The sequence below is a fragment of the Ascaphus truei genome, unplaced genomic scaffold, assembly GCF_040206685.1.
Source record: "Ascaphus truei isolate aAscTru1 unplaced genomic scaffold, aAscTru1.hap1 HAP1_SCAFFOLD_1343, whole genome shotgun sequence".
Taxonomy (NCBI): Eukaryota; Metazoa; Chordata; class Amphibia; order Anura; family Ascaphidae; genus Ascaphus; species Ascaphus truei.
This window is the reverse complement of record NW_027454221.1, coordinates 26,474-92,781: the sequence shown is the minus strand read 5'-3', so window position 1 is coordinate 92,781 and position 66,308 is coordinate 26,474. Positions and strand designations below refer to the sequence as shown.

The following is a 66,308-nucleotide window of genomic DNA, read 5'->3' as shown; positions in this document are numbered from 1 at the left end:
CTCCTCCAGTGTTCAGCGTGGGGAGCCAAGCATGCAGTACAGTAGTACTTTCACGCGTGTGTGTGTATAGTGATGTGTCTGTATATAGTGATGTCTGTATATAGTGATGTGTGTGTGTGTGTGTGTGTGTGTGTATATATATAGTGATGTGTGTGTATATAGTGATGTGTGTGTGTGTATATATAGTGATGTGTGTGTATATAGTGATGTGTGTGTGTGTATATATATATATATACAGTGATGTGTGTGTATATAGTGATGTGTGTGTGTGTGTATATATATATATATATAGTGATGGGTGTGTGTGTGTGTGTGTGTGTGTGTGTGTGTGTGTGTGTATATATGTATATATATATATATATAGTGATGTGTGTGTGTGTGTATATAGAGGTGTGTGTATGTATGTATGTATATATATATATATATATATATATATATATATATATATATATATATAGCGATTTGTGTGTATATAGTGGTGTGTATGTATATATATATATATATATATATATATATAGTGATGTGTGTGTGTGTATGTATATATATATATTATAGTGGTGTGTGTGTGTATATATATATATATATATATATATATATATATATATATATATATATATATGTATATATGTATGTATAGTGGTGTGTGTGTGTGTATATATATATATATATATATATATATATATATATATATATGTATGTATGTGTATAGTGATGTGTGTGTGTATAGTGATGTGTGTGTGTGTGTATATAGTGATGTATGTGTGTGTATATATATATGTATAGTGGTGTGTGTGTATAGTGGTGTGTGTGTGTGTGTGTGTGTGTATATATATATATATATGTGTGTGTGTGTGTGTGTGTGTGTATCCCAAACTCTATATTTTAACTGGAAAAGTTGGGGGTCGTCTTATACGCCGGAATATACGGTACATTGTATAAGAATGCTTCTCCACGTGCTTTGGAACAGTTTCCAAAATGCAGCTGCTGAACTCTGTTGCCCTCTGGCTCTTTCCAAACATAGAGAGCCCTTCATCAGGGATGGGGGTTTTGTCATGGAGTATTATTTCAGGTAAAGAATCTTGGTAGATCTGCGTGGAAAGACTCCACACGAATAAAATCATCCATTATATATTTATTATTTGTTGTTTTAAAATGGCTGCCATCATGGTTCATTTTTTTTTAACCTTTGAGGGATATGATGTAACCCTATCCTTGGCAAAATGATCCCCAAAGAGGGAGAAATCGGCTGCCTTGACAGCAGAAAATCATGTACTCTAATGAGAACAACTTTAGTGCCAAATGCTAATTTTGTGCTGTTCTTGGGTAATAAGGACAGGGAGATGGTGAAAGGGTCACCCAAGGCTTTGACATGTGGTTGCTGTACAGTGAAACCACTCAGTAGAACACTGTTTACCATTTTTTTTGTTTCATAATATAGAAGGGTATGTTGAGTGCTTTTTCATATCTTGATTGAAAGTTTAACGAATGTTGTAAAAATGAATAGCATGTTATGTCCAATGCTGCTTTTACAAGTGGCTCATACATTACTGAGATAAGCCACAAGTATTCAAGGCTTGGTTATAAAGCACTTTTCCTAAAGTTAAAAATAGCCGACTTTCTATGGGGGGCTTACATAGCAACAACATACAGTATATCTGCAAACCAAGTATTTTCATATGTAATTATGAGGATAAAGGGACCCTAGACTAAAGCGAAATCTAAACTTTTTTCTTGCATTCTGTAAATTGTATATAAAAATAAATGAGATGTCAGTTTAAGAAGTTATTAAGAGCTGGAGCTCTACATCTGTAGGAACCTGTGTCCTCAGCTGCCTATAACATGGGACATGTGACTTGTCCCTGCATAATTAAATCGAAAACAAGGTTTATTTTTAAAGTTCCTCTTTAATTTGGATCCAAATATAGATCAGGTTTGGTCTAGCCTCACCCATTATTAAACACGTGAGTAGCTAGACTTGCACTCAAAGCAGCATTGCCTGTTTTTTTGTTTTAATGCAGTTGTTGCATTTATTATTGCAATTATCTGAGCTGCCGATTGCTCCCTTCTCCCGTGATTGATCAGTGAAGATTCTGCTTCCCAGGGCACACAGTATGGCTGCCGGCTTCAAAAGAGGAAGTGCTGTAGATTCCTAAATGGTTACGATAGGGACATAAGGAAGTTTAATACATTAAAACTCATTAAAAGGACAACAATTTTTTTTCTTCTTTATAAATGTAAGTATTATCTAATACTACACAACTGGGGGGGAAAAACTACAGTAACCTCAATTTTGCATGAGGGATGCAGATGCATACCTGGAAACGTTGCAAACATTGAACTGAAGGTTAAATGGGGATGTGTTCTCGGCTCAAAGTCTGTTTTTTACACTCATACGTCTACCAAGTATTCCCATCACTTCCCAGGCACTGTACAAATTTACTTTAAGAATACAGTAGTTTAATACTCACCAATGACAAGGTGCGGTTTTTGGACGCGCGCTGCTGGGCGAGACGAGGACAGCTGTTGAGATGGCGCATGGACACTAAAACAACCTTCTCACCTTACCTCGTGCCAACATGCGTATGTTCGAACCGCCTCTCACACTTTTTGGGTTTTTGGTATTAAAAACAAAACCGCACAGGTGTGAATTCGTGTTAACCGAAGTCGCATAAATCAAAGTCCACTATAAAGGATTTTGAATTAAAGGCCGCTTTAATGTTGCATAAAGGAGAAAGTAAATTAGATGTGCTAAATATCATACCTTCTACAATCGTTCCTGTTATTATTATTTTTTTTTTTTTTAATGAATTGCTTCTTAGCTGGGCCTTACTCACAACAATATAGGAACTGCTCCAGCTTTATCCCTTTGATCTGAACCCCTTCATTCATTGGAAGTGCAGAACTTGCTATATATTCCATGATATTTATTATTTTGGTCTTCACAGATTGCTTTCTGCCCTTAAGTGGTAAAACTATGAATGACTTGTTCTAGTGGAGGAGCGGTGTAAATAAAAGCTATGGGTTGGTGCTCTGCTTCAGTGGTCAAGTCCATCTACAAATACTTTCCAAACTCAGGCTGAAGATCGCAGCACTGAGCTTTTCAAAGCCGGATCCTACTTTTGGCGATTTGCATTTAAAATGGTTGAAGAGATGTTGTATAGTCGATGCTGCATACACAACACCCAGTGTCCATAATTAAAGCAAACTATATTTGCACAACATTACCAGCACGGGTCAGGACATCTGTATACCCGACCGGTTTTGACACGCATTGTCATCAGGTAATTTGTCAGTAATACATCACAAACTGCAAGTCTAGTGGGTTTTCTGTGCGTTGGGGCCTGATCAACACTAACACACTCCAGATCATTGTAAATATTACCTGCACTCCTCACTTTAGAAGTATTCTGTTTGGTAAAAGGATTGGCCTTGCATATATGAAAAATAAAGAACAAATCCTGCACTCCTACTAATTGGGCTACAATATACTAGTGACCTGTTTACATTTAGAATTCTGTGCCAAAGGAATCTTTTGGTTGCATCTTTTGATCAAAACATGTTTCAAGGATCTAGGCCAGCAGTGCGCAAAGTGGGGGGGGGCCGCGATAATCTCTAGGGGGGTGCGGCCGGTTACAGAAGTCCTGCGCTCTTCCCACGGCGTTTAATTGAAATGCCGGGGGAGGTGTGAGGCCTCTGTAACTCTTACCTGGTCTCTGCCCGGTCTTCGGCGACACGTCGCCATGGCAATGCAGCGTCAAATGATGCCGCGGGTCACGTGTCGCCATGGTAACACGCGGCAAATGACGTGGCGGGGTGACGTCACATGACCGGCGACATCATTTGACGCAAAGTTTTAGGAGAGGGGGGCGCAAATGCTGCGGTTTCCGGCAAGGGGGCCGCAGCTCGAATTTTGCGCACCCCTGCCCTAGATCATAACCCCATCTGAATCTACCATTAAATACGATAGAGAAGCTGCTACACTCAAAGTACTTTCACGGTTGCAACTTCAATCTAGATCACTAAATGGGACTCTTTGCCTTCCTAACTTTCACTTTAGCAGCATTTTTAAGCCCACTCTTCATTTTTACCTGTATCAAAAGTATTAAAATATGCAGAAACCGACTTGTCCATTCTTATTACTTAGTGTTGTTCATGTTAAATCCCATTTTATGTCCTTCATGGAGTGAAAACTAATATAATTGGAGGGCATGTAGTAGATTAGTGGTGGCCAATTACATTTTTACTTGGATTAATCTGTTCCCTTTTGTGTTTGCGCTGGTATTATCCCAGTTGCAGCTGGGAGACTTTGATAAATAACCTACTGTAAATCTACAGGTTGCTGGGGATTCTCACACTTCAGGGATTAATCAACTGCACATTAATTAGTGTTTGGGTGAAATTACCAAAAATAGCATGGCACATCTATTATGTACCATGGGGGCTACATGTTATGTTTTTCCTTCCTTTTTTGAGATGCATTTCCTAAAAAAAAAAAAAAAAAAAAAAACTTAACCTGCTCAGATACTTGATAATGAAATCTTCCAGTATTTTTAATTTTTTTTTATTCCAGAGCAAAATTGATTTAAAATTGTGATGTACTTTTTTATGAAAGGCAGTTGTGATATTGAATGCTCCGTTGCTTTGTTACTCTGTTACCACTGTATCACTCAAATCATTGCAAATGTATTTCATGCACACCAGTCACAAACAGAGCTTGTTTTATGCAGAGGAGAGCTATTCTTTGTAACTTCAAAGTGAACCATGTTACTTTGTAAACAGAACGTGAAATTTGTGAGGCCTTTCACCCCCTACAGGGGGTCAAGCAAAGGCAGCGCTGTCAAATGTTTCAGCATTTGTCAAAATCAAATGAATACTAATATCAAGTCGTTTTGCTTGTGTTGCATATTCAGTATGACAATCATTCTAACTCTTTACCACATACTGTGTAACTCTTAATTATTTCAACTTGGTAATTGTTCATATCTACACTGTGTAACAATGCTGCATTCATTCCAAATCCCTTAGAACCGAGGTGGGCAACCCTATCGCCATTCGCCACATGTGGCGAATTGGCAGGCTAAGTGTGGCGAATTTAATACTGATCTAGTCTAGCCCTATATTCCCCCTCCAAGAACTCTGTTCTGTTTCCTGCTCTGCATAGCTATGCAGACCCCATGCGGAGAAGCACTCCGCTGTCAATCTGCCTGTCTCACCCTCACGGCACTGCATTGGGGGGGGGGGGGGAGAGAAGCTGCTCCGTTTCCCTGACTGAACAATTTGTTGGTTCCCTCTGTCCTGTCTCCCCTCCTTGCTTGCTCTGGTAAACTTCCCCCCCTCCTCCACTCAGCTGATTTTTGGTAGCGCTGGTTCCGTCTGTCCTGTCTCTCCTTCTGGCTCAGGTATGTTGGTGTGTGTGTGTGTGTGTGTGTGTGTACACAGATGTAAAAAACACGTGTGTGTGTGTGTGTGTGTATGTATATGTATGTATGTGTGTGTGTGTGTGTATGTATATGTGTGTGTATGTATATATGTGTGTGTGTGTGTGTGTGTGTGTGTGCGTGCGTGCGCGCGCGCGCGCGCATATATATATATATATATATATATATACACACACACACACACACACACACACACACACACACACACACACTGTTGTTTTAAATTTTTGCATGCGCAACAAAATAACTAACTAAATTTTTGCATGGTGTGGCTATTTTGACTTCTAATTCGCCACACCTGTGGCTACATTGAAAAATAGGTTGCCCACCCCTGCCTTAGAAGAAGCCCAACATATTACATACCATTGTATGTGCTCCAATGATTCACAATGTAAGGCCTCGGCCATGTTACCTGCTGGCGCGCTGAGGCTCAGGGAAAGCGGGTGCTTTCCCTGGCCTTAGTCAGCGCGCCATCAGGGGGCGTGTCGGGGGCGGGCCAGTGACGTCATGGAGCTGGTTCGCCCGCGTCAGGGGGCGTGTCGGGGACGGGCCAGTGACGTCATGGAGCTGGTTCGCCCTCATTGGACGAACCGCTCACGTGACCGGCCCTGCGTGCCGGCAAGTGGGGAAATGTAAAATTCTGGTAAGACCTACGCTTCCGCGCTCTTCCCCCTTTTTTTTTTTTTTTTTTTTTAATTTAAACCATTTAATTATCATGAAAAAAAATACAAGAACAGTTGCTGTGTTCCTAATGGACCTAAAGGCAGTTCTGGTTCCAATTGTCCTCACTTCAAGATCAGTTCTTGCTATATATAAATAATGTCCTACTGATTGCAGTGTATTTATTTGGTTCACTGTGTCAATTTAGGAATTTGAGATCTTGAGATCTAAAAAGTCACAGCTGATCTCATGCAGAAAACCTATTTTGTCCAGCAGTCCTGCTTTGATGCTCCTCTTAGTAAAACTCTATAATTTCTTGCAAGAAAATTAGTATTGGGCCCCAGCAATCTATAATTTATCTTTTTAATTTGACATAGTATAATTATCCATGTAGTATCCAAAAGGCATCTGCAAATCGGGGAGCATCTGATTACCAATCCTGGTTTTACATTCACGATAGCAATATATTTTTCCATTGGATAAGTGATATTTATATATATATCTGTGATCAAACGTTATAGACCTGTGTAGGTGATATTACAAACGCACACAATCCCTGCAAGCTCTGAACCCAACACCCACCACACTGTGTCAAAAGGAGTGCTGTTGGGTTTGCAACCAAGCACGCTGCCTAGGGGTCTCACACGACTCCTCTCTCTCAATCTCCTCTCACATTCAAAACGTATCTAAAACCTGACGTTTTTTCCTCCGTAATATTACAAAGATACACCTTTTCCTCTGTTGCTCGACTGCTAAAACTCTGACTCGGGCCCTCATTCTCTCCCATCTCGATAACTGTAACCTCCTGCTGTCCGGCCTTCCTGCCTCTCCCCTAAAATCTGTCTCCGCGTCTCCCCTGCTGAAATCACTCTCCTGGCTTCCTATCAAATCCTGCATCTCGTACTCCATTCTCCTCACTTTTAAAGATTTACACTCTTCTGCCCTTCCTTACATCAGCCCTAATTTCGTGCTTTGCACCATCCCGAATCTTGTGTTCTGCTCAAGGATGTCTGCTCTCTACCCCCTTTGTATCTAGAGCCCTCTGCCGCCTTTTAAACTTTTCTCACTGACTGCCCCACACCTCTGGAATGCCCTTCCCCTCAATACCTGACTAGCACCCTCTCTATCCACCTTTTAAGAACCACCTTAAGACACACTTGCTTAAAGAAGCATATGAGTAGCTCCGTGGCTAATACTATACGCATGATACATAAAGCTTAGTCCCCTGCAGACGCACTTACCAGAATGCCCTCCTACGGCCTCTGTACGTTCTTCCTATCTACCAATTAGATTGTAAACTCTTCGGAGCAGGGAGTCCTCTTCCTAAATGTTACTTTGTCTGAAGCACTTATTCCCATGATCTGTTATTTGTATTTGTTATTTATGATTGTCACGTGTATTACTATTGTAAAGCGCTATGTACACTAATGGCACTATAGAAATAAAGTCATACATACATGAAGTCATACATAATGGCGGTATATAAATAATTACGCATGCATACAACAGAAATTCTCAATGCTACATCCAATGTGACAAATTTATATACCGTATTTTCTCGATTGTAAGACGCCATCGATTTAGCCCTTACAATCGAGGAAAATTACTTTTTCACTCCACGTTTCAGGAGAGGTCCCATGTTAGCAGAGGATAAAGCGGGCAGCAGCGGCATGAGAGGTCCAACGTCTGCAGATGGTTGAAGATGGACAGCGGGCGGGAGTGCGGTGGCGGCGGGACAGGTCCCAAGTCTGCAGTTGAATGAAGGTAAGAAGACAGCAACCTGGCGTGCGGTGGCGGAAAGAGATCATGATAGCAGGAGAGGTGAGCAGGAGTAGAGCGACATTGGGGAACAGCTTGGAGGTGCACACTAACACTGGAAGTTGACCGGTGTCTGACTTCCGGTTACAGTGTGCACCTCCCAAGCCATCCCCTATTCCGCTCTGCTCAGCTCTCCTGCTATTATGATCTCCTGCCTCCGCATGCCCGCCTGCTATCTTATCTTCATTCACCTGCAGACTTGGACCTGTCCTGCCGCACTCCCGCCACCCGCTTCGTCCTCCGCTGACATGGGACCTCTCCTGAATCATGGTAAGTAAAAACGGAGGTTAGTACTGTAGACACTTTTTTTTTTTAATACATAGAGTTTAAGACTTACCCCGATTTCAGACGTGAAAATCGGAAAAAGATGCGTCTTAGAATCGAGGAAATAGGGTAGTTTAAATAATTGTTTGTCTTCTCGTACGTAAGGTTCGTTTTAGTTAACACTCTGGCCAAAGCATTATAAGCCTGCAGCCCTGCAAGGTATGGTCCCTTTGCAGGTCCTAACACTATCTGTGAAAATCCTCATTTACCTCTGCAGAAGAGGGAGAAATGTCTTAAATAGACCAGTATTTCACAGGTGCATGAACTTTAAACCCAGGGAGGAGGGATGACCACCATCCAAACAACTGTTACCAGTTGATATTTTACAAACATAATAATCCCTGCAAACTCTGAACCCAACACCCACCTCCATACTATGTGTATATATGTGATATATTACATACATAAATAAAACATATGATTAATAATAAGTAATTATTTGTCAGCAATCTGGTAAAGTTTGACAGTTGGAACTTGATTTGCTATACTTTCTTATTACTACGGACTTGCCACTTGTAAGGGGGAGGGAAAGAGAAGGCATTCTATATAGTTTTTCAATTTATAGTATAACATAAATCATCTGCATTCTATCCAGTGGCGTGATGCCTTCTTGTACTGAAAGCTCTCACATTGCTTAATCCCCTCTACAACTATTTCACTGATGTTACTACTTCAAAGCCAAGGAGTATGATCAGTGGGAAATGTTTGTTTGTTGTGGCCCAAACTTCCAAGAATCATACAAGTAATAACAGAGGTGTTCATGGTACCAATTTACTCTTACATAACTTTGCAAACTTATTTGTAACCCAATAATATTTGCTGTTTACAGTTAAAGTCTGATATAAATATACATGAATGCAAATATAGGTTTTTTTTCCTTTACTGATGCACACCTTGCTTCGAGTGTCATTCATTTAATGCCTTCACGAAGAGGTCATTAAAGCATTTTTATTAGTATCTTTCTTATCAGTAAATTAAGTAGAATCCAACATGCACAAAAAAAAGTGAAACCAGTGGTTTTCATGAGAATATGTACAGTAGAACATGATCTATTAAGAGGCATATTTTTCTTGGTAGTATTCGCTACTTGCCGGTCAGATGTATTCTGTCTTCTCACCATGCCTCCCTTACAAAGGTTTCTTATTAAACAATTGACACCAGGTAAGACATTGGTTAAACAGAATTTATATCACTCTCAATTTAATTGGTGTTGGGCAACTACCATTTAACAAGTAAAAATGTAGCTACAACGGTGGTTTAAGGCATAAAAGATAGACTTTTATATTCATTGCAAACTATACAAATCTACAGTGGATTTTTTTTTTTTTTGTTTGTTTTTTAATATAGGGAGAGAGGGATCTGGTTAATTATCTACTACTTAATCTACCCCCCTCTAGCCACCAAAATATACATGTCCCACTGTTCTTGAAGACAGGCATGTTTTAAAACTTATTTTTTTCCCTCCTATCTCTTAGGATCTTTACGTTCCAGCCTCCTCATTCACAATACCACCTTTCCAACTATGCTAAACCCTCCATGCCCGAAATTTATATTAAAAAATAAACAAATAAAGAGCCTTTGCAGCAAACCTACATTAGAAAGTCGGTCTTGAATAAACTAGTTTAGCCTTTAAAAAAAAAAAAAAAAGATGCTGTGAAGGCTTGGACATATGAATGATGCTTATTTTGGTCATGATTTTTTTTTTTTGGAAGGTTTTAGAGCAAGTAGGCATTTTCTGTTCATACAAATTCAGTCACTTATCCGTATTTGAATAAGTAAGATCTACACACTACATTTTGCTTAACCAGATGTGATGTAAATGGCTATATTGGAAAACAAAATATGCAGCTTTTAGCCAACATCCACAAGAAAGTGTGTGTGTGTGTGTGTGTGTGTGTGTGTGTGTGTGTGTGTGTGTGTGTGTGTGTGTGTGTGTGTGTGTGTGTGTGTGTGTGTGTGTGTGTGTGTGTGTGTGTGTGTGTTATACATATATAAAAAAAAATTTTTTAACGTGGAATGAGGTAGTGATGCCCTATTTTTAGCGGTTTCAAGCCAAGAAAACCGAGGAAGTTAAACAGCAATTCTTTTACTTGAGCATGTTTCTGTTATTTTTGGAAAGGGCTAGTCAGGAGCATTTTTCAATTCAAGAAAAAAATGTAAGCGAGTTTAAGCTACATATCCATTCCATGAAAAATGTATTTCGATTTTGTTTTCACTTTTTTTCTTCTTAAGGCAAATAAGTGCGTTTTATCCCTTTTATTGTCAGCGGTAAACCTGACAAAACATGCACCAATTGATTTCTACTTTTATATTTTAGATTATCCATTAAAATAGTAGTAATAACAATTTACCTCAAAGAAAAATGGAAAGCAATTTGATGAAATCAAAGTTTTATCACAAGTGAAGGAACTATAATTCTGACACACAGATTTTTCTCAAAGTAACTTCACTTTTAATAGTGAAAAACGGAAAGTTAATCCCTGCGCTTCTGCCTAATGGGTTAACAATATATGTGAAATAAATATATATACATGATGTGCAAATCTATTGAGATAAAGGAGACTTTTAGTTACATCCTTTGATCAAATAATGCCCAAGCCTGCCACCAAACGCCAAGGTAAGTCTCATAGGCAGGTCCCTACACTGACTGCAACTAGTGTTATGTGAAAATGCCCCAAATGGGGTTACAATGTCCAAGCATGTGCTTATATATCTAGTGCAGTTAAAAACTGGTTAATACCAGTGAGAACACTTACATGTGAAGTGAATGGTGGTAATCCAGGGACCATACTGAGAAAATACCTAGAAAAGGGAGGAGTTAGTCTCCCACAAGTTGCTTATATATGGACTTGCAGGCAATTAGGCCAATTATATTTACACCTTAATAGTGGGGCCCCCATAGGAGCGTGCAGCTAAGAATTAATATCGGCCTAACAGAAATGCAAAACAAATATATGATCACCTGCGCTCCATCCATGTAAGGAGCATGCAGCTAGGTGAAAAAATTGGCCATACAATCACAAGTGAAGGAACAATAATTCTGACACACAGATTTTTCTCAAAGTAACTTCACTTTTAATAGCCTCACTATATAATACAGGTGTAGTACAGCCTTGTTCTTTGAATATCTTGCCCAGTTCACACAGCGCTTTTCTGTGAAGTTCCTATTGAACATTGGAGCTATAGCTATTATACTTTCTCTAACACACCACACCCACAGCCTAAAAACAGTCCCAGCCAATCAGGTTGATTTGTTATGCGATGTCAGCGATTATTCCTTGCAGTGTCAGCATACAAACTTGTAGATGTTGCTGTTGACCATAAAATTAACCTCCATTATTTATCTGTGCCATGATCAGGAGGATACTCCTTGCATAATCCCTGGACCAAGATTTTATCTCAACATGTTATCTTTGAAAGGCACATTGTATATCTCCTGGGCCTCTCCTGCTTAGGCCGCGCTTACAGTGCCAGCGACGTCGCCCGAAAACAAATGCATTGTCGCCACTGCGTGCACTTATAGTAAGCGCGACGTGGAGATGCGATTTTTCTTTTTAAGCTGGCAATATTTGATTTTTATGGGGCTGTCGCCTCATGTGACAGCCCCTGAACCAATCAATGGCCTGGTTGCCCGCACTATACGTGCGGCCTTATCTTGAAGAATCCTGTAGCATGACTTCTCCTTTTCTTGCAAGAGAAACAGCGGAAATGTCAAGAATACAAAGTTGGCAATAGATTTAGCAGAAAATTGTCACATGGATCCAATCCTGTATTACAGACAGACATATTTCTTACATAGTGGAATTAACTACAGATCATAGCTATGGCTTTAAAGAGGAACCCCCACATTTGGGGGGTGTGGGGGAGCATGTCTGAACCCAATCTTCTAAAGCTGATGTTATTTCTGGGAGAAACCCCTGAACACAAATATTGAACGATTGTCCTCTTCCAGTATGGCTTCTGTACAGCTTCCATTTTAAATTCCTTTGCATACTAGTTTGTGGACAGGTTGAGGTTCTGGATAGTAGTTGCTGCATTGAATAAGACAGAAAAGAGTGTTTCTTAAGGGCATGCAAGCATATTATTCTCAATGAGTGGTAGCCTTGATCTTGAAATGGTGCAGAAAAGGAAGGCCGCCTTTTTTTTGTTTATTGGTTTTTGAAACCGGTTATTTTTTTAAATGTTTTGAACAATTTTATAATGCAGAGTTAATTTGATTGTGGAAAAAAAGCAAACAGTTAAGGTTTCTGCGCTCGTGCTGTCGTTAAAAGTTGATTAGAAATAATCAGTTTGCAGCTGCACGTGTGGAACCACTCCTCCAAAAAGCTCCTATAATTAAGAACTCCCAAAACAACAAATCAATGCACACAGAGCACACCACGGATTAGATAGAGAATGAGTGGCTCAGTGAGTAAAGACACTGCCTCTGGGAAACCTGGTTCAATTCCCGGTGTCGGCTCCTTGTGACCTTGGGCAAGTCACTGTATCTCCCTGTGCCCCAGGCACCAAAAACATACATTGTAAGCTCCACGGGGCAGGGACCTGTGCCTGCAAAAATGTCTCTAAAGCGCTACGTAAAACTAGCAGCGCTATACAAGAACATATTATTATTATTATTATTATTATAATATTTTAATACAATAAATATCTTGTCCAAAGACCACAAAAAATATCACAAATTATATACACGATACAATAATAAACTAAAAAACCATAAAACACTTAACATGAAATATAATAAGACAATCCCACACAGGTGGGGGGAAAAACCAAAGTTACTCAAAAAACAGTCACAGTGAGTTCTATGGAAAACTTGATATATAAACACAAGGGGAATGGATACTAGCCACAAGCGGCAGAGTGTTGCCTGTGTGAACGCGAAAAAAGTCCGGACAGCGCCCTGCAGATCTCTCCTCCGCTAGCACTTCCTCGCAGTTCACTTCCAGCCAATGTGTGAATGCACAGAGCAACCATCCGTGACCTCGACACGTTTTGGCAACTACGTGCTTCGTCAGGAGATCACGTTAAGTGACGTCGCACGTAGTTGTGAGGTCTTTTTTCTGACTTGTTTCGCGTTCACACAGACAACCCGCTGCTGCTTGTGGTTAGTATCCATTCCCCTCATTGTGTTTATATATCAAGTTTTCCATAGAACTCTCACTGTGACTGTTTTTTGAGTAAACTTTGGTATTCACGTGCCCTGTCGTTGTGCTTCTAATAGAGCTAACTTTGGGGTTTTCCCCCACCTGTGTGAGATTGTCTTATATTTCATGTAAAGTTTTATGGTATATTAGTTTATTATTGTATCGTGTATATCCTTTATTGTGATATTTTTTGTTGTCTTCGGACCAGATATTTATTGCATTAAAATATTATTTTATATCAAATCCGTGGTGCGCTCTCTGCGTGCATAGTTTTCTTTTAATTTGATTGTGATGTAATGAGATCCCAGTTTGCATAGCTCTTGGACTTTGGCATGTTTCAGCAGTATATTCCCTAACATTGCAACCTGCATTTTTTTGCTCTATGCAGAACTTTTTTGATATGGACTGTTTGGTTTGGTTTTATTACCCAGTGTCAGTGCAGAAATCAAAACTGCTCTTTTTGTCAGATGTACAATGTTGTCTAGATATTTGTAAAAATTTTTTTAACAGTGTTATTTTTATCTGCTGAAAAACATACCTTTCTAGTTGCCAGTGTTTCTGCTCCCATTTAGGAAATAAAAATGGGCGCTAAATGGGCATTGGTCCCTCGGGCCAATGGAAGCCACATTGAGGGATGATGTTACGGCTTCCTATTCGATGACATAAGTAGCCATCCTTAGGATTTCTAGGAAATGTAACTAAAATGGCTAAAACTAAAGTATCTCAGGGGGTCTCCGTAGCCAACTATAATTAGCTCAATAGTCTACACCCTGCCCCTCCCTCCCTCCAGGCTATAAATGAAACCAGACATTGATGCTTTCAAGTTCTACATTGCATTTTAAGGCACAATTAAGTTTTTAATTAAGTGACCCAAACATGGCAAATTCAAAGCTTTTGCAATGACGAGTGTCAATTTTATGATTTGTAGATCTGATTTTACATTTGCCAGTTTTTTCTCCTGTCATAAAACGGCACACATAATTAAATAAATCCCTACTCTTTGGCTATGTAACATATTTTTTTTTTCTTTGCTCATTTCTAGGTAAATTGATCAATGGATAAAGTTGGAAAGATGTGGAACACTTTCAAATACCGGTGTCAGAATCTCTTCAGTCATGAGGAAGATGGGAGCCAAAATGACATTGTAGATGTTAATGCCAACAGGTGTTTAAGTGGGAGTGATAAAAATGTCGCTGATCAGACTTCCATGCAATCAATTAGCCCTCTGCAAGAGAACATTTCCTCTGACTTGAGCTTGAGTCCCTGCAATAGTTTGAGCAGGAGAAATCAAAATTGTGTTACTGAAATGCCTCAACTTGTTGAGATTAGCATTGAAAAGGACAGTGATTTGGGTCGGAGTGCAGCAACCCGCCTAGCTCGCAGAGACTCGTACACTCGTCATGCACCGTGGGGGGGAAAGAAAAAACATTCTTGCTCCACAAAAACTCAAGACTCTCTTGATCCTGATAAAAAAATCAATAGGACGAGGAGTGGCCTACAACGGAGAGAGAGAAGACATGGTGTAAGTTTAGTCCATGACATGGAAACTGTGTCCAGTAGGGCTGTAGGTAGTCGCAGTTTACGGCAGCGGTTAAATGAGACTGTTGGCTTGTGTTTTCCAATTAGAACATATAACAGGCCGTCAAAACCCCTCTTTTCTAATAAGCGGAAGATTCATCTCTCTGAGCTAATGCTTGAAAAATGTCCTTTCCCTGTTGGATCAGACCTGGCCCAAAAATGGCATCTGATTAAACAGCACACAGCACCTGTCAGCCCACATTCAAGTATTTTGGATACATTTGATCAATCTTTGATTTCTACTGAAGATGAAGAAGATAGATTACGTGAGAGACGTAGACTTAGTATTGAAGAAGGTGTAGACCCTCCCCCAAATGCCCAAATCCATACATTTGAAGCTACAGCACAAGTCAACCCTGTATATAAGCTTGGACCAAAATTAGCACCTGGCATGGCTGACATGTCTGGGGACAGTAGTGCAGTGTCACAAGGTGGGTGTGAGTCTGAAGAAGATACCACAACTCTCTGTTTGCAGTCACGAAGACAGAAGCAACGTCAGGTATCAGGAGACAGCCATACTCAAACGAATAGACAGGGGGCCTGGAAAGTGCATACTCAGATTGATTATATTCACTGCCTTGTACCTGACTTGATCGAAATAACAAGCAACCCCTGTTACTGGGGTGTCATGGACCGTTATGAGGCAGAAGCTCTCTTAGAAGGCAGGCCAGAAGGCACATTTTTGCTCAGGGACTCTGCACAAGAGGACTACCTATTCTCTGTGAGCTTCCGTCGTTACAGTCGATCTTTGCATGCTCGCATTGAGCAGTGGAATCATAATTTCAGTTTTGATGCTCATGACCCATGTGTGTTTCACTCATCTACTGTTACAGGGCTTTTAGAACATTATAAAGATCCTAGCTCTTGCATGTTTTTCGAACCTTTGCTTACTGTACCCTTAAATAGAACTTTTCCTTTCAGTCTACAGTATATCTGCCGGGCAGTAATCTGCAGGTCTACCACATATGATGGCATTGATGTACTCCCTCTACCATCCATGTTACAAGACTTCCTTAAGGAATATCATTATAAACAAAAAGTCAGAGTGCGATGGTTGGAAAGGGAACCCATTAAGTCAAAATAAAAAGGAAATGCATTGGTGTTCTCCTGTTCCTTACCGTCTAATACTTAACCTCATAGACTTAGCATATGCTTTGTGTATCAGTTTAGAAAGCACATGTATTTAGAGTTACTACAGTATCACTCTTCAAGCTTTAAGTGTTTGAATAAATGATATGCTGCCTGTAAGGAAGAAAATTGTGCAGTGTCTGGAAACAATGTGCAGAACATTAAACTGCATGTTCTCATGAATGCCTACACTAAAATATTGTACTAATGATTGCATTTCTTTCCTTTTTTAAATCTGTAGTGGCAAATGAAGTACTAGGAGGGGCTTTTTTTTTAATCACAAAACATATACACAAATGTGCAGTAGATTTCAAGTACTTGTTGAATGCAAATGTTTGCGTATAACTTGAGTGTTTCTCCCATAACATAGAAAGTCCCAGATTTCCTACAAGTGGCACTAGGTAAACTGTTCATGTCTCACAGTAACCCCGTTGAGTATGAATTTGCATTTTTATGAAGCTGAAATTGCTAGGATCCAGTTATGTCTGAGTAATTAGCAATATGAGTTATTTCGTTAAATATTAAGAAAATCAAGCTATTCAATTGGTGCTTTAAGCTCAGTTGATTTGAATAACTGATTTTGAAGGTGAACGTTTTGTAAAGGATTTTATATAAAGATTTAATCAATTGGTATTTTCAGTTAATAAATTATTGCCAGAAACTGGTAATTTAAAATAGATTTGTTGTAAAATGTGGGTTTTATGTTGCAATAAGCCGGTCAATTTACACCATCAGGATTGGCCTTACAGGTGACTAGCAAAATTGTTTATTTCCATTTATGTCCATTTTTGAGTGACTATGAGAAATGTGGGCTAATGCAAGAAATCTGTGTGTAATTATGCTTTAAACACAAGTGAATGTGGTGAGCTCTGAAACTCCACTTTTTTACTTTTCACTTTTCCATGTTCTCCATTTTTTATTTGACACACAGTGACCGAATTTACACTTTTTGCTACATGCCGACAAATAGTTTGAATTTTGGAGAGAAATATCACTCAGTGTTCTTATTTTTTTTTTTTTTGCCTGTAGTTTCAAGTAATATGATGGGGCAATGTGCTGAGGCCACAAATCTACTATGTGAGACTGAACTTAATACGGAAAACATTTCTCCCAGTTAAAACATACCCTCCGATGACTGACAAAGTTGCCAAAAATTGTTGTAGGTTACCAAACACAATTGGTCTTCCAACTAATATACAGTATATGGGTTATAGTGCTTTAGTATTTGGTTATAAAAACATGTCCTCGCGTTGGCATGATATACAGATTTCTTGCAATAGTTGAGATTTTGGCTGTGCTTTTTTTACACACCCACTAAGAATGACCCTGACTTTTTTTTTTTTCCCCAGTTCTACCTGATAAAATATTTAGGGTGGATCTGTCTTTCACCTTATGAAAAATCTGAAACCTAATTCCATAGGTTTTTAAAGTACTGTACATTATTTGTAATTGTAAATATTTTTTAAGACTGCATTAGCACTTTAATATTGAACCCCTTCAATTCTGAATGGGGTTAATATTGTACTCTGCTACTGTCTGAAAAGAGGCAAAGATGTACAATCAGGAGTAGCTTTGGACAGTATTGAAAATGCTCTCTGGTGGAGCATTCTAAAATGTTAATGTTGAGTTTTATTCATGTATGTTTTTGTCTGAGCATGGGTGCTACCTCGTTCCTTAACCAACTGCTACAAGATATTCATACCTGCATCCTTCTATGGATTTTACAGGAAGAGGTAGTGAACCCTTTAACTGCAATTCTAAGACCTTACATCTATATGCATAACTACTCCCTACTGTAAGTGTTTCTGCTTCCTGTGCCTTGTATAATTTTGTTTTAATTTTATTCCCTTAAATGCGATGTCTATTGTTCTCATGTATGGGCTTTGCTGTAGAAGTCTGCACGATTGCGATAACCGACCTCTTTCTTTAATGAGATTTCAGACGACTAAGATAATTAATGAATGCAGAAGTTGTGTATGGTTCTAACCAATGCCTATACCTGTTCTTTTCTCATTTCATTGCTCACAACAGACAGTTTTACAGCTGTAAAGCCATTTCACTAAACCATTTGAAAAGCTTACCTGATTATGAAGAGATGTGTATTTTTTCCCAATGATCTGGAACTTCAGAAAATGTGAGATCAAAAGGAAACGGTGATGAATTTATTCAGTACTGGTTAAACTTGAAATGCTATGCTCTGTACTGCATTGCAGGTACCTTTTTTTTTTTGTGCTGAAGGGGTTACATTTTCAATCCTGGTGGCTGTTTATATTGAATTACACATACATTGTGGGCATTTGCAGAATTGTAATTATTAAGCAACCATCCCAGAAGTTAGATCGTCTGAAGATGATTAAATATGGCAATAATGCTGTGACTGGAAATGGCATTAACACAACATGATATAAACTACCATACATGGGATTTTTACATTTGTTTGTCTCTTCTATTTTAGAACAAGTGACTGACTTAAAGCAGCAACCCCATCCCCCAATTTTATTTTTTATTGGCTTGCCTAAACCAGGGAGAAGGAGGGGTTATGTTCTTCTCTGACGACCACCTGCTTCCCAAGATATTTGTCATTATTGTGTGTTTGACACAAAACTACAATGATGGTCATAAATATAAAGTCAAACGGCCACCTACCGAAGGCGTTGCAATTTACTATTGGCCACCAGTGCGAGCCCTGACATTGCAGCCATTTTGTCTCCAATGGACAGGAATAGCTGCTTGTCTAACGGAAGTCGTGGGGTCACCTGAGGGTTCACGCTGTCTAAAAAAATAAAATAAACGGCAGTCCATGCTGCTCGAGCTCAAGTTCTGTAATCTAGATATGTAATATGTTACCCCCAAACCAGAAGTTATTTGGGTTGTCCAGACATACCATGTCTCTTGCTCTTAAGATCTATTGCTGGCTCATCCCAATTTATTTTTTTCAAGGCTTTATAGTACTGAAGAGTCTCATGTACATTGCAATCCTATGGTCATCATAGATTAGGCCTGCACAACTCCAGTCTTCGAGGGCCGCAAACAGGCCAGGTTTTCAGGATATCTCTACTTCAGCACAGCTGGCTCAATTAATGGCTCAGTCATACTGAGCCACTTATTGAGCCAGCTGTGCTGAAGGGATAGCCTGAAAACCTGACCTGTTTGCGGCCCCCGAGGACTGGAGTTGTGCAGGCCTGTCATAGATCATGTATAAAGCTTGTCATGCACATTTTCACTGGAGTGAAACGGTTAAAATCTGTTTGACCAAGAATCCAGCAACAGCATTGCTACTTAATTTGCAAATCCACAATATAAATATAAACTGTCCAAAGCTTCCAATTTCTACCAAAGTGTAGTCTGTTTTTTTGTTTATTACATTACCCGTGCGTGCTGGGAGCCACAATCACGTTTAAGGTCCCCTAATGGGTAATTTTCCCATTCATTCATATACCAAAGTATTTTAAGCTTACTAGGGCGTTATATGCAATTGTGCTGGAACAATGATATTTAAGTGTGCACTTTAATTGCCATGATACAAAAGTGGAACATTGACATTATGGAGATCATACAGTTTTAAGGGAAATGGTCTGGGTTTTTTTCTTTCTAAATATGCAGCCTCCCTGATTACTAACCCCTTCACTAACACACTGCAATGTATGATATATAAGTAACTGTTAGGAGGTTGATTGCTGAAAATGTTAGATATAGGTCTCAACGCTTCATTTATCATGGATTATAAAGATTTGAGTATTTGTAATGGAAGTATATGTGAACATGTAAATACTTCTAAGATTTAGATAAACATGTATACGTGCTAGTATCAAATGTGTACAGTATGTTCCGATATTGTGAGTGTACAGTACATAGAAACATTTAAGTTCAAAGTATAAAGAGTGCTATATGTAAATGTAGCTGCTTACAAAAAAAAAAGAATAATAATAAAAGAAATTCACCAGCATGAAATTGCACCAGATCTGTATACTTTGTGTCTATGCATTTATTCCAGTGAAATTGCCACACTTTGACATATTAATGTGCTGGTGTGAAGCCCCACCCACGTTTGTCCCAAAACAGGGAACGGTCTTTCCTTTGTTTCATTTGGCTGCCAGACATGTGACCTCTGTAGTAAATGGTTACGCCTTCATTAATTGCTGTTTGCAGTGTTGAGGAGCTGTCCATTTCAAATTGCTAGTAAAGACTGCTCACATGTTTTTCTTTTCTTTTTTTCTTTTCCTCTTTAATTGTTAGGCAGACTCTTCTCTGATTATGCTAAATGGGAAATAGCTCTCTATTTTGGTCTTGTGTTTTTTTTTTTTTTTTTTTAATTCTTGAACTGTTCTTTTAGAAAAGTTAGACTGCTTAGAAGTTGATATTAACTGCATTACATGTTGTGCTATGAAAAAATAGCATTAGTTTCCAAATTCTTTGAAATTACATTGGTTAAATAGTTGTATAGTATTGGCTTAAATATTTGGAAAATGACTGACCAGCTACAAATTGACACATTTGTCTTCACTTTATAGCCAATATCCGTCAAAGAAAGTAAAGTACTAAACTCAATATGTTTGTGAAAAACATTCCTAAATGCACAAAACAAGGCATTTTGTTCCTTTATCATTTTTTTAATTAAAAGTTAAAACCAAGCTTCTCCTCAAGCTTGTGAATCTCTCCACCATTTGGGTTCCAGTTGACATTAAACCGTGAGATGCAATCATGATTAACGGAGGTCTTTCAAAGTAGTTGTTGCATTTGAGGAGACCTACAATTGGACAACTTTCACAAGTTCAAAATAATTTTCCTTTCTCCCTATAAGTTCATTGCAAAAAATGTACAGGGGAACATCCAATAAGCAACTATTAAATTCAATAAATTAGGTTCTAGTATCCAAGTTAAAGCAATCTCCTTATCAACGATATAGGCAGGCAGTGTCATATTCCTATGAAATCAAAAAATAATTAATCACAATAACCGGTGGACACCGACCGGTGATGTAGGCCATACATTTTTGAACACTTCCTGAAAATATTCCATGTGCTTCAATACACTGAACAGAATTTCACTGGAGAGAAATTAGTGCAAAACATATAGTCCTAATCTCCAGATCAGCAAAAAAAAGCATGACAGTGCAACAAACTGGAATGTAACTTGTCAATCTTTTTATAAGTAGGAGCAACTGAGAGCATAATAGGTTTTGAAGCGCTATAATTACCACTGCTCTTTCACTGCATACTTACTATCTTCCAATGACCCAAGTATCCCCTGATTTAATATGGCCCTGTTCAAGGTCACTGCTAATCTACCAAAGCCAACATAGTAGTTCTGTAAAGTAGGAGGCAGAATCTAAACTTTAACCATATTTGGCGATTTTAAAAAAATCCCACTCTTTTGATTTGTGGAAGTTAAACTTGTGTGTGCCTTTTGTTGTTTGTCTTTATAAACTCCACTCTCTCATGGGGTCCTCATGATCTTGTGGGATGCTAGTTTTACCGTTTCATGTCACACTTCCTTCCCACCCACCCCCTGCTTATGATTGGTCTCTCACCTGATGGAACTGGTACAAAGAACAGCAATGCCCTCCACTGCTAGATAGGCCTACCGGCCCTTCAAGCTGTAAAGAACTATAGGAATGTCATTCATTTTCCTTAGTTTATACTTAAAATTGAATGTAATTATTTGGTTCACAAGCACAAGATATCTTTACCAAGTGATTGGTGAATATAAATGGTTAGGTGTTAAATTACTGGGCCAGAATGTTGTTTTAATAGACCATGTGTATATATATTTCTAGAAATTGCTAGGTGTTGGAAGATGATTCTAATTCAAAGCATTAGGATATAGGAATGTACAATGGGTCTCTACTTCTATGACTTTGTGATCCTCCTTATTGCTCCCCTGAACATGGTAAAAGTAATGTACCTTTTTCAAAGGGCATGCTAAATGGCAGCTGTTTTTAAATTGCATTTCTTGGTTACAATCTGATTTTGCGTTCTTTTCATAATACAATTATGTGAACTGTCTCATCTGTTACAAACAGAAAATACGTTAGACCTGGCACCATCACAAAGTTGATGCTTCCAATGCCTTATACAGAACATTGGTGCAATTTCTGTCATTTATTGCTTATTTTGCAATGCAAATGTTAAAGTACAATTTTACTCTTACACCAAGTTACATGTTTCACTTCTAATCTTAACATTTTTTTTTGTTGACAATATAAAAGTAATAATTTGATCTAATTTTTTTTCTTCCTTGTACAATCTTTTCAGTTTTGTTAAACATGTCCACTTTTTTCAGTTTTTATAGTGAAACCTGGTGAATATCATATAGCTCTGAAGTTAACTTTTTAGAGAGGTCACAATTTATTTTACTCAAAAGCTGACATTCTTGGTGCTTATCCATTATCCTGTCTTAAATCTTAATAAATATCTAATTCTGTACCTGTTTCTAGTTGTTTTGTGTGTTCTTGTTATCAAACAATTTTTCTTGCATCTTTTTAGAAAGCTATAGACCTATAGAAAGTTGACGCCCCACTCACCACCCACAGTAGAAATACTGAGTAGGGTGGGATTAAAAATAAATGCCATTTCTTTTACTTTCAAAGCTAAAATATTTCTGGGAACAGAGCACTCGCCAACCAGCACAAAATGTGTACCATCCATACCATCTAGGAAATAAAACAAAAAACAAAAGGATGAGCCGAAACGTTGAGCAATTATGTTCATGTTTTGCAGATCGGGGTGCTTTCCCCCCCCCCCCCCCCCCCTTCCCCATTTATTTCTATATTGCAAAAGGTGCCAGTACCCGGCCTCTTATCTTCTCCTGCTCCTCATCTTTGCGTTGTCATGTGATGTCACGTTCTCACGGCAACGCAGCGCCATGTGACGGCGTGTTGACACGTCGTTACAACAAGATGCCGACAGAGATGAGCAGGTAAGAGCAAACTGTGCCGTTACGCAATAAGGTCTCCAGTGCCTGCTGTGGCGTGCGCTGCAGGGACGAGCCGTGCCCGCTACCGGCCTTGGCCGCCGCGTTGCGCAAGCAGATTTCTCTGAAGATGAAAATTCTGTTAAGGACTTGCAACGGAGTGCTGGGCACCCCCCCCCCCACTCTGGCAGTTCAGCCAATGATTACGAACCTGCCGGGTGACTTCAGGGCAACGCCTCCCCTCCTGTTTTCCCCCCCTGCAGCTCACCGCAGACCGGGGATCACAGCTGCACACGCCACCAGCTTGGCAGGCGCGCGTGCAGAGCAGACACCGGGGCCTCCGCCTAACACGTGTTACACACGCTTCTAAGGTACCCCAGACCAACTGATTCCCCATTAAGTAGCAACGCTCCTCAGGAAAAGGTGGGCCCTGATTGTACAGCCCATCCCAGAAGGTAGCAAGTTGGTTGGGCCCAATGATCACAAAATAATCCTATTGTCTGCAAACTATCTCCCAAGGGTATGTTCTAGATTTTAGAAGTCAAAAAAGAGACATTTTGATGTCCGTAATACCAAGTCAGCTGAAAAAAAGCCAAAGCCTTGTCCTCTGCCATACAAGCTTTGCCGGACAACACCGCTAGAACATTGGTACCAAAATCGTAATATACTCAATTGTATTCCTAGTTCGCAGGCTGACTGTTTTGAATCAACAAATGTTGTAGTATTTGTCATTTCGAGAGAGACCCTAAAATGTGTAATTGGGTTGGTGGAATGTTTTCTAGCATCTATAGACCTGAAAGATGCATGCCATTAATGGTATCCAATCAAAAGTTTATACGCTTTGTAAAGGAAATCGGCATTTCCAATTCAAATGCCTACCATTCAGCATATAAACAGTGTTTAGGGTCTTCTCAAAGTTACTGGTAGTAGTAGCAGCCTATATCGGTCCAAAAGAGATTACCATCCTCCTAGATCTAGACCAGTGGTTTTCAACCTTTTATTTTTTGGTTAGGGAACCCCAGAATTCGATTGTGAAATTCTGGGTAACTCCAACCCTTGCTCTCCCTCCTGTCAGCCACTTCCGGCGCTGACCAGAGCAGACTGTGAGAGGAAGTATAGCAGTGACCGGGTGGGCCGCCGAGTCACTGCTATGTGGGGGTGCTGCCGGACATGGGATTGCATGGGAGAGTTGTCCCAGCTCACCCCCCTGGTGACCGTGGAAACCCAGTTGAAAATCACTGATCTAGACAATAACCAGGTGGTATAGTCCACAGAAAAGGAAGCCTTGGATCATGTAAAGATGGTCCAAAAAAAATTTGATAGTGTGACTTGCTCATAAAGTATAAGAAAAGCAATTTAGTACCAACGAAAAAAGATGCTTCCATTTTGGCAAAAAAAAATTAAGTGTTTTATCTCTCATAAGACTAGCAAATTATTTGGTGCGTCAACAGATTCAGACGGACCAATCCTTCGAGTCTGGCTTTCATGAGGCTAATAGTCCTATTCTGTTTCCTGAGCTAGACTTCATCTCTATTCTCTCCGGACAATATCACTGCATTAATGATTAGCGGCGAGAAAAAGGTTGTGAACCTCCATGATAAATATGTAAATGCCATAGTTTTTCCATGATAACCTTCTGTCAAAGCCAGTTTTTTCTTAAATATCCAATAAGGTTTATATTAACCAACTCTATGGGGCCTATGCAGAGAGCAGCGAATTTTAAAATTGGCGAATTTATTAAAAAGTAGCTTTTTTGGAGAGTTTTAATCTCCATATGCAGAAAAGTGCGAATTCTGCTATGTTTAACATGGATGCGTGTGGCGAGTTTAAATTGGCGAGATGCGCGCTTCAGAAATGTGTTAAAACAAATTCGCGGCTTTTTTTTCCCCTTTGCAATGGCCGCGAGCGGCAGTTTTTTCTGGCGAGTTAAAACTGAGACAATCGCGCCATTTTATTGGCGCGAACAGCCGCTAGATGTCGTTCGCGCCTCTCTGCATACGGATATTTTTAAAACTGGCGAGATTGAGGTTCTCGCCAGCCGCGAGGCGAGTTTTATAACTAGAAAAGGAAAATTGGCGCGTTTTTCGGAACTCGCCATTTTCTGCTGCTTTCTGCGCGATTTTCTCCAAAAAATGGCGAATTTCGAAATAGCGCTGCTCTCTGCATAGGCCCCTATGTCTTTTGAAACAAAATTATGTATGAATTAAGCAAACAATGAGTAATTAAGAGTCGGTATTTGCAAAAGTAAGAAATCCTGGTTTTATAAGCTAAATTAAAGGGAAGAATTAGAATTGGCTGTTTTCAATTAGGTAGATCTTCAGGTGTGTTTGGGAGGACCCCCCCCCCTATATAAAGATTGTGAGTGGTCTTCACCATATAGGTGTGTGGAAACACATCATACCATGATCAAAAGAAATCCCTGAGGACCTCAGTCTAGAAAGGGTTACAAAACCATTTCTAAAGATTTGGGGATTTCTGTAAATCAGTTGTGTAGTATTGGATACTACTGCATATTATTTTTTTTATTCTCCCCCCTATTCCAGTCTTTATGCCTTTTTTTAATCAGTTTTAACGTATTAAGCAACCTTGGGTTGCTATAGCAACCATTTACAAAGGCACACCACTCTCTTTTGAAATAGGCGGCCATAGTGTGAACCCGGGGAAGCAGGATCTTTGCCAATCGGTCATGGGAGAACCAATCGATCGTCAGCTTAAGTAATTACATTTCATTAAAGCATACCAAAAATATAAATGCAAACTGTATTGCCACTTTAGGCAATATAGCTACAGTGAACAGCTCGAGAGCTACCAATTGGCCATATATAACATTAGACATAATTCCTGAGAGTTTATGGACATACTATCCCTCAGTTGGCTTCAGACAAATGGATAATCTGCATAATCACAGATGTCACATCGTAGATGAGGTTGAAAAAAGAGATATGTCCAACAACTTGAAGATATGACTCTGGATGGTAAATAATGGGCACAAAAAAAATAGAAGTATTCTTTTAATAAAATGTTTTACCAGGAAGTAATACTTTGAGAGTTATCTCTCGTTTTCAATTACTGTAGGTTCTGAGCACAGAGTTATGATAGCACATGGTTGCATTAAATGAACAGTAGTAATACATTACATTTACAGACATTTCCTGGTCGGTTAGAGATAATGTATGATTATGGGCCTATATAACCTTTACAGACCAGGTTAAAATGGAGTTTTAATGTAGGTTAGGCCTACAATCTGCTGTGTTTTAAGACTTTACCCAACCCTGTAACCCTGTAACCGGGCAACAAACGGCTGATACCCATCGGCTGCTGCCAAAGGCTGTCCGCCTTTTGGGGTGACGCAGATGTAGGCTGAAGGGGTTCTGAATTAATTTGACTGAGCTTAGAAATTCCTTTATCTAGGGTCATAATGGAAGGGTGGGGCTGACGAAGCATATTACAGCAAGACATTCTGGATGTTAACCCTTAGCATCCTTGTTCCGTGCAGAAGGGAGTAGTTCTTGGGAGCCCTTTCAGAGGCAATACACAGAGCCTAAACCCTGTTCAAACAATACCTAGTTTTAAGGGGGTACTGAAAGGAGAGAAATTGGAAGAATCATACAGATAATGTACATCTAGGATGGAGGATAAAAACGACAAAATAAATACTTATCCAGAGAGGTTTATAGCTCATGTTATTTCACATAAAATATTAGTGATTCTGTCCTTACATTTAGACTAGACTTTGAGTAGACTTCTATTAGCAGATAAACTAACCCTGTACCATGACTGGATAACAAGCAAGGAATTCGCGCTCGTGCTGTCTTGTTGATCGTAGCAATAGAACCCCTAGCATCTGGATGCGTGGAGTAACTCCACAGAAACTCCTAAATGAGATCTCCCAAAGGTGATCTCATAAAACCGATAAGAAATATGCACACAGCGCATCTGCTATCAGTACAATGAATAAAATGTAATACCAGGTCCAAAGGACCTAACAATCGGTTACAATAACCATACACAAATAAAAAACATAATAAAACACAATATTAAAAGTAAAAACTTAACTAGACCTCAGCCAATGAAAAAAATCACGGAAGAAAATACTGGCTCAACAAATAAACAAATTAATATATTTCACGTAAGTACCAAAAGTACATACTGTATTACAAAACATCAGAGGGGAGGACAAGTGCTAACCATGAGTTGCAAGGCGGATGGCCGTGGAAGGTGCTGATGTGAATTCTGGAATGCACCAACACTCGGCAGGTCTTTCCTCCACTCGAATTTCCCAGTTCGACTGTCGCAGCCAATGGGTGAGCGCGCTAAACAGCCTCACGTGACCTCTACGCATTTCGCAACTGCGTGCTTCGTTAGGGGTCGGGACAGTGGAACCGACAAGTTCGAGCAGAGGAGAGACCTGGCGAGTGTCGGTGCAGTCCGGACTTCACATCAGCACCTTCCACGGCCATCCGCCCTGCAACTCACGGTTAGCACTTGTCCCCCCCTCTATGTTTTTTTGTAATATGTAGTTTTGGTACTTATTTGAAGTATACTAATTTGTTTTATTTGTTGAGCCAGTATTTTCTTCCATGATTTCTTTAATTGATTTTGGTTTGATTAAGTTTAGTAAATTAACTTGTAATATTGTTTTTTTATGTTTTTGATTTATCTATGGTTATTTTAACTAATAGTTACTGTAGGTCCTTTGGACCTGTGCCAGGATTACCTTCTGATGTGATCCAAAATTCTCAAATATTGGTAAATTTCTGTTTCCTTTAAAAGACTGCTGTGACTTCCAGTATAGCGCCAGAGAGTGAAGTCACATCCCCCTGAGCTCCTGCAGCCCCACATCTACTACACAGATCAGCAGCTTAAACAACCAGAACAAATGATTTAAGGCAGTAGATAAAACTCACTGAATGATCCTGTGAACAGCAAGAAGTAGACAGGCTTTGCATCCTACTGTGAGGGGGAGATGCATGTGTAGCCAATCTCTGCAGAGACATCAGGCTGAATATAACCCTCAGTTTCAATCCAGCTGAACAGAGGGGGGAGCAGGAAAAACTCCATAGAAGGATAGTAGCTTGAAAAGTAAGGACAAGCATTTATATGGAGACATTTTTCTCCAGGCAGACACAGATGTCCCCCAAATATCAGCAAAAGCAGGGGAGAGCTAGGAGAAAGGCAGAGCACACCAAGGTGGCTTCCAAGCACATGCATGAGCTGCATACAGACCAGGAGGAATCAGGTGTCTCAAGAGACAGAAACTCTCCGGGATTATGGTGAGTTAGCCAGGGCTGTAGCAAAAGTATTGATGTCTGCTTTAAATGAACATTTGCAATTGTTCATAAAATCCCTAGATTATCTTAAAAGGGAACTAACCCTGCAAAACACCAGGATGGGGGAAGATGAATCTAGAGAGGGGGTCCTAGAGGATGTATCCTCAGAAATGCAGTAGAACATTCAAACTCTTAAAAAAAGAAATATAAAACTTTAGAAGACAAGGTGGAGGACCTGGAAAACAGGTCTCCCAAAAATAATATAAGATTAATAGGAGTCCCTGAAGAGGTGAAACCGTCTCAATTGCAGGATTTCTGCACAAAATGGCTGCCCGAATCTCTGGGACTACCACATGATCACACTAACATCAAAGTGGAAAGGGCTCATAGACTTGGTCCGGTTAGGCAGAACAAGGAAGGTAGGCCATGAGCAGTAATTGCAAAGTTTCTTGATTTTTATGAAAAATCAACAATATTAAGAACCTATAAGAATTTGGCTGGCCTTAATTATGAGGGAAAGAAGATCCTAATCTTTCAGGACTATTCTGCTGCAGTATCAAATAAAAGACGGGAATTCAGTAAAGTTTGCAGTACAGGTAGTCCTCGTTATTCAACGTTTCACTTTACAACGAATGGCATATCCAACACTTTACAATGCAACCCTAAGGGACGTTTTTCGTTGTCAGAATGCGTTATCCAATGCTCACCGCCACTGATTAACATGGGACTCACTTTACAATGGTTTCACTATTCAACGCTACTTCCAGAACGGATTCCGTTGGATAACCGAGGACTGCCTGTATGCTATAAAAGCAAAATATTTTTTTTCCGTGGGATATCCTGCCACCTTAAGAGTCTTTATAAATGGAGGAGCCAAAATATTTTCAGAAGCAAAAGCTGCAGAGCGCTTTATCCACCAGCATGCTGCAGAACTGGAGGACAGAACCTCAGAAAGGAGACAGAAATACAGCATGGAGGAAAAAAGCGCAGCCAAGAAAAAAGGTTCCCCTGCAAGATCCCTTCACCACTGAGATGGGCCAGGCTGTAAGGAAATAAGTATTGCACTCATAAAGGGACTAATGGGATCTGGTACATGCATAAAACCATGTGAATGTTGGGAGGAAAATGTGTTTATACATTAATTTTTGCATTTAGCGATATTAGTTGATAAAATTCAAAAGCAAAAAATCAAGATCTACACAGAGAAGCATAGGACTGTTACAAGAAACATTGGGTTTGTTAGACTGCTGGAGGCTATTTAACCCCACTTAGAGAGAATATACCTTTTTCTATCACCCACATAACTCTTTCTCAAGAATAGAGTATATTCTAACAAGCTACCATATGATGGACAAGGTGTCCACAGTGGCGTTTGAAGATATAATCATATCAGACCACGCACCAGTATGGTTAGAGATACATTTAGGATTTAGGGAACACAAAAATAGAATCTGGAGATTTCCATCTGATCTTCATAATAATGAGGAATTTAAAGCTTTCCTCCTCAATAGCTGGTACTATTTCAGGAAACAAACGCTATACACCAAAATTAGGGGAAATTGTATTGGGAAACCGCTAAAGCGGTAATGAGGGGCAAGATTCTAACATACATGAATAAACGTAGGAAAGAAACAGAAGCAGAATACATTAAATCTAGCAAGGAACTGAACAGGGCGTTCTGTCACTTCAAACAAAATCCCACCCCAGAAAACAGAGACAAATACACAGAAGTGAAGAATGTATGCAAAATATGGCTACACAGAAAGCAAAAAAAAAAGCTCCAATTTAGAGACCTTAACCTTTATAAGTACGGTAATAGGGCAGGTAATTTATTAGAAAATCTATTTAGATGAATCTACACAGCCAAAACACATACTTAGGATGCGTAAAGCTTCAGTATAGCCTGTCACGGGAGACCAGGCTATTTACACCTTTTTACCAGGATCATGCATTGAGCAAAACAAGTTAATGAAATAAATTTTACATTTATTCACAGGAAAAGGCAAACACACAATGTTACACAAACTACAGCAAAAAGACACACTTACTTGGGAATTGGGGTAGACTATATTTTCCTAAGTGTAGGGGCTCATCAATTCAAAGCTTACCCTAAAAAGTCTTGGAACTCAAATCAACCTGTAGTTCCAAATGCCATAGCTCCCCTCTCTCCAAAGGGCTGGAATTCACTTGGTGCTTAGAATCTTTGAAAACTTTGGGAGAACTTGGAGAACTCTGGAAAAGCACTCTATCTAATGGGTGCAAGCGGTTATATTACCTCTGACTTTCATTCAAAAAATGCTATAGCTCAATCCAAAGTGTGAGAAATTTCTCCGCCACCAATCAGAGACATGCTGGTAGACACAACAGGGTTACCTGGAAATCTGAATGAACCAAGGGGCATGGGCAATTTGGCACCTCTGCCCTGGTTCCCTCAATGCCACCCGCTCCAGTCAGTCTGGTGGGATCAATGGAAATGCAAAGGGCGTCCATTGATCTCAGGATGTGGATACTTGAATCCTTCCCTCCTGTCTAAATGGTCTTGACACCTTGGACACATTCTCTGTGGCTTTCATCTCTACCGTATGAGTAGACACAGTAGCACCCAAGTTGGTAGCCCACTGGCTCACTCAGAACACTGTCTCTGAAAATCCCAGCTCATCTCTGTGCTCAAGCATCTGTTTTAAAACACACAGTTTCATAAAATATACACTTTAAAAATATCCTAAGTCTTTTGGTTATGGGAAATAGAATAAGAAGCTGCACGTTATTTCTTACTAGCCATATTCCCCACACTCTATACAATAAACTTAGGACTGGACTTTTAAAAGTCCCTCACAACCTTGTAGATGATTGGAGTACCCCCAGAACCCTGATACTGGTTCTGGGTGACCTGGGCATTTACTGGTTATCCTCATTAACCTAGGGACCCTCGACTGTTTCAGGGACACCTCACATCTCTATGCCCCATTTACCTTTCTGGTCTGTGCTGAAGCATGGTTGGAGTCCCTTAGAACCCCTATACACGTTATGGGTGACCTGGGCATTTACTGGTTATCCCCATTAACCTAGGGACCCCTTAACCGTTTCAGGGACACCTCACATCCCTATGCCCTATTCACTTTTCTGGGCTGTGCTGAAGCAGGGACCCCTAGTGGTGAGTCGCACAAGTGTTTTGCATGGGAGATATTACCGAGACAATGTGTCTACATGCATCCAGGCCTCCTGATAGGAAAGGAGCAGAACTGCGCAAAACAATATACAAATACTTCACCCAAAAAACATACACAATTGGATAGATAAATAAGTCTAACACTCCCTGCAGCTGGCCCAAACTCTCATCCAGAGAAAAAGTCGATAGTGTACAAGAAAAAAGGACCTAAAGCGCATGGGAGAGATAGAATCTCTATCTCTATCTTTCTCTCTCATGCGCTTTAGCTCCTTTTTTCTTGTACACCTCCAGGCATCCTACCTGATTCCTGGGTACATTTTTAGGGGAACCAGCAACTCTGGGCCCTGACTAAATAGACACAATCTGACAACACTTTCTCTGCAAACCTTCCCTCCCCCATCCCTGAAACTCATAACACAGCAAACACTGCTTGCTGGCATCGCTGGAAAGGTAAAAACAAAAAAATGGTTTATTGTCTCATAATTACAGGTAATGCTTTTACAACAGTTGAGTCCAAGAGCTGACACTCCTGAACCACAAAACATGGATCTGAGGTAACCAAACGGGCTTATAATTTATTAGTGGGCCTGGCTACCTCTTCACAGTCACAATAATCATATCAGACCACACACCAGTATGGTTAGAGATAAATGTAGGATTTAGGGAACACAAAAATAGAATCTGGAGATTTACATCTTATCTTCATAATAATGAGGAATTTAAAGCTTTCCTCCTCAATAGCTGGTACTATGTCCAGGAAACAAACGCTATACACCAAAATGAGGGGAAATTGTATTGGGAACACTTTTGGCGCTATATAAAAACTGAGTACACTTTGGCGCTATATAAATAAAGAAATTCAATGCATACAATATAGTATAAGACCACACAGCTAGGTGTATAGTACCACAGAGTACAAACAACAAAAAACAGACAGACAACATATAAGACAAGGATGGATAGGAATAGTTGAGATAGGGAAGGGAAGTCGCTGTTACTGTAGCGGCGATACGCGTTGGGCTATTTGCCATTGGACTCAGCAAGGAATCTACTATATTATTGCTCTGTTATAGGAGAGAGCAGTGGAATTAGGAGAGCACTAAACCGCAGTGCCGGGAGACCGCTGTGTGGACGCACATCTTTGGAGGTACCCGGATGTGGAAGTGGAGTATCATTACACGCCTCCAGCCACGAGATTCAGGCTCCATACCGGCAACCAACAGGAGACCAATGCATAGTTCCAATGAGCATGATCAACCCCATTGCTGTGAGTGACCTGTAGTCTCCCTTACCTCCAATGTGGAGAAGAACAAGGGAGGCTGCAACTGCAGTTCACCGTTCAGTGTTTATCTACTTACTGTTCAGTGTTTATCTACTCACTTCAATTTATTTTACCTGGTAACAATTACAATATTATGTTTTATTCACACTATAGTTACATATTCTACACCAAGGGGTACCTGAGTGCTCACCTAACTGGGATCTTTTTCTTTCTGTGTGACTATTTGGGAAGTTTGTGTGTGTGTTTGTATATGTATTTGGGCAGGGGGGCTTATTGGGTTTGTATTTGTGTGTGTGTGTGTGTGTGTGTGTTTGGGGAAGGGGCTTATTGTATGTGTTTTTGGGGAGGGGGGCTTATTGTATGTATTTGGGGTGGGGGGCTTATTGTGTGGGTGTGTATTTGGTGAAGGGGCATAGTGTGTGTTTATATGTATTTGGGTACGGGGGCTTATTGTGTGTGTGTGTGTGTCTGTATTTGGGGAGGGGGCGTGTGTGTATGTATTTTTGAGAGGGGGGCTTATTGTTTGTGTGCATATATATTGAGGGGTTATTGAGTGTGGGGATGGGGGAGAAATACATGGGATGGGAGAGCTGGGGGTGTAAGAGAGGGAGGGGGGAAGGAAAGGGTGATGGGGGAGTGTGAGAAGGTGTGTGTGGGGGGCGGGTGTAAGAGAAAACGGGGGTGGGAGGGGTTATCACAAGGCTGCTGGTGAAAACTTTAGTCCTGGGCCCCGGGAAAGCTGTCTGTAGCTCTGCCTGCTGCACCTTGAGTAGGACATGGACTCGTCTTACTCTATTTGCCTGATGACATCAGTGCCGTAACCCAATGCATTTCGTTCATAGTTGCCTAGCAACATTCAACTATAGATCTAATACAGTTTTTAGAAAATTTGCTAACAGGTACATATTATTTCCAGAGTTCCTTTCTTGGAATCGGAGTGAAGAAGGGCCATACTTCTGGCATCTTTATTACTTCAGGTGATATATTTATTCTTCATCTTCCTGTAATGCCATCGCGTAAGCAATGTGACTTACACTTTTTCTAATGCTTAAATACCATCTCCTCGCCCACTTCTGTGAGGCCAATATTTAGAGAGAAGTGGAGGGCTGTCATATTTAATTTAATATGTAATCAGAGATAATTTGGCATAGCACAGTCATACACTATGAATGAAAAATGATATAATAATACATAATGGTGTGCAGACAATTTCATAAGTATGTAAAATATTGTTACATTAATACAACGTTTGCACATAGTTAGAATTGATAACTTATATGTACTTTTCTGATCTCACAGCCTAACAATGTTTTTAAAAAAATGTAATAAAATGGGAACGTGCAAGAAAAATGTCAGAATAATGAGAAATGTTATGGTAATGAACATGCAGATCATGTTATCAATAAACGTTTTGAAATGTGTCTGCAGAAAATTGTGCATTCTTTTAGGAAATATACTTTTAATACAAATATAATCACTTTATAACAAACTCAAAATGTGAAAACAATCTAACAAAGCCCGGCTGTCTATAGATTATTCATCGTGTTATCTAATGTGTCAAAATATTCTAAAAGGCAATAAAACATGAGGACATCTCAAGTAAAAATGTGTTTTAGGTGAAAGGGTTTAGCATAACAATTATATTTCATCTATCAAATATATTTTTATATATTTGTTCCTGGCCAAATTCAGAATGCAGATGTCTATTTAGAAGATATGATCTGAAAACATTTTGGGGGAAACCATTGTGATTTTTCTTTTCTTACCTTTTCCCCCCGTATATGCCAGTTTTATCAATGCATATTTGTAAATATCTCATTCTTTTTCTACAGCCCCTAGCTATGAAGTAGTGCTAATAAAAGTACAGTACTATGTATTCTATTTGTTATTGTTTTCACTATAAGGCTATTATTGTAGTTCATATATTTGCAATGTCCTTATACATATCTCACGTTGATGTACTGTATGCTTTCATTGTTTTCCAACTCCAACACGGTTTGGACCTACACTCTTGGGTGCCGGACTTAGTGCAGGCGTGTGCGACGGAGTGCAAGGAGACACGTGCGCCGGTCGCTTGAGCGATCTGTGGACTCAGATGCGCTCGTGATGGGGAGGAGTGGCCGTGACGTCACCGGTCTGGTTCGCGCTGCTTGGGTCAAACACTCACGAGACACGGCAGAGACGCGAAAAATAAAAAAAATGTAGCATTCAAAATCTTTCAGTGCCATCACACTATCGCGCACGCCGCATCGTGCGCAGTATGGCCGGTCTGAATGATTTCAGGGTTTTGATCGTGCTGCATGCACTATGGCCGCAGCCTTACTCAAGAATTGAGTTGTGTTTGTTCTATAGCCAACAATAATACAAATCTCAGGCCTGCGTTATGAAATGCTGGTAGATGATTTTCCACACTGTGGATTATATTGCGTTACTTGTTTAGTGCCTCCTCCCACTGAACTTTAAAATGCTGCAATCTAAAGCAGAAATGACTATATGGCTATTGGTTACACCCTGTAAGATAGAGCCATTTCTACAGAGAAAGCAGAAACCAAAAGAAAAAAAAATCTTTTGGAGGCTGTCATGATAATGCCATGAGATATTATGTATTTTAATCCATATGGTGCTTCAGGGGTTAATGAGCTACAGTTTGAAGTAAAAAAAATACAATATGTATTGGGTTTATGACAAGCCCAGACTATTCACGGATGGGTTCTGGGTTTCAAACAGAACTTAGCTGGTGGGATATCCTGTATGGCTCACTTAAAAGGGCCAGATGGGTTGCATGTTGCTGATAGTCTCCAGATAAGGGCAGAGGTGGGAATAAAATTGCCCCCCGTGACAACTTTTCTAAACACGATTATTTTACTGCTAAACTTCAAAGCATTTTCTGGAGGGGGTTTATGGATGTCATAGAGAGGAGTACATGCACACTGCAGTATGGTGATGGAGCGAGGTACTTATCTGCCGGTGCACTGGGTCCAGGGAGGTCCAGACATCCCAGGGGAATACAGTGTAGAGAAGGGAAGCAGGCACACATACTTATGCAAAAAGATATTTAATATGCCACAAAGAAATCCAATGTTTTGGCAGAATCTCACTGCCTTTATCAAGGAGAGGGCTACAACATACAATACACCAATAATTACCACTATATATGCCAAATGGGTACTTGAATGGCAGCAGCAGTCATGGAGGGGTGAGTACCCATTAGGTATATATAGTGGTAATTATTGGTGTATTTTGTAGCCCTCTCCTTGATAAAGGCAGTGAGATTCTGCCGAAACGTTGGATTTCTTTGGGGGTTTATGGATGGCCATGGGACGTGGCTAAGAACATATCTGTAAGGCTTAGCTCACCACAAACGAAGCGCGACTGTGGTGCTGAGGTAGAGAATTGGTTAACGCCGACCCACAGCCACGTGGGCACGCCAAGGATGTAGAGTAGTCGTGCAAGCCAGGTCAGGATTATAGATTGGGGAATAGTATTGGTACTTGCCAGGTCAGGAGTGGAGAGTTGCGGATCGTCAGGGTACGTAGCCAAGTTCGGGATTGGAGAGTAGCAGATCGTCGGGGTACCTAGCCAGGTTCAGGATTGGAGAATATCAGATCGTTGGAGTACTTAGCCAAGGTCAGGACTGGAGACTGGAAAATGGTCGTTCGTAGCCAGATCAGGAGAGGAGAGGTGCGGAGTCCAAGCGATAAGCAGGGTCAGGCAATAAGAGGTTAACAAGCAAGGCAAGGCAAGGTCACAGGAACTGGAATGCAGCAAGGCACGGCGTCACATTAGACTATGCTCAGCAAAGACTGAATGCAGCAGGAAGATATATAAGCTCCAATAGCCAGCCAGGGCGGAACCAGGAAGAAGACTGGCTGCTGGTGCATGGAGGCGTGCCCTAGGATGCAGCCTAATCAGGGATGGGGGCGGAACCGATTGCACGCCGACCCGCACGTGTCACAGAGGTCATAGGGCGGAGCCTGCGGTGCGCGTCACTCCCACGCTGGTCCTGGACATCCTTAGAGCAAATGGAGGCGGGACCGATCGCACGCCGACCCGCGCGCGTCAAAGAGGTCAGGGGTCAGAGCCTGAGGCGCCTGTCACTCCCACACCGGACCTGTCTATCACCAGAGTGGGGGCGGGGCTTGGAACGCATGTCAGCAGGGAGGCTGGATGAAGGCACCATCGTGCGTCAGAGCGGGGAGCAGATACGGAATCCGCGGATGGGGAATCAGACCGTGCAAGATCCGCGCGTGCGCGAGTAGTGGGACCACGCGACCGCTCATCCGGAGTGTCCGTCATGGAAGGTTTATTGAGGTGAGGAGACGGTCTGCCTCATCCTCTCTTGTATCTTTGGTATCCAGACAGATCCCTTATACTCCCCTCCTCCTCCTCTCTCACGCCTCCTCTCCTCCTCCTCCTTTCACCCCCTCATAATCCTCTCATCCCCATCCTCCTCTTCCTCTCACCTCCCTCTCTTCTCACCCTCTCCTTCTCTCAATCCCCCTCCTCTTCTCTCATCCCCTTCTCCTCTCACCTAAAGGATGCCTACCTGGCTTGCCAGTGGTCTGAGGAAGCCGGAGGCTGGCAGGAACGGATCAGGGCGGTAGTAGACACGGGCAGATTACAATTACAAACAAGATACAATGCCATCCAAACAAAAATTAAAAAAAACAAAGCAAGAAGTAAACCGAAATAAATTACCATCAATTACTCCAATCCAAAATTAAATGACACAATTCACTATTAAAACCACAAATTAAAACCTTTATGAAATACATTAAAGTTCAAAGTAACACCATCAGCCAAAATCTAACTTCCAAAATAAGCCACCGTTTAAAAGCAAGCCCCCCTGCAATAAACTTTTGAAAACACCACTCAAAATTTCATCTAACTAAATAAAAATAAAAATTACATTGCACACACATTTCAAAACAACCAGCAAAATACACTTAAAATACATCAAAACAAGTAAAACAAGCATGTGCAATACAAGCATTGATTGTCCCAATAAATGGGCATGAAAAAAAATTCAATGGCATTAAAAATAAAAATACATAACAACCATATATTGTCCCTGTATGTATGTATGTATGTATGTATGTATGTATGTATGTATGTATGTATGTATGTATGTATGTATGTATGTATGTATGTATAGCCATAGGGACATACATAAATACAGGGGCAATAACTTTGCCTAAAATAAAGTCTATTACATTAAAAAATAAATTAAAAACCTGTAAAAGTAAAATAACAGTCTCTCCACAAGACAAATTGACAGACCAGACACCTATTTCAACAGCATTAGTTGTAAACATGTAATTCAGCAAAGTCACCTCCTTTGGGAAAAATATATTTAACATAAATAGCGTGAAATGTAGTCCTGTTGTCTACTATTGAACCGTGTGAAATTTTAATAAAAGTGATCACTGTGATATGATTATTCAATGTGCTGGTCCCGATCTTTCTCCTTTTGAAGTTGCCATGATCAAACATACCCGCAAAAGATGGGTGCAGTGACCAGAAACCTCCTTTCAAACCGGGACATGGTGTTCTAATAAAGCAATCATTCAAAGTCAGATTGTGTCTTATAGAATTCTTCCATCAGCGCTGGTTTGGTGAATTTTTGAAGTATTCTTACTTGTAAATGATATAGTCATAGATGTCAGATATAGTTGCCTTCTTATCCGTCCCTGCATTAATTGCTGAAAATATCATGTATGCGAAACTTCATTTGGGTCGACTACAAGGAGTTGACATCATGTATGTCTCATCAACAGTCAGCAGTCAAGGCAATGTAAAATAATGTACAGTACATTCTGTTTTGTAATAAAATGTGAAACGCCTACATTCGTCAACGTCTTAAGTGAACAAGGGCATTTAACAATGGATTACTGTCATATGTATACTTTTTATCTGGCCTAAAAGACACCTGTTTTCAGACATTAAGTATAAACTCTACAGTAGCATTCAGTGTCACCCATAGGCAAAGATATTCACTTTGCCATTTGCCAGACACACGCTGAACTGCAACCACACTGTAACGCTCGGCCTGCCCACAAGCCAGACGAGACCCCGGGACTGAGGTGGAAAGGAGAAATACCACACACCTAGCAGTAAACGGGGGCACGGCCGGAGTGTGGAAGTAGCGTAGGTGGTCATGGTAACAAGAATAGAATGAGTACCGTACTTGCCAGTTCCAGCGTAGAAAGGTAAAGTCCGTAAGCCAATGGTTGTGGGATGGAGAGAGCAGCGTAGTAGAGTGTCCGTAAGCCTAGGTCGTGGAGTGGAGAGAGCAGCGTAGTATGGTGTCCGTAAGCCGTGTCTAAGGGATATAGAAGTCTGCAGAGTAGTAATGTCCAAAGCCAAATCCTAGGGTTCCAGAGAGCAGCGTAGTAGAAGTCCAAAGCCAAAAGGTCGATATCCAGGGAGGTCAGCAGTATATCCAGGGACAGGAATAGGAACTGCAGACAGCACCAAGGTACAGAAGCTATGCAGAGCAAAGAGGAAATGGTGAGGGAAGACTAAATAGGGGGCTGGGACCTATCAGAGGAAGGGGAGGAACGGAGGAGTGGCCCGAGGGAGGACCTGATAGGGGAGAGGTGCCTGGGTAGCTGGGACCTGTCAGAGCAAGGGGAGGAGCGGAGGAACAGCCCGGGGAAGGGCCTGATAGGAGAGAAGGGCCTGGGGGGCGGACCTGACGGAGCAGGGGCAGGGAAGCGCATGATGCGTGCGCCGCGTCAGAGGAGGCAGAGTCAGGCGCCCAGCGCCAGCAAATTGAAGTAGGGGTGACGCGCGCGACCCGGAAGTGTGGAAGCAGCAGAGGAGGGGACCGCACGGAGTGAGGTACGCCACCGGGGAGCCTGGGCGGCACGGAGCAAAGGTAAGGAGGCGCTGGAAGCGGGTGTACCCGCAGCGCGGATCCTTACACACACATATAATAATTCCGTTTGACCACTAAATACAGGAGGGACACCTCTCTGCCGTGGACACCTCGCCATAAACTCATCAAATACCCGCGAACAGGGAGAATATGTCACATGAAAAGCCTGAGAGATGGCTACAAATGTTCCCTGTCAAGTGGCTCAGAACCGGCAGTTGCATCTGTAGCTTCCATGGCCAAATACAGAAACTGTTTCCAAGTTGAGCACTACTCAGTCATTGCATTACATTTTCACAGGTTCTATTACCACTAAAATGTGCAATCCCTCTGATGAAATAGCCAATCAAATCCATTGCAGGTTCTTCCAGCAGTAAAAGGCTTCAGCAGCAGGGCAGCAAAAACTTTTCCCACTGTGGAAATGGCAGCCATGTTGTTGTCTTCCAGAAATTACAAGCAGATATCTCTGGAGTGTTAGGCTGAGTCCCCGCTGGTGCTGAGGGTGCTGAGCGGGCGGTGCTTGCCGCTTTTAGTTAAATAAAAGTAATAGGGCAAATCCCCACTCACGCGGTGCGCAAGTGAGCGTGCGCAGGCACACCTGCTCACCCGCGCTTGGCGCTTACATAAACCCAAAAATATGACTTTCTCGTGCGCTCAATGCTCTGCCTCTGCTCCCCACGCGCACGCACGTAAATGCGAGGACACCTGGCACTCATGCTTGGAGCGCTCTCCAAGCATGAGCACACTCAGCGCCAGCGGGGACTCAGCCTTAGGCTGCGCTTATAGTGCCGGCGACGCGAATTCGCCCGAAAACAAAAGCATTGCCGCCGCCTATAAGCGCATGCGACGGCGACAAGCGACGGAGCGACGTCGCCATCGCCAAAACCCGCCGCCAGCAAAATTTGATTTTTATAAGCGTCACGCGACGGCCTTTTAACAAATCAAATTGCGGGAATCCCGTGATGCCGCCGACCGGTGAAACATAACTTTCGCCGGTGGCGACGGCGACGGGTGACGTCACCCATCGTGTCGCCGTCGCCATCGGCGGCACTATAGGCAAAGCCTTAGAAGTGTAGAGAGATACAGGATACATTTTTACAGTACATGTTGCAACTCTTAATTGAGTTCATCGTTACCCTGGATTACAATGCTATGCTATTTATTATTAACCTAGAAAGTAGTTCACTGAACAACCAAAGTGTCTTTAAACTGTGCGGGGAAATGTCATTTTTCGCCCATTGCCCTCTATGCAATATGATGTGAAGTAGTCGCCTTTCTATTTTTAAATGATGCAGCAAGTGGGACTCGTTCCTGGTCCGGATGTTAGTGGGATTCTGGGGAACCAAATTAAATGGCTACGTATTATCAGAAAATATTGTTGAACGGTGAGCCTCAGGCGCCAAAAAATAGATTGTAAGCTCCACGGGGCAGGGACCTCAGCCTGCAAAATGTCTCTGTAAAGCGCTGCGTACAACTAGCAGCGCTATACAAGAACATGCTATTATTATTATAATTATTATTATGGTAGATTATAAATTGACCAGTAAACATCCTCTTCAGAAACTGAATGCTTTAGTTGTTTAAAATTGCACTGCAGTTTATCAAATGCACACAACAAAAGCATTTTTCTGCAAAATGTTCGAGTTGTTGAGTTTTGCCCTCCTTCTAACCACAACAGTTATGGTTGTGTAACGGGTATTCCCTCTAGCCTGACCCACCCAATCTCATATTGGCCCGTGTGATCTAACCAGCCCCCATTACATGGTCGTGTCTGGTGGTGCACCTGTAAGCAACAGGACTCCTGAGTCTCCCGCATGATGGTATTCGGGGATTGTCAATCCAGACAGGCAGCTGAGGTTGTGTGTGCGAGTCCTACCTATATCACGTGCAGCGCCTCCACCTCATCAGGGTCTATGCGTCCGCAGGGAGAGGGTCCTGATGAGGAACTCCTTCTTGGTGGTGGATTCCACTGGAGAGTAACTTCACACTCACACTGTGGGGGTATCTTTGAACAAGACATCTTTATTGTTGCTTGGTGGGCAAGCTGCCCTTCACAGCCAGCTGTCTCAGCTCACATATTGCTCTGCTGTCCCTTTGACAGGTACGCCCTCCCAATGGAGTGGGATCCCCTTTCCCCGTAGGGAGATCACCCTTGTGCCAGGTCCCTGGACACAGTGTGGCTCCTATCCACTTAGATGTAGAAATGGACCACTAGTTACTGCACTAGTGGATCCTTCCTTCCCAACGCACTCCAACAACTCAGCAACACTAACTTTGGGCAGTGCTGTGCCTTATGTACTTCAGGAGCTGTCACAGCTCTGATGTCACTAACTGTGGACTCAGAGCTTGTAGCCACTCCCACCCATACATAGGGCACCTCACCAGGGTGTGAGGGCAAACCTCCATGATTACTGCTGGCATCCCTGTAACTTACCAGGTTTACTGCCAGCAGGGGAGACAACTGCAGACCATTTTACATGCATGGCTACAGTTGTAAATGTTTAAAGTAGCTGTACAGTAGTTACAAGAGAGTCTTCTATACAGGTGCCGCGGTCGTTATTCAAACAAATCACGGCGCCGTTTTCTTGTGCGCTGCTGAACTCCACGCGACATGAATGCGGCCAATCGCCCCAGGCACACGTGTTTATCGTGGTTGTTTTGTTTAAATTTCATGGATTGTGTGCAATTAAATGCAATGAAATGAATGAATTGTAATGTGTACAGTACTGTGCTACTGTGTCAATTTCAGGTGTTTAAAAACCAGAACACTAAAATGCCATTTTCTGCACCCGCGTCTTATGGCGGGAAGGTTGAAAGAAATCCCGCGCCATGACGTGGGTATTCCAAGGTATACACCGCGTGAAGTGTTTCAGTAACGGCCGATGCAACTGTAAGTATTATAGGATGCACATAATCTTATTTTATCTTCTCCGCCTTTTCCCCCCTCTAATTGCATTTTCTTTATTCAGATTCAATCTGGATCGATTGCTATATTTTTCAGACATTTCCTTTTCCTCTTTTTTTTGGTAATGTAGTCGATTCTGTACACTGTATTATTGTTTAGAAATATTTTTAATATTTAAAAAAAAAAAAAACCTCAATACAGCAAAGTACACGCTAAGGTGTTTGAAAGTTTATGGAGAATTGCCTTGTTCTGACACATTGTTCTATCTTTATACAGTATAAGAGTCTGTGTGGATTGATATAAATGTGCATAGTTTTGCTTGACATTTTCTTGTTCCACTGTCTACTATCATGCATTTCTGGTATTTATATTGCACAAACATGTCAGGCAAATACAATAGAAAAAACATACGGAGTTCAGAAAGACTCCCACTCTTATAAATGAGTAGTCTCCTGGTTAAAAAAAAAAGGTTAATAAAAGAAAATAATTGTGTGTTCTTTTATATAAAGTGACATTTTAACAACTCTATTTTTGGCTGCTCTGGGTAATGGAAAAAAGGGCTAATTTTTGGAAGGAATACAAAAAGGAGAAGACCTGTGCTATGCACACTGATTCTTGTTTTGTCTCTACAAGTGCTCAATAAGTGAACTCTGTCACTGCCAGATTGGTCACAGCAACAAAGCTAGATGTGAGTTTGAGGGATATTGCCCTGATCTCGGCATTGTTGCATTTTAATTACCTTATAATGAACAATATTGTGACTCCTTCACAAGAATGTTTGGATTTTATATTACAAGGACAGTTAAGTTATTACCATAGAAAGTATGTTCACCTATCAATATTCTATTTGCTTTCAAACAAACATGTTTTATTGTTACAATGTAGCATTCCAGAAATATCTTCGTATTTTTACATTTTTGGAGACATAACAAAATGGTTTTTGTTTTAAATAGTTTTGATTTGTTGCAATAACTATAAGTTTTAATGAAACATACAAAAATAAGTAAAAACACTTCTGAACATTCGTGTTAACTTAGGCTGCGTCCATAGAAGGGCAGACCGCGCTGACGCGTCCGCTGAGCGATGAGACTGCCTATAGGCAGTGATCGCGTGTATACAGCGTGCGGGTGCGTGCGCGCGGAAGCGGGAGGGGGCGCGCGATGCACGTCAAATGTCAAAACTGATTTGTCACGAAATTGTGCGGTCACGTGCTCTGTGACATCACTGGCCCACCCATAGACACGCCCCCTGGACAGCGTGCGTACGAAGGCCAGGGAAAGCACCCGCTTTCCCTCAGCCTCCACACTCCTCTGCAAGGCTGTTGTGTCTATGGACGCAGCCATAGCTGACAACACCAAGAGGCAGGTCCACAAGGCTCCATTAAGCAACTTAACGTGACATTAACTTAACCTCACATCACGTTCTGCCTTACCACATATCTTCAAAGACTAATAACGTAACATTAAGCGACATATTCTCCTGGATAGAGCATTGCGTTAACTAGAATGAGATGCAAAGGAGGTGTTCCACCTAACTGCGCATAGCCAGTAAAGGGGTTTATTCTATATCTGCAAAAGAGGTCAGTGACTTCAATGGGGAATATTGGGCGGAAATGGTGCGATTTACTGCTTTGGCGAACTGTATATAGGATAATCCCACAATTCTGTTAAGGTTAACGCAGAGATTTAGCATGATGTTAGGTCATACCTAAACATGGCGCCATTACCATCCAGATATGGGTTTTGTTAGAGAGGGATAGCCATAATTTAATAAAGTACCAATGACTTATATGCCTTCCAAAACACTCCTTGATACAGTGTGTGGAGAGATACCTGTGAACACACCTGAGATACCTGGGAAATATGCTAATATAAGTAAATGCGGACCCTCTATCTCTCGTTATTGTTTTAGGTAACGTCACGTTATGAGCTCGGACATAATAGAACTTTGTGGTTCTGGCCCCAAGTCTCAGAAATTAGAGCGCTCCTCATTAACAGTCTTTGAAATTAATAATAAAAACAGACCCAGCCTTACTGGATGATTATTATAATTTATTTATAATTCATCAACATATTCTACAGTGCATTACAATGGGGTGTAAAAACAATAATAATGACATTATTCTATTGTATGTCTTTATTTATATAGCGCCATTAATGTACATAGCGCTTCACAGTAGTAATACATGTGGTAAAATAAAATCAAATAAATAACAGATAATATAAATAGCAGATCATGGGAATAAGTGCTTTAGACATAAAAGTAACATTAAGGTCCCTGCCCCGAGGAGCTTACAGTCTAATTGGTAGGTAGGTAGAACGTACAGAGACAGTAGGAGGGACTTCTGGTAAGTGCATCTGCAGGGGGCCAAGCTTTATGTATCATGTGTTCAGAATATCCCCAGTGCTATTCATATGCTTCTTTAAGCAAGTGTGTCTTAAGGTGGGTCTTAAAGGTGGATAGAGAGGGTGCTATTCGGGTACTGAGGGGAAGGGCATTCCAGAGGTGTGGGGCAGTCATTGGGAACGGTTTAATGCGGGAGAGGGCTTTAGATACAAAGGGGGTAGAAAGAAGACATCCTTGAGAAGAACGCAAGAGTCTGGATGGTGCATAGCGAGAAATTAGGGCTGAGATGTAAGGAGGGGCAGAAGAGTGTAAAGCTTTAAAAGTGAGGAGAAGAATGGAGTGTGAGATGCGGGATTTGATCGGAAGCCAGGAGAGGGATTTCAGGAGGGGAGATGCTGAGACAGATCTAGGAAAGAGTAGAGTGATTCTGGCAGCAGCATTTAAGATAGATTGTAGGGGAGACAGGTGAGAGGCAGGAAGGCCGGACAGCAGATTATAACATATAACATAACATATAACATAAACACTGGCACAATAGGTAAGGAGAGCCCTGCTCCAAAGAGCTAACCCACCAGAAGGAAAGGAAAGCGCTCTTAACTTTATATCGGGTGATAGGTGTTGCACACATATATTGCTACACAGCAACTGGCAGCAGATGGCTAATACACTTTGCCACCAGCCTTGGCGGTTGTCTTTGGGGGAACATGATGGGCTCTACGTATCACAGGGCAAATTCTATCACAAAGTCGTTGTTTTGTCGCACATCACACTGAAATGTATCTGCACCAGGTACAGTAGCATCTATATATTAATCTTAGCTGCCCCAATGCACATCCAATATGACACATTATTTGATTAATTTTGATGTTTTTCTTCTTGTAATGATGGGTCATTTAGTTCAATCTTTTGAACAAAACATGTTAAGCTGCAACCACGTCAAGGTAAACCCTTTCAGTAGTTACCTACACCACCCAATTAATATACTGTGTCCTGTGTATTTCCTGCACTGCATAGAGAATAGAGAAATGAAAACAATGCTATAGTTAATAGCACAGAGTGCGTGATATGTACGCAGATCCTAAGGGGTTAACTTTTAGAAGCACACTTTATGTGCTGTGTGAGCTACAGTGCAGTCAAAATCAAATAATTGGCCATATTGGATGCGCATTGGGGCTTCTTAGTTTACAGCTGTATATTTGAGGCCACTTTCCCAGTAGAGCTCCAGTTGGCACAATTAAATATACAATACTGTGTGACTGGGTTTTGAGCTTCCTAACTTTGTGTATGTTTAATCTTACCTGCGTCATTTTGGGTACGTCGGTCTGTGACGAGATGAGGGATATATGCAGCGAGTGGGTGGAGTTAGGGCAGAGTTACTTTAAAACATCGGTGCAGCTCTATGTATGAAGGAATGTATGATGTGCGTTACTTGTCTTGACAGTTTTCTGCTTTTGGTTTTCTCTGTCATCTTAAAGTTAGAGTAAGTATTTAATAGCGCAGAACACTAGCACAGCAGGCACCAAATTCTACAACAGTAGAAACACTCTTAATAAATATGTTGTGTTTCAGACAGAAAACAAACGCACATTTTTTGTCACAACGGTACACACGTACCTTTTGATACATAGAGCTTGATTATATGCTGAAAAAGTCTTGCTGATGTAATGATTGTGAATAGCTGTGTAGGTGTAAATTGCAGGGGGGGGATGGGAGAGAGAGAGAGGCAGAATTTGACGTCCTGTTTGTGGTGCAGTTAAGCCCTTCCATGCTGTAATTCTAGTTCACTACAATGAGAGGTGCAGGTCCTGAGAAGGAAGTCTTCCACAGCAAGTTACTGAGAGGACCATTAGATAAACTGAAACATTATTTAGGACTCTACACATAAAACAGGCAGCTGGTTATAGAGAGAGGACGTGAATGTAATAAAACGGAAAATTGAAAGGATTAATGGTAACAAAATAGGTAAATGAGCTCACTTGTTGTTTGCATTACAACAAAACAAAAAATGTATAGAAAACGTGACTCTAAGTAAGATTGGTAAGTAAGCACGAAGCTAATGTGTGAGGCTTGTTTGTTCTGAGGCATGTGAAAGATGTTAGAATACGAGAGGTGTAGCCAAGTTTGATCTTGATTACCTGTTAGTGAGGGTGATCCTCATAGCCTTCCATCCTTACTGAGAACAGCTGGGACGGAGAACTGTCTTGTAACAATCTTCTTCTCTTAAGGTTTTGGTATGTTTATGCTTTTTCATTTTCATGGTTTGCAGTGTAAATTTTTTCTATATTACTGTGCGCTGATATTTTTGTTTTTTTTTGTACAATATTTAAATTACTGGAATAGGAAAATCCACGAGTTTAACAGACGCACAAATATAATTTTCCCCCCTTTGTTATTAAAAAAGGGGGGGGGGTTTCAAAAAAGCAGACCTGGCGAGTGACAAAGCAACCGCTTGCATGATTATACCGCTGCCCCCCAAAAAAGGATTGTACTTGTATTCTCTTAATAAATAGTAGATTTTGAATAAGGAGCTGTGTTTAATGCTCCTAAACTAGCCTTCAAATGGACCCATTTTAGAAAATGTTAATATGAGTTTCTAAACATCAACATATATTATTATGGGGGTTTAATCTACTCTCCTTTGCCCCAATAAAATATAAAGGAATGGTCATCTAGATCAACAGGAAAAGTTACTTAGTGCTTGTTTGATCATGGTATTACCATCTGGCATACATGTAACTTGCTGTTATTCTATCAATGTGTTTGTTCATCAATCTCCCTACCACATCTCAAGTTATAATGTAATATAAAACAATAAAAAAAGTACCCAGCAACTATGACCATCACCTAAAAACAAACAACTAGGACATTGATCACCGTACTACTGACACTGGAGAGCTGCTGCTGCAGCGTTTGCCACTTGAACAATGGGAAAAGGAAACAAGAGAGGAACAACTGAGCCCTTCACCTGCCCATGGATTTCACATTATTGCTGATTTGAAAACCTGAAGCTAAACCCCAGCTGTTGCATCTGTACAATGATCTGTGCCTTATAGCTCTTGATGACTACAGTTCAAGAGTACATTTTCTACCCTGTGCATGTTGTATGCCAACTTTAGATTTCACTCAACTTGGTTTCAGTTGTCAGCGACAGAGGACTCCAGACAGAAATGTGTTTTCCCATTATGCTGTGTGTGTGATACTTGGACTGAAGTCTTTGTTGCTATATTTCAGCATTTAATGAATACTGTGTTTGTTGTTTTGCTCTAGTGATAGTCCAGATATCTGGACATCTTTTTCTACATGTGCTACTCTTTCCACACCTGGAAAGGTCTTGTATTTATGTAGGATTAGAATCATATTCAATTTATATTGTACAGGTATTTAACGAAATCTGGCTTCCAAGGGAAGCATCATTGTCCCAGGTGTGGCATGTCTAACCTTCAAAGGAATGTTCAAGGGTGTTGTTGTTTTGTATCATGTGGTATCCTATTTATTTATTGTAGCTATTTGTTTTCATGAACATCCCTCTTTCTTTATGTTTTCTCTGGGGCTTAGATCTGAATGATCCGAGTATGTGATTTTATGCTGCAATTCTTCACGGAATGCAACCAAGCTCCATTATATGGTCTGAGATCTTTGGTAGCATACAATAAGTCACAACTGTTTCCTGTGATTTACATGAACATACAGATGTACAGTAACACTTATTGTTCCTGGTACTGTACCAAGATGCGAGATTGCCCCCGTGGAACACTGTGTACTCTGGTCCAGCCGATGGAAGCTTACGGAATTACATCCGTGGTAAAGTGGTGTTTTCTTCTTTTAATTTCAATTTCTATATCTGACTGCCAGATGGCACTGCACAGTGAATATCTTTGTCAATGGCTGCGGTGAGGCTATTGAATGGCACTAGAACAGTATTTAACTGAAAACTAATATTTTAATATTAAAATGGTTCGAAACACGAATATTTGTGATGTTCTGTTACTGATACTGTAGGTTTCTGTAGGTTTCATTGTAGTTTAATGCAACTGGTTTACGCTAGCTTACAAATCAGTGCCACTGCGCAAACCTTTTAAAACTATAACAAATAATACACACACAGTCCCTGCAAGTGCAAAACCGAAACCCACTATACGATATATGTATATGTATATATATATATATATATATGTAGCACTGCTTCCCCCCCTCTGGGAGATCTTGGCTAAGCTACAGGTGTTGTGCTTGTTACCTGTGAGGGTCCAGGAGATGCTGAGGGTCCGCGAAGGTAAGGGGAAACTGGGCAGGCTTTTGGTGGTCCTTCATGTTCTTTCCGTGGTGTCAGCGCTTCCAGTCACAGCAGGCTCCAGGGTACCTGGAGACAGTCCCCACCATGACAGACTTCTCTCTCATACCCCTACCCAATAGACTGTTACTTAGGCAGGGGTATTTAAAAAGGATTCTTTGTTGAGGCAGCCACTGCAGTTGATATTACAACGCATGCATCATCTTTTAAGATGGGTCCCAGACCTCTGGATGGTGCTGGCCTTATTGCAATATTGAGGCCTTGTGCTCTAACCAGATCTTGGGCTGCACACAGCTCCAGGAGGAGCTGAAGACATGTTTCAAACCCAGAAGCCTTGTCCTGTGTCCCCACTACCACCAGCGGATGACTCAGCCCTCCTGTTACCTGCAGGTATCATGCACCACCCGATCATTAATGGCCAAATCTCCCACCGGGTGTGGGAAACACTGTTACACATACTCTAGTTTATTTCACATACAGTACTTGAGGGCACCTTTTTGTATAGTCTGAGGCACACCTGGGTTACATGGTCCCTTGTTTAGGAAACACTGTACCATAGTAAGCTGTGTCATACACTCTCATTATTAAAAAGGTTTGATGAGCAAAAACACAAAGCAATGTCTCTCTCTTACTGGATCCGCTCCACTCCCAACCATGTAGTTTCTCCCCACTACAGCCTTAGGAAGCATGGGATCCCCCTCTGAACACCTCGGGCCATGCTGTCTGGTGCTGCCCCACACCGATTCTATTGTACTGCAGAGCACAGTCAGAGATTTTTCTTAATGCAAACAAAGCTATCCGCGCCTGGTGCAAATAATACCTGGTCCTACACATTGATTGTTTGGCTTATAAGGTTGCACATACAAAAGCTTGCATTACACTACAGCAAGGTTCTTAACTGCAGTCCTCAAGACCTCCCAACAAGTCAGGTTTTAAGGATATCGCCTGGACCACTGATTGAGCCACCTGTGCTGAAGCAGGGACTGATTGAGTGACCAGTGCTGAAGCAGGGATATCCTGTAAACCTGACCTGTTTGGTGGGTCTTGAGGACTGGAGTTGAGAGCCCCTGCACGTGCACACAGCTTGTACATAAAACAGTTAATACAGTACGTGAGGTTAGATATTGTAGTGCATGATACTGTATGTTCTATACTTAACCACACCTGTATGTGAAGCAGAAGACAATTCAAGAGTATTGAATTACTGGTATTGGAAACAATCCATGTAATATGTGTAGTATCTATCCTTAAACCAGGGGTAGCCAACTTCAGTCTTCGAGCAACCAACAGGTCAGGTTTTCTGGATAACCCTGCTTCAACACAGGTGGCTCAGTCTTTGATTGAGCTACTGATTAAGCCACCTGTGCTGAAGCAGGGATGTCCTGAAAACTGGACCTGTTGGTAGCTGTTGAGGACTGGAGTTACCTACCCCTGCCTTAAACAGTACAAGCAAGTACTGTACCTTTAAGAGAAAGGACTGTGGTCGACAAGATGTGACATGGCAGGCATCTTGGGAGGAGGAGTTCTAACCTGTTATTGTTACAGGCAGACATAGCTCTATGCAGCTCCTGGGGAAAATGCTAACTACCCTGTTATGTTTGTAGCACCCCTATATGATTTCTACTTACTTAAGGGATTAATGGGCCCTAGAGGGGTTCATTGTATGGGTAGCTAGAATTGCATCATCTCTATCCAACACATGGGGTAGCATGACTAGGCAGAACCTAGCCATATCCACCATCAGAAGGTACTTGGTGATGTCATTAAATAATGTTACTAATAGAATGTTATACCCCTCCCCTTGTAGCCATGGTGATTAGTGATGTCACTATGGGGTATATAAAGTGGGGATGGAACATTTTAGCTTCAGATCCCAGGAGGAAAATAAGATGTTTTAGTATTAGTGCCACTTTGTTTTCCAGCTAGGGAAGTGTTACTCCTAAAGATAGGGCCTCTCAATATGGCTCTGAGCCTGTGCCACCAACAAGAAGGAATGGACAGGTACTCCGAAGGAGGTTCCTTAAACAAGGGCCTTGGAGTATCACCTTAGAATTACTATGGGTAGGAATTTTCTTAGTTCTGTCAGAGGTGATAGAGTGTAATCTCACATGCCAGCAGGCACCCTGCCTAGGGATTCCAGTGGAGGTGTGAACAGCTATCATTCAAGCAATGGAGTGTAACTTTATAGTACTACAAAGAGATGTGCTTCTTTGGGGGATGCTGCCTGGACACCCATAAGGAAAAAGGTTTATACAGTATGCATTCCTGTTAATAAAGTTAAAAGAAAAGTTCCTGGCGCCTTTCTCTTATTGCTTACCATACCAGCCCTGCACGAATGCCAGCACCCTGAGAAACAAGGTAAATTGAGACTCTGAGCATCATCTGCACATACTGTAAATAACACCTGAATAGACATTGGATCACTTTGATGTGGGCCTCTTCTGTTGACCGAGGGCAAAAAGTGTTACGTTTTGGTATCCAACGTGGGGCTGGGTAAACAAGAGAAGATTTTTTGTTGTTTGGCTCATTTTGGAACTTTGAGCCCAAAAGTGTGTTTACAACTTTAATGTTATGGACTGTAAATATGGAGATCCGTGGCTCTCAGAATAAGCATAGCAGTGTGTAACGCTGCTGACTGCAGGACAGGATACGGACCCGCAGGGCAGAGGTCGGGAGTAGGTACAATGACCTTGGCCTGGGATCTGGAGCCTGGGATGCAGGGGAAGACAGGTCCGTTTCCAGGGAAAGTGCAGGCACAGGAAAGGGGAAGACTCAGGACACAGGAACGTACTCAGTAACTAAGAAAGATGAAGGAACAGGACTGAACCCACAGGAACGCTGCAGGGGGAACCAGACAGGAATAAGGCAGGAGCAACAGGAACAAGGCAGGAGGTAATCTGGTCCATGCAGGGGTCAAGACAAAAAGGGTCAAAGGCAGAGCAAGGCATAGAGTACTGGAGTACTTTGCATGAGCCAAGACAAGTTTCAACTGCCTGCTATTTAAAGGCCAGAGGCAGCTGCTTGCAATGAGAGGCTTACTTCCTGTCAGGGGGCTAAGGGCAGGATTTGCCAGGAAGTAAGATGGTCTCATTTGCTTCAGTGAGGATGATGTAACTTCATGGCAGCGGCCATCTTAGGTGAAGAACAGATCCCTTATAGTATCCCCCCTTCAGGATCGAACTCCAGACGATCCACTATAGGCATGGGGGAAACAACCAAGAGAGAGATCTTACCCAATGCGGCATGCAAGGCTGGGTTTCGAGCAGATTTCCATGGAGCGGTCAGAAGAGAGTCCAGGCTGCGGTCAAGGCAAGGTACTCAGAACAGGAACTATGAATTGGAACTATGAACAGGCATTAAAAACAGAACAACCTGGAAACTCACAGGAACAGAACTCCATGGTCTGGTGCTATTCGGAGGACATCCAGCCTCCTTAAAGGCAGAGTGCCAGTAACCGCAAAGACAGCCGAATCCTCAGAGAGAGCGGAAGTGAGAAGCAGCACTATATACAAAAGTAAGGGTTCTTTAGTTAAATGCTTTGACCAAAGGATTATAAGCCTGCTACCACGTCATGGTAAACCCTCTTCAGCAGGTCCTACACTACCCGCAACGGTTTTCTATACCTCTCTACTGGAGGGAGAAATGTCCCAATATCCGGGTAGCAAGAAGAGAACAAGAAGGGGTCCATGTGGGAGTCCAGGCAGGACAAAGCATGCCATAATCAGGAACAAAAAGGAAATGCAGGGATCCATGTGAGGAATATCCAGGGTTCAAGGTACTAGAAAGTGGGCGCTGGCCATGCCAAGGGCCCCATAGCGCCCCTCTGGGAGAGACCTCCGGACGATCCTAGGCGGGGGGATGGTTGATGTTCCCTACCTCTGCGGGTCCATTGCATAGCTCGTGCAATGTGTAACGCTGCTGACTGCAGGACAGGATTCGGACCTGCAGGGCAGAGGTAGGGCGTAGGTACACCGACTTTGGCCTGAGATCTGGAGCCTGGGATGCAGGGGAAGACAGGTCCAGTCCCAGGGAAGGTGCAGGCACAAGCAAGGGGAAGATTCAGGAATGGACTCAGGAATAAAAAAAAAAGCTGTGTGTGCTGTGCACGCGCATAGTAAGTGAAACTTCTTTGACTTTTGTCACAGAAATTGACTTATAACGCGCGTGCTCGGCACACATGTGTCAGTGTGTCAGTCAGTGAGTATGTATGTGTTTGTTTGTGTGTGTGTCAGTCAGTGTATGTATCTGTGCCAGTCAGTGTATGTATCTGTACCGGTCAGTGTGTGTATTTGTGTCAGTCATTGTGTGTGTGTGTGTGTGTGTCAGTGTATGTCTCTCTCTCTCTCTGTGTTGTGTGAATGTCTCTCTGTGTCGGTCAGTGAGTGTATGTGTGTCAGTCAGTGTGCGTGCGAATGTGTGTCAGTCAGTGTGTGTGCGTATGTGTGACAGTCAGTGTGCGTGCGTGTGTGTCAAAGTGTGCGTGCGTCAAAGTGTGCATGCGTCAGTGTGTGTGTGTATGTGTTTATTGGCAGCAGTACCAGCATCATGAATGTTGAGCGGGTGGGGGAGCTCACAGTGGGGGGGAAGGAATAGGCACATCATTCAGGGGCGGTGTTCGGTACATCACTGGGGTGTGCGTGCGTGTGTCAGTGTGTGTGCGTGCGTCAGAGTAAGTGTGTGTGCGTCAGAGTAAGTGTGTGTGTGTCATTGTGTGTATGTGTCAGTCAATGTATGTATGTGTCAGTCAATGTGTGTATGTCAGTGTGTGCGTGTCTGTCAGTGTGTGTGTGTCTGTCAGTGTATGTGTATCTCTCTGTGTGTACCGTATGTCTCTCTGTCTGTGTCCTGCCCCCTCTCTCCTGACTCCCCCCACCCCCGACGGAGCTGCGGACCCGGGGGGCTCAGTCTGAGTCTTCTGAGCAGATACCCCCCCACCCCCCGGCGGCGCGCTCAAGCTCCCCCCTTCCCCACAACCCAGCGGCGCGCTCAAGCTCCCCCCTTCCCCACCCCCCGGCGGCGCGCTCAAGCTCCCCCCTTCCCCACAACCCGGCGGCGCGCTCAAGCTCCCCCCTTCCCCACCCCCCGGCGGCGCGCTCAAACCACCCTATTCCCAGGCTGTTAGGAGCGGCGCCGGCCTCCCTCCTCCTGTCCATCGGCATGGCAGCGGGCGGGGAACGGCGCCGCTGCCAGCCGCTTCTGCGCATGCGTGGCGCGCGGCATGGCAGTGGGCGGGGAACGGCGCCGCTGCCAGCCGCTTCTGCGCATGCGTGGCGCGCGGCATGGCAGCGGGCGGCGGAACAGCGGCGCCGTGGCAGTTAAGAGCGGCGGCTATCGCCGCCGCATGTGAGCAACTGGGTGTGGGTGTGTGGGAGGGTGAGGGGTGTGTGGGAGGGTGAGGGGTGCGGCGGCGATTAGGAGCGGCGCCGGCGGCTATCGCCGCCGCCGCCGCCACATGTGACAGGGGGCGTGTGAGCGGAGCGGCGTCCATTACGTGACGTCACTTCCGTTTCACATTTCGCCCCCCGTCTATCCAGTTTTATCCCATCAGAGGTGCCACTAAAGAAGTTTCACTTCAACAAGGACGAAGGAACCGGACTGGAACAAATGGAACACCGCAGAGGGAACCGGACTGGAACAAGGCAGGAACAACAGGAACAAGGCAGGAGCAACAGGAACAACACAGGAGGTAATCCAATCCAGGCAGGGGTCAAGACAAACAGGGTCAAAGGCAGAGCAAGGCATAGAGTACTGGAGTACTTTGCACGAGCGAAGACAAGTTGCAACTGCTTGCAATTTAAAGGCCAGAGTCAGCTGCTGGCAATGAGAGCCAGAGAGAGGCTTACTTCCTGTCAGGGGGGTAAGGGTAGGATTTGCCAGGAAGAAAGATGGTCCTGATTGCTTCAGTGAGGAGGATGTATGTTCATGGCAGCGGCCATCTTAGGTGACAAACTGTGTGCGTTTCCCGAGGTGGTAACACTGATGTATTATTGCTGGACTGTGGGTTCGATTTTTGTCCAGCTATAATGTGTTACTGTAGAGACTGGAATGTGGTATGAAAAAGTCCAGCCAGGGGGCAAGTAATCTTCAGAGCGTTTACCAGGTTGGTGCGAAATTACTGACAAAGCATGGTTCTGGACAATTCATTTTGAAGAATAACATGCTCCTGCCCTACCAGTTTCATGGGGGGGGGATGGGGGGGAGTGGAGAGCCAAAATATGCTGTCCTACACTGTCTACCGCATCTCCCGGGACTGTGAGTGAGATGGATGTCTCCTCCCAGGGGCCTTGAGAACATCTTTTCTGAGGAGATGACCACACCCCCAATGGAACTTCAGGATGTCCCTGCTGAGAAGAAGCCGTCATCTCCAGTAGCATCTGAGGATACCTTTTTTTTTTTTAGAAAGCTCCATTACCCATGAAGAGGAGGACATGATCGCGGGGTATGGTCCTGAGACTCCAAATGACCCACATGGTCAGCTGCCACCGAGGTAAGACTGAAACTTGGTGGGAAACAGGACCCTTGACCAAAGAGGACGAAAATGAGGCCTACTGGCGACGTCTGGTTGATATGGACAATAGACTATATTTTAGTCAGTCATGTAGTACTGTAATATGGTACAGCTTTCCATCCCAAGGGGCCGCTCAAATTTTTATTGCCTGTTGCCAATGTGAGTGGATGATTATTCAAATATACTAATCATCTGTTATACCACTAACTTAAAACAGGTTCACTTCTGTAAATGTGAACTGTACTAAAAATGTTGTATTCATGAATTTTTGTGTAATTACATGATACTGCTTCTGTTCTTATGTTGCAAGTTTCTGTGACCCGTTACACAACAGTGAATATTCCTAACATATTGAGGAATGTCACATAGATGCTTCTCACTGTCTATATACAAGCAGATCAGTAAGGAAACCATCATCAATACACTTGTATGGGTATACTGTATGTATACTGCTAGTATATTTCCATAGTATATAGTGGGTATGTTGTTATTATTATATTACTATTACACCCCTAAGTGGGTGGGGTTTTAGTTATTGCACACTGTCTAGTTGATAGCAATATAATCGCTATACAGACACAGAGTGGTGCTTGTTCATTGTTCATTTATTATGTACTGTATGTCTGAAATATTGTATATGAATTATAAATGTTATGAATAAGATAGGCATAGCATTTTGATGGGTGTGACTTTGCATCCTTGCGCGTTCCAAGTTTGCAGATAACAAAAAAAGAGGATGTTGCCTGAAAAACGCTTACGCTTAATAAACAAATAACAAATAGTGTCCTATAGTGATTGAATACACACTATGCACAAAGGAGACTTATATATACAGTATGAGATAAGCAAAAATCCACGTGGGGGGAGCGAAGCACAGCCAGTCCAGGAAAAAACGATTCGGGGCTAAGCAAATGGACTAAAAAATATTATTTATTAAAGGTGTACAACATGATGGCGCAAGGATATGCTTCTGACGCGTTTCGCGCTGGAATAGTGCTTTCTCAAAAAGTATCCTAGGATACTCTAAACCTATGTTTATTGATGAATACGTTATGCTCTAAGGTTGCTGCCAGCTGTCCAGGGACGGGCCGAATATACTGATGTGTACTTACACTGGTTAATTCAGGCAGGGTTCCCTTGATAATACTGGCAGCAGGTAACCTATCAATGAGCTCTACAATCAAGATATACTCAGCTGTTTGTCCTCATTTACCTATCCCAGAATCCGTTTAAGATTTGTTATATACTACTCCAAGACCTCACACTCAGATGCACTGAATCTGGAGGAGGTTCCTCTAACAGCTTTTATATATGAGACAAGGCTGCCTAGAAATACTGACTGAACAAAATCAGAACATATTACAAAAAACAGATACAAACCAGCGACTCAAAGTAAAATTCCAGTGAATGTCCAAATGTACTAATAAATAGTATTGGAGTTCTTGTAGGGTAAACCAATCCTGTACACCTGGACTGACTTGATAGCTCCGTGGATGACGTCACGTGATATGTGTGTGTAGCCCTTTTTGTGAACCGCCTGACCCACCCAATCTCACATTGGCCCCTCGTGGTCTAACCGGTTCCTTTCCCCGCAACACACCTGCTCTAAGGGACTACTGGTAACTGCGTAGCACCTGTGGCTCCAGGAGATCTGAGCCTCCGCTAGCTGGGAGCCTGGGGAAACCCTTACCATTACCTGGTGCAGCGCCTCCACTTACCCAGGATCCCCGTTATGAAAGATAGCCCTGGGTAAGAAATACAATAACACTCATAGATATAAAACAATAACTAACACTTTACTTGAGAACATATAACACAGTACATAACATCACATAACCTGATGCTCTATCCGCATCACCTCAGCCCAATGTCTGGTGTTCCCACCCAGTGTCCTGTGATCCCCCACACCCAATGTCCCATACTCCTACGGAGGTCGTGGGTGACTGCGCAGTCACTATATGAATAGGCCTGTTGGTGCACTTATAATACAGAAGTACCTTCCGAGCACTCCGATGCTCGGGACCGCAACCCTCTTCTAAAAGGGTCAGACGTCCGTCTGATCCTATCCAGGTACTTCTCTCCGTGGACCCAAACGAGGGTCCCACCGCTTCCCGGGAACAGCAACCGAATCACGGCAACACCAACCGCATCACGGGAACAGCAACCGCCGCTATCCCTAACTAACCCTATCAGGACAGAAACCCTAACCTAGGGCCTGTCCCTGATGAACCGCAACCTGGGATGGCTTGGGGAAAACTCCTAGGGCCTGTGGAACAATAACCTGCCCCCCCTCCCCTAGCTACCCAGTCCTATCTGTCTCACTAACAACTAGCTATTAACTAGCTAACAGTCTGCAGCAGACACACAGCTCACACTGTCAGCTTGCAGACATCAAAAAACACGCTGCACACACTGCGCCCAGCACATGCAGCAACACACACAGAACGATACACACCATTCACTGGAACCCGCAGCAAATCCACTGCTCGCACGCTGTGCCTATTTGCCAGTGCGCACAGCCCTATCCGCTGTGGCACTGCCAAACTGCACCTTCCGCACCTAAGGGTAACCTCCTTATCTAGGGCCGTCCCTCTTCAGTTACCCCCTGCCCTTACCGGGAATTGGGGCCTGCCTGGGGACCTAAGGAGAACCCTTACCTGATGCAGGAGCCACGCGCTCCTTACACCCTTCCTACTCCTTCCTTCTCCTCTTCCTGACTGACTCAGCAAAGCCCGGGAAATGTATCTATATTCCCGGGCTGAGCTTCCTCCAGCCCTATTGGCCGCAAGGGAGCACCTGATGCCTGTCTCCCTATGCCTCCTGGGAATTGTAGTTCCCAGGGGGCTGCCTGAGTATTGGGGCCGCGTGCGCACTTGCCTTGCGCATGCGCGAACTCCTAATGGCCGCCTCAACCTCTCTCTTCCCTAACCTGCCCTCGCGCGATCTCTCTGGGGCCTTCCCTGCACGTTCTGCCTACTGCGCATGCGCGAGCTAACGCGCAATGGCGGCGCCCTCTGTACAAGCCGCCGGGCCGGTGGCAACGCGATCGCGGCCCTAGCGACGGCCCGATCGCGCCCCCGGCAACCGGCCTGCGCCGCAACACCTAGCGCTGCTCCCTGCACTGGCCCCCACCCTCGCGAAGTGCCGGCGGGTCCGTCGCAGCCTCCGGCGGCACCCGCTACCACACGGCACTCGCGGAGAGGGGCCAGAAAGCTCAAATTTACCTCGGGGCTACATGTGTAACACAGTTTCCCTCACCCTATGGGAGATTTGGCAGCTACTGTGTGTGTGGTGCGTTACCTGAGGCTTTCAGGAGGCCTGAACCTCCGCAGCTGGGAGCCAGGATGTACCTGATCCGTCTGGTGACAGCGCCTCCACCTGGGCGGGATATTATTTATTAAAGGTGTACAACATGATGGCGCAAGGATATGCTTCTGACGCGTTTCGCGCTGGAATAGTGCTTTCTCAAAAAGTATCCTAGGATACTCTAAACCTATGTTTGTTGATGAATACGTTATGCTCTAAGGTTGCTGCCAGCTGTCCAGGGACGGGCCGAATATACTGATGTGTACTTACACTGGTTAATTCAGGCAGGGTTCCCTTGATAATACTGGCAGCAGGTAACCTATCAATGAGCTCTACAATCAAGATATACTCAGCTGTTTGTCCTCATTTACCTATCCCAGAATCCGTTTAAGATTTGTTATATACTACTCCAAGACCTCACACTCAGATGCACTGAATCTGGAGGAGGTCCCTCTAACAGCTTTTATATATGAGACAAGGCTGCCTAGAAATACTGACTGAACAAAATCAGAACATATTACAAAAAACAGATACAAACCAGCGACTCAAAGTAAAATTCCAGTGAATGTCCAAATGTACTAATAAATAGTATTGGAGTTCTTGTAGGGTAAACCAATCCTGTACACCTGGACTGACTTGATAGCTCCGTGGATGACGTCACGTGATATGTGTGTAACACAGTTTCCCTCACCCTATGGGAGATTTGGCGGCTACTGTGTGTGTGGTGCGTTACCTGAGGCTTGCAGGAGGCCTGAACCTCCGCAGCTGGGAGCCAGGGTGTACCTGATCCGTCTGGTGACAGCGCCTCCACCTGGGCGGGATCTTAACTGTAAACAAAAATGGAAAAACAAGGGGAGCGCAAATCAGCAATGGACAATAACAGTATACAGGTAAGTAAATGTTATGAACTAATGGCTAAGAGTCAGAGATGGTGAAGTAGGATGAGTAAATTACTACAAATACTCACACGGGCCTGTGTGAGAAAATGCCTCTCGGGGCTTAACTCTGAAGGGGCATCTTTTCCTAGGGTCACACATCTTACTCCCAACTGCTGGTGGGCACACGAATCCTCAGGGTGTTCAGCCACCCCCGAAGTGGAAAAGAGGAATCAAAGGTAGGTGTCAGTATATACACAAATGTAAACTGATAGGGGGATATTAGATAATCTCCAATGAGACAATGGATGAATATATATAAATAATAACAGATACTCACACGGGCCAGTGTGAGTTAAAACCCATAAGGGTTTAACTTTAAGGAGAGTCTGCTCTTCGTTGTCCCAGCAGCAATTACTGTGCAAAAATCCCCAATGTCTCCGAGTATCCCACCGGAATAGATGGAGGGTCCGAATATGATCAGTGGTGATTTAATGGTAATAATAAAAACTTTAAAAACACATACAGTGAATCGGAGGGTGTAGACAGTCTGTGTAGGTGCTCTCCTTGTTGGCAGCTCCTCCTCTCCGGCATCTGCAGCACGCCGGAGCGTTGGAACGCAAGATGGTGTCTGGAACGCACCCCTCACTTCCTGGCTACGGAAGCCTCCGATGAACAAACACGTCAACAGCTACAGGATCGAGCAACGCTTTTCACTTGCGTCAGCAAGCTTCCTCAGGCTCTAAGATCTTAACTGTGTTTGATAACACTATCACAGGACAATATAAGAAATACACACTTGGTATAAAATAACAGTTTTACTGAACAGGCAATAACAGTAACACAATACTTACAATACATAGGCTACGCACAGCCTTACCCAAACAATGGCATATCCCTGTCCATCCACTTAGTCTACAGCCTGGTGAGTGTCCCCCAATGTACAGAGGTGCCCTGGGCACCTACCCAACCTGGTGTCCACAGTAACCAACCCACCCGGTTGTATGGGTAGGTACAATTGTATCATCTCTATCCGTCACTTTGGATAGCGTGAATAGGCATAACATAGCCACACCCACCTTCTAGAAGGTGCCAGGTGATGTAATTAAATAATGTTACTAATACAGGCAGTCCTCGTTTTACAACGCTTCGCTTTACAACGAATGGCTTATCCAACGCTATGCAATGCATACCTATATTCATTTTTACAACACCAAAATGGCTTATCCAATGCTCTTACGACGCTTTGCAACGTTGTGTATGTGTGTATATATATACACATTCACATAAACATTGTTGCAAAGCGTCGTAAGAGCGTATATATATATAATATTATACTATATAATATTATACTATCTAATATATTATTTATTTTGTTATATTATATATAATACAGTATATACACTACCGACACACTTTATCACACTGCGGCCATAAACGCAAGCCGGGAGATTTCCCGGCTTGCTAGTGGCCGCCCCTCGGCGTGCCGCGCCGGCAGCGGTAGGGAGAGCGCCCCGATCGGAGGGCGCTCTTCCGCTGCTTCGGCGCGCGCCCGTCACTCTCGGGCGCGCGCCAGGCTACTGCTGCGGCCAAGAACGGGCAAATGCTCGAATAAACTTGGCCGCAGCAGTACACTATATAATTTATGTGTGTGCTGCATATCTTATTGCCTGCATAAAATATTTAGTGTATTTTAGTGTTAAAAATGCCTTCAGGAACGGAACCTTTCATTTAAACAGTGTTCCTATGGGAAAACGTGTTTCGCTTTACAACGTTTCGCTTTACAACGCCATTTTGAGTAACGCATTGTGTCGGATAACCGAGGACTGCCTGTAGAATGTTATACCCTTCCCCTAGTAGCCATAGTGTTTAGTGATGTCACCATGGGGTATATAAAGTGAGGATTGAACATTCTAGCTTCAGATCCCAGGGGAAGTTTATATTGGCAGGCTGAGAGGTAGAGCTCAGGTGCAGAGGTTTCAGGTTCTGGAATGTTCCCTGAGAGAGCTAGCAGAGTAGCAGAAGTCCCGGTGGATAAGCATGGATACTGCAGGCTAGAACATGACATTGAGAGAGCTAGCAGAGTAGCAGCAGTCCCAGGGATAAGCATGGATACTGCAGGCTAGAACATGACAGTAAGAGATGTACCACTTTGGGGATGCTGCTTGAGCACCCCTAAGTAAGACGTTTATATGTGTTCCTGTAAATAGAGTTAAAAGAACTGAACCAAAACTGAAATTAAATGGAGGCAAGACTCAGGGACCAATATTGTAGAAGAAGCAAGCAAGAACCATTGCAATTAAACCCCAGGAAAGCTGGTTCTGCACAAAGTACAGCCTTGTGAAAGTGCTTAGATGTTATTATACTGCGATTAATGCAGGTATATATATATATTTTTCACAGCAAACATGAGCAGCCATATTAATTATCTCCTTTTCTTTCAAAATTGCAGATGCAAAGACAAGGTCCATGAACAATGGACCAACCACAATTCACAGCGGACCCAGCTCACGCAACCTCCGACAGAGGTCACCTCCCCTATCATCAACCTCAAGCCCCTCACACCCAGTTCACCACCCCAATAACCCAGTGCACCCCACTCTACATCCAGCACACCTGATGAAAACATGATTTTTTTAAAAGAAATACAGCTTATTGCTTAATTATGTTGGGATGCTACTCAGTAGTGTAGAACTGGAGTAGTTTGGGTATGCCCTTTATTAAGTGATGTTGTTGATTTCATGCAATGCTGTACCGATGCCTTGTTTTGCAGACTCTCCACTTCAACACCTTGTTCATGTAGAAACCACATCCAGAGACACAGAACATCAACATTGTATCATTAAGGTAACAACTACCTTTTTGGTATCTCCTTGCTTTGTAGTTCCTGCAAGCATGCGCACTAATTCAATGAAACACATATGTGTTCCATTCATTAGGCATAAATCACGCATGCACAATAATGGAATTAGTATACGTATGTGTAATATACATTATACATACAGTAGAACGTGAATGCACAGTGTTGTTCCGGCACAGCAACAGTGTTTAATTAATGCATCTATTTCCTTGATTATCTTACAGGTGTACAGGAGACAGTCAAATAGCAAGTTGGTTGAAGAAGATTGTACTTAAAAAAATATATATTTGTCATTTACAAACTGCCACTTCCTCTGCAACAAATGCAGACTCCGTTACAAAGGCCTTGCCCATCCCTAGATGGCCACCACAATGAACCAGTCACAATAGCTTTGCCCATCCCAAGATGGCCACCACACTTCAGAGAAAGACTCAGATCTCAGTGAGCACCACTCAGAGGTCAGAATGTAAATCCCTGCTACAGAGCTTTACAGCAGTAATACATGTGACATAATAGGATTAAGTGCTTCAAACATAAAAGCAAACATTAGGAAAGGAGTCCTTGTCTGAAGATCTTACAATCTAATTGGTAAGTAGGAAGAATTTACAGAGACAGTAGGAGAGTGTTCTGGTAAGTGCGTATGCAAGGGGTCATGGTAAATGCATATGAGATGTACAGTACTAGCCAAGGGAGCTACACAAATACTTAATTAAAGAGGTGTATTTTAAGATAAACAAGATAAGGATTTTGAGTGTGGTGCTCAAAGAGACCAGAAAGAGTTGAGATGGTATCAGTCTGTATGTTATATGCTCTAGATGGTAGTAATTAATAAATGGCCAATATGGAGGGACAAACAGTGAAACACCTAACCAAATAGGTCATCTCAAAACCATGTGTTGGATCACTGATATAAATGAAATACAGAGTGGATACAAAATACAGTTAGAATGTCAGGTACAGAAATCACATGCAACTCCCGGGCTGAAGAAGTCCAAATTCAGGTCTAAATCTGAACAAAACATATTCCTTGTAGTGGGTTCAATACCAGCCTTATAAATGGTGAAGATTTTTCGATCCCGGGTTCCTACAGTTGCTGCCTCCAAGTGAGAGCTCCTCCACTCCCAGAGTAAAGCTAATAGAGGTCTGTAGGGGATACGCAAACAGAGACGTCCCAATAGTGCAGACTGTGCCAAAATCTTTAATAAACACAAGGCATGGCGCGAGTATTTATAGCAGATGTTTCCTACTGTTTCTAATTTATTCATAGTTCGTTTTAAATACTGTCCATTTAAAAAAATCTACCACATATTACCTGATAATATCATGGACCAATAGGATAAACCTTACAATATGAGTGTACCGTCTACAAGTGGCAGAAATTTACAATTACAACATGCAAAAAGCCTATAATTAGGAACGCAAAAAACAATCAACAACAACATTAAGTGAATGAATAAATTAAGAAAAGAAACAAAGATGGACTCCTACATCCCATGGAGATACGGTAGGATTAAACTGATGTCATCTGTACAAATAAAATAACAATCGATAACATTCATAGTGTAGCCAGGACACCCATCTTACCTGGTTGCGCAGCATGGTCACGTGCACCGCCGAAGATTGCGACGGCTGCTTCCAAGGGTGGGAGCCGGAGCAGGGAGCCGCGCGTCTTTCCCTGCTTATGGCCGGTTGCCGGGGACGCGATCGGGCCATTGCTAAGGCCGCGGTCACGTCGCTAGGGTCCCGGCGGCCGGTGAGTAGGGCGCCGCCATTCCACAGCACTCGCGCATGTGCAGGAAAGGCACTGGAGGCAGTGAGAGTCGCGCAAGTACCGGAGCAGAATAGGGAACAGTCAGGCAGCCCTAGGGAGCTCGCGCATGCGTAGAAGGGAGATAACAAAAGCCCGCGAAGCCCTAGGCCATTAGGGAAGGCTCTTGAAGGGGACTACAAGTCCCATGAGCCTCAGCAGCGCCCCACGTGACGCCAGGGAGCCACTAGGGTTGAAGAATCTCCCTGGAGAGGAGATTGATACATTTTCGCGCCAGAGAGCACGTCACTTCTCCCAATTCTATCCAAAGTCATGGAAAAATGTGTCCACTCCCAATTAAGCGATTTCTATACCAAGACAAATTTCCCTAGCCAATTCCAATCTAGCTTTCATCCCAAACACTCCACCGTAACTACCCTGCTAAAAGTTTGCAATGAAATCCAGTGTGGAATGGAACGGGGACAACTCACTGGTGCAGTATTTTGCAAAGGCTTTTGACACAGTTGATCATGCTATCCTGCTTAACAACCTCCAGAGATCTGGAATAGGGAAGCATGCTTTAAACTGGTTTCAGTCCTACCTATCAGGAAGATCCCAACATGTGTCCTTCTCAGGCTCTAACTCCAACCCCCTGGATATCACCTGTGGTGTCCCGCAAGGCTCTGTTCTGGGGCTTCTACTCTTCTCAGTGTTGATCTTCCCACAGCTTGTAAGGAAGCCTCAATACACATGTATGCAGACGACACAATCCTATATGCACACAGCCATAGCCTCTCTGACCTTCAACACATACTTCAGTCTGACTTTTTGAGACTCGAAAACTGGATTTCCGAAAACAAACTGTTTTAAAAAACTCACAAGACTGTAACAATGGTATTTGGAACCAAGACTACATTTTTAAAGCTTCCAGTGACTGAGCTCCTGATCAGAACCAATGCTAACACCACCGTAACCCCTGTCACTAGTTTTAAATACCTGGGCTTATGGTTTGACTCCCACTTAACATTTGGGATGCACATTGATACCCTGACAACCAAGACCTATGCCAAACTAGGGGTACTTTACAGGAACAAATCCTCCCTAAGTCTCCTGGTCAGAAAGCGTATCGCACAGCAGATGCTAATGCCAATTATTGACTATGGAGACATAGTATATGGCTCGGCACCTCAAACCCACCTTAGCAAACTTGACACCCTCTACAATTCAATTTGTCGTTTTGTTCTCCAATGCAACTACAACACACATCACTGCGATATGCTCAAAGATCTAGATTGGTCATCACTAGAGTCTAGGCACAAAGTTCACCTTTCCTGTCTTGCCTTTAAATTCTTCATGGGCAAGCTACCCATCTATCTGAACAAGCTCCTCACCCCTACCACATGCAGCACTTATCACCTGAGATCAGACTCCAAAAGACTGTTCATGGTCCCAAAGCTCAACAAAGTATCCGGACGTTCCTCCTTCTCCTACCGTGCACCCCAAAACTGGAACAACCTACCAGAGACTCTCACATCCAGCACCAGTTTAAGTTCTTTCAAATCTAAGGCTGTCTCACATTTTAATCTGGTCTGTAACTGTTTCATACGCCCATAATATATATTTTCTTTAACTGTGCACGCAATGTCTTGTACTGTATATAATGTATACCCTGTTCATTTATGTAACTGTATTTGTAACCAAGTATTATTTGTTTTACTCTGTGCCCAGGACATACTTGAAAACGAGAGGTAACTCTCAATGTATTACTTCCTGTTAAATATTTTATAAATAAATAAATAAATAAATCATCCATACACTTGTATGGGTATACTGTATGTATACTGCTAGTATATTTCCATAGTATATAGTGGTT

The 66,308-nt window shown here is 42.5% G+C and overlaps 1 protein-coding gene across 1 annotated transcript; it reads left to right on the top strand.

The window, feature by feature from the left end:
• The first annotated feature begins 7,955 nt into the window (after positions 1 to 7,955).
• Positions 7,956 to 22,521, top strand: LOC142475728 (suppressor of cytokine signaling 5-like). The gene is made up of 2 exons (XM_075581472.1): positions 7,956 to 8,186; positions 14,427 to 22,521. Exon 2 carries the CDS (start codon positions 14,439 to 14,441, stop codon positions 16,044 to 16,046), a length of 1,608 nt encoding a protein of 535 aa, XP_075437587.1. The 5' UTR covers positions 7,956 to 8,186; positions 14,427 to 14,438; the 3' UTR covers positions 16,047 to 22,521.
• Positions 22,522 to 66,308: the final 43,787 nt, after the last annotated feature.

What these genes read in the sequence shown, in the direction of transcription:
- LOC142475728 (XM_075581472.1), top strand. Translation starts at nt 14,439, where the DNA reads ATGGATAAAGTTGGAAAGATGTGGAACACTTTCAAATACCGGTGTCAG.